Source organism: Zonotrichia leucophrys, chromosome 2 (assembly GCF_028769735.1).
Source record: "Zonotrichia leucophrys gambelii isolate GWCS_2022_RI chromosome 2, RI_Zleu_2.0, whole genome shotgun sequence".
NCBI lineage: Eukaryota > Metazoa > Chordata > Aves > Passeriformes > Passerellidae > Zonotrichia > Zonotrichia leucophrys.
In genome coordinates this window covers 105,272,821-105,344,909 of record NC_088171.1, presented here as the reverse complement: position 1 = coordinate 105,344,909, position 72,089 = coordinate 105,272,821, and the positions used below count along the sequence as shown (strand labels likewise).

The window sequence follows — 72,089 nt, the reverse complement described above, 5'->3', positions numbered from 1 at the left end:
GAGATCAGATATATCAGTAACATACAACTGAACCAAACTCCTCATCCCAGCTAACTGTAATAAATAATACATTTTTCTAATCCATAACTTGGCAACAGTATTTCTAGGTATACCAAGGTGTATATTTTATGAAGGAAAAATACCCGCTATATTAACTTGATCTGACACCAATGAACTGAGACAGGGAGTCAAGCACATGCAGCTCCCTCTGGCAATAGGGATGCTATTTATGAAGGAAGCCAAGGGCCCTCTGCTGCTGACAGTTCCAAAGTATCCCTCAAAGAGATGGCAACCAGAATTTCTAGATTGAACCAGCATTTATCAAATTTTGAGGTTCATGTTGACTCTGAAGAAGATATCCTCATTTCTCATCCATGAAGTTACTGTGCTTCTCAATGCATCCATCCAAGCACAGATTTTATATACTTTCATTAACACTCCTAATGATCATACTTTTGTAGCACTCCCCTGAGAATCCCTATGTACATAAGCCCCTTGCATAAACCAACAACAGCTGTAGCCGTGCAAACTCACTGTTACACACAATATACCAACAAAGAAATTTCCATTTCTATGTTAGTTCCACGGATACATCTTCATTCATAAACACTCTGTCTAACTGGGAAAATCACTGAAATGCTATTAAGCCTACTTTTTTACCTCCCCAAATGGTAATGATAGATTTTCAGTCAGTCCAGCAAAACTTGTAAGTGTTTAGGAGCAAGCAGTGAGAATTGATCGTCATCTGTTAGCATTTCCCACTTCACATACTATTTAAAACCTTATGGCTGTAAAATTGAACATTCAAGCCTGTTTTAACTGCTGATCTGGTTCTAGCCAGAAATAGGATCCTGAATAAGCTAGATACCCGTACTTTAACATTTTCTGCTCTGAAGCAGATAAGAATAATTATAAGTCAGGCTGTATTTTAGTCAACAGCATATTATTTTGTTAAATAATGCATCAAAGAACGTTATTTGCGAAAACTGAAGGACTGGAGATGTTTTTACTTCTTTATTTTTTCCCAAAACCTGGCATTTTAATCAAATAGATCAATTTGGCCAAATAAGCCCTTCCCTCTTCTCCCTAGCTATTTTATTGCAAAAGAACTGCAAAGCAGATAAATCCTTGGAAGAAGCTGAGATCAGCACAAGCTCTTTGCTAACCCAATGCAAGTCACATGGCAAAACATCACCGCTGTGGCACAAACCTGGTGTTTGACATTGCACCCCTGGGAAACACAAGAAGATGCTGGCAAACAACAGGCTTTGTCTCGCACAGTCCCTTCCCACTCTCTGAGAGATGCAAAGAAACTGTTTCCATCAGGTACAGATGTATTTAAGATCACACCTTTCTTTTTTTCCCGAGCAAACCATTTTGGAATATTTCTGTAGGGGAACAAGAATGAATATCAAATTACACATTGGATCAAATTCTCCTCACACTCCAGGTTTCATCATTACCATTGTTCCTCCAGCTTGTCAGCCTCTCAGGCTGATGGTGTGCTCCTGACAGAGTTACTCCCATCAAAACTGATGAGACAAGTCCAGGATTGGGAAAATGGAGGGCACCAAAACTCCAGCTTTGAAGGAAAGATGACTTACCACAAGCTTCCTCCTCTGGTAGCACACCAGTAATCTATCTGTATTCCAAGCAGAATAGCAAATGCTGGCAGCCTCCTTCAAGCTTGACATGTAAAATAAAAAAAAGCCCATAGCATGATAAAACAGTATGATGAAGAAAAGATTGAGTAATGCTAGTCAGTTGGGTATTAGCTGTCAATCTTTCCCCATTTTTCTGAAGGAAGCAGGGAGTGAAACAGCAGATATTCTAAACCTTCACACCCCCCTCCCTCATCAGCTTGTGTTGCACTGCCAAATGTGAGTTTGCCTAATTTCATGGCTGTGAGTAGTTGATAAAAAGCCCTTTTCAGCTTCTTTTTAAACTCTATCCAAGCAGGAGTAAAAGATTAAACAGGAAAGCCAAGTCACACTATTTTAGCTGTCAAATTAAACCAGAGAAGCACCCCTATTCTCATACCTCCTGCTCTCAGAAAAGGAAATATCTAGTTATTTTAGAACAGGATCTTTTAGATCTTAATACTGAAGGGAGTTCCCTCCCAGAACGACTGAACACTTCAGCAAACAGATCAACACATGAAGGCCAAGCGTTTTCTAGCAGACCATGGTAGCACAGGAAATTAAATTACCAAGTTTGTAGTTTTCAGTGCGAAGTTGTTTTTGTGAAAAAGCGCCCAGCCATTAAAAAAATGAAAACAAACTCCCAATTATCCAGACTTAGAAAAAAGCAGCTTCTTGTCCAAACCCTAAACAAGGACCTACAGATTAAAGCACATTCTTTAAGTACTCAGCTTCCTGTAGCTGCAGACATCAGCCCTCACTGGCTGCGACGCAAGAGAGGGCAAAGACAGGCTGTAGCGTCTCCCCAGGAAAGGGGCTGGTTTGCATCTCTGCTCGAGATCAGACACTGGAAGAGGGTATGTTGGGAGGGAAGGACTTCTCTGTGCAGAAATCAGCACTCCCTGCCAGTGACACAGCTTCTGTAAGACCATTTTAGTTTGGGTGCCAGGTGAAACATGTACTCTTCTAGAGGGGCGCAGTTCCTTTAGACTTTCTGACCATGTCAACCTCCAACTTTCACATAAACTAGAAAACAAAACAAATTAAATAACTGAAGCCACAGTGATGCCATAACACACAGATGATTTTTTCTTCATGATGAAATGCCACAAAATGCAAGTAACATTTACATTTGGCGTGCAAAGTTAATTCCTGACACCAAAGCAAATTGGTTCTCAACACCAAGCAAGAACATTTGACACTTTCTCCTGAAAATAATTAAGGATTCAGTATCCTTCTTAACCTGGTTTCATTATGGAAGCAGTATTGGGAGAGTGATTATTAAAAAAGGTGTGGAGAGATAATGACTGTGCGTTTGTGGGAATCTGTAATTCATGAGGACATGAAAGCTTTGCCCACTAAATTTCTTTCCTTTATTACAGATTACCACAAATATGACAAATATTGCCCCTAGAAAACATATCTATGGTTAATAAAATGAATGAATATATATCAAGTTATTACAAATTTATATCTGCCATCAATAACACATATTATCAAACAAGAGCATGGTATCAATTAATAATTACATAAATCAGTACTGTGGTACAACCAATGACTGCAGCAGCCAATATTATCTATTATATATGGTATATAGTATATTATATATACTATTTTAGATTACTGTTTATCACAAATGAAGCAAATTTATCAATAATACAACAGCAGAAATTTTTTATGATTACTTATATTAATATTTATGCTATTGATATGAAGTGAATGAGACAGAGTTCAAAAGCAGCAAAACCATCTCAAAAGGTGGGAACAACGTGGGGGACCAATCCTTCCTGACAGAGAGGAGGACAGACCTAGACAGTAAGAGAACTGGTAGAGTCCCATTTTCAAAATGATCCATATCACAGACTCTTTTTCAGCCAGCTGTCCCTGGGGAGAGCCCAAATGCTTATAGGAAGGATTCAACCAAGAAGTTCTCAGGCTCAATTTTGGATAAACATAAGGTGTTTTAATAGCACATAGTCATAAAAAGGAGTGGGACATTGATCAGCCAACAGATCCTGTTTAATTTCTATTTTTCACAGACAGTTAGGGATCCTGTTATCTGTTCCTTCAGAGCTATTATTTTTTTCAGACTGTTTTCCACCTTCATGTGACAAATTCTTGTTACAGGCTCATTGTTTGGTGCTTATCAGTGGTATTTGTGGATGTTTCTGGTTTCTAGGTACCTCAGCTGCACTTCAAAGAGGCCAGCTGCCCTTTTCAAGGCTGTTTTTCACTAGTTCACAGGGCTGGTCCCCCGGCTCGCAATTCCAGGGAGCTCTTTCTATGTCAGTCTTTTTTCGAGCAGACATATATCTTTTGTTCACTAATTCGCCTTTCTAACCAGGCTGTCTTTATGGCACATCACTGCCTAGAAGGCTATTTTTAATAAATAGTAACATGTTAAGTATGCAAGGTTTGGTTCCCAGATCAACAGTATATTCAGCAGAGAAGGGCTTAAAAGGTGAAAATCTCAGATTAAAATATGTGAGTAAGAAAGGTGAAATCAAGAGAAGGGTATACAAAGAAACAGGACTCAGCAAAAATATTTTCTTCCAGAAATGCTAGAGCTCCATAAAGTTACTCTGTAAAGTTCCAACCAATTCCACCACTAAGCACTGTGCAGTGGCCTCAATTTTCCATCCTGCAAAAATTAAGCATGGGCAGAGTCTCCAAGAACTCAGCAATGACTGTATTTTATTTGATATTTTAAAGGCAATCGTATGTACAGATTATTTCAAAATCAAGACCACATTCAAATGAGAGCAACCAGGATCTCTCTGAGTTAATGAGCATTCTTACATTGAGGTCCCATGGGAATCACCTTTCCCTCTTGTTTGGCTCAGAGAACTTTCAGGACAGCAGCTACAGCCAAATGGACAGTGCCCTTCTCTGGTCCAATCTACTGAACACAAAGATGTAGAGCCCTTACTGTCCTCCACAGTGGTTTGATACTCAGCTTCTGTTAAATGATATTTTGTTCCCCACGGTTTGAAAGACTGCACTGTTGATAACACAGCAAGGGGAAAAGTCACTGATACTGGGGAAAAAACCCCAAACCAATTAATATTGGTTAAAAATTACAAAAAAAGAGAAGGTGCAGAAATGTGCAACTTGTATAAAATACCTCCCTAGAATTCTGCCTGGGCACTTTCACACTGGCTTGTCTGAGAACCACGTGTTCCCAATTTCTAAGAATGCAAATGGAATTATTTTGTGAAAATTCACAACTTACATGTTTGTTACAATCCTTTTCACAACTGCACCCTAAAATGTGTCTTTCAGCAGAGTTCCCTGTTGCTGGTAATCTCTCTGGAGAAGCCTTCAAAGTTGTTGACAATTTCTCCCATGTCTCTATTGACCACATGAATAAAGAAAGCCTTGACAGCACACATGACTGCCAAACATAGCCAAATTTACTGCCTCATTACATCCAAATGCCTATAACAGAAGGACTGTGGGCCCTTTCCTCAGCTGGTACTTTGAGAATTAACCTTCTCAGACAGTCTCTGAATTTGAAGTATCAGCATGGAGCCATTCATTTTGTGCCCAGACCTGGGTGGCCACTGTCAATTTAGTTGAGTGGCCATGTTTCATCTTATACTTCCTGTTTCCAGATGCTTGCCCCTTCCTCAAAAAAAAAAAAAAAAAAAAAAGTCACAAAGGGCTTTCAAGATGAAAGTTATTTTGTATCACCTCCCACTCCGCAGAGGTAGAAAACAGCCACCCTGGACTGGCAGTCCAAAACACTGTTTAGGGGACAGAGGCCACCAGATCCCCTTATCCTGTGAGGAAAACAGCTTTTCTTCAAATTATGCACCCTTTACATACCATCTCTTTCCAGCCACTGCTGCATGTCCCTGAGTTGTTTTGGTACTTGCAGTCACGTTCAAGTTCCCATTTCCTCGTAAGGCATTCTGTTTCTGGCAGTGAGGTAATGGCAGTTGTGCTCCAGCTGTTTCAAGTCCCCAAGACTCAGGGCTATACCAGAATTGTTTCTTTCCAGTCCCACATACTACCACTCAATGTCAACATTTATTCTGAGCAAAGGGTTTTGCCAGGGTAAACCACATGCCAATCTTCAGCAAACTGCAGAGTATCAGAAAGAGAACAGACAGAGCATAAGCCTTGTGCCAGCCATCATTTTCTTCAGCAGCATGGAATAAATAGTCTTGAGAGTTGAGGCAGTGACTCCAGTTCTGTGACTTCTCCCCTGCTTAGGGTATTTGCTTGAGGTACGAGTAACTGATGTCTAAAACAGTTTTGTGAGAACTCCTTTGCATGATTCCTTTGCAAAGACATTTTCCTTGCCTCTGTCTCAGTTCCTCTGCTGTTCCCACCTGCATTTTGGGAACAACATCCCATCCCACTTCTCTTGGATGTGATGAATCACGTACTCCGGTGCCTGAGGTCATTTATGTATCTAGGCAGGTTGTACTACGCACATTTCACCCATGACGACGGGGAGGGATTTCAGCATCTTATAACAAACCAGGTGAAACACAGGCTCCAGTCTTAGGCTGACTAGAGATAATGGTTTGTTCCTGAAGAAGCTTAAAATAACTGAGTACGTTCTTGCTAGATCCTAAGTGAATAAAAAAGCCAAACAACAAATGAGACATTCCTGTGAGAAATTATTGCTGTGAGAAATAATTGCAGAGGTAGATTGAAGGAGGAAAAGGCATGATATCACAAAGTCAGAGGCTTTGTGGGTGTTCAGCTGAGTGCTTAGAGGGTTTTAACATATTTGAAGTGTTAGTGAAACAGACTGGAATGGCAAAGGAGGAAGTGCTCATTCTATGATCTAGGGCTGAAAGGGCACTGCTGCAAACCAGTGATGTCTTGAACCTACGCCAAGGTGCAAGAAGGGAGCAATGAGAACTGTAAGGGAACTCGTGAATGTGCTCACTGGGCAGTGCTTGTGGAACAGTCACAGAAGCTGTGTCCTGTCCAAACTGCCTAACAAAAATCTCCTGCCCCCTGGCCGTGTGTGTGAGATATGGCAGCTCAGAGACCTGGGAAGGCAGATCCCACTAACACATTGTCAGTGCCTTTCTCAGAGGCCAAGGTCCAGCACTCACCCACATGTGGGCTGTCTGAAAGGTGGCTAGCTGCATCCCAGAACCACTGGGCAAGCCTCAGGCTAGAGATCCACACTCGACGTATTGGTACACTGGCTTTGTGGCAGCCAAACTGCTGTGCAGGACTGGGCCAACAGGTTTTATGCAAGTTTCTCTCTCTCTTGTTGGATTTTTTTTTTTAGTAGGTCAGGTGTCCATTGTGAACAATAATGGGAAATTGCTGCAGCTTTTCTTCTCCACCAGGGGTCAAAGTTGGTGGGTGATGCTAAAAGTTGCCCATCTGAAAGGAAATGTTCAATGAGCCAAATGCTAGATTCTGGCTGCTGCTTGATCATGGCTTTCAACTTGACCCTGGATGAGACAAAACACCCTTTTTCCCCTTGCTAAAGGATAATGTCAGAGATAATGACACTGATCTCATTTGTTTGAGAGTGTGTGAGAAATGCTATATGTATGAGGCAATAAGGGTTGTTGGCCAAAATGGTAACTGTCTCGGAAAGCCTTGGGAGAGATGCTGCCCCTCAGTAGATTTCTGTTTATTGCCTGGCATAACAGTGTCTGTCTGGGAACAAAGAACAAATGAAGCCCAAGCTATTTTGTCAATAGATCAAGAGCATTTCCACAAGATAGTCTGACCTTTCATAGTGGATGTGTGTCCCACTATCCTCCTGACTGCTCTTTGTCATTACCAGGTTGCAAAAAGGGTCATTCCTTCCTACTTTACTGATCAATTGAAATCAGGGGCATATCTATTACTAAGTGTATACACACTTGCTCTTCAGAACACTTAGTAGCAGCCTGAACAGGCTGGGGCCACTCTAATGACAGTGGCGCCAGAGCTCATATTTAGCCTACTTGTAATCTGCTCATTATAACCCTTAACTCACTGAGGCAATTGATTGAACTTCACTTCCATGTGGAAAAAAAAATCCTCTCCTTGCAAAAGGCAGTTCTTTGATAAAGATGTCAAGAAAATTCAATGGACAGATTTTGATGCAGTTTAACAAGGGACACTGGACTAAAATGTAAATATGGAAATGGTTTCTATTGTACTTCTAGTCTTTTAGCACAATGGAAACAATATACATTTGTGGTAGTCATAAGCCACTTTGAAAAACAGAGTCATTCCAGAAATTAAGAGGGTAATATAGAACAAATTCAAAACTCCAGTGAAAGGGGAACAGATCTAACCTTGCTCTTATAGAGCTGCTTAATTTGCCAGGCACCCTTCTCTTAAAAAAGAGAAAACAACAACCTGTGAATTCTCATATATGTCCATGCTATTACTGCACTGCCAGGATGGAGAAATAAAAGCTGATTGGTTGTAAACACCCTGGCTGGAACTGAGAGGAGAGGAAGGTGGATAGAGGCATTTAAGGAGCACAAGTCATCTAGTCACCACCTTTCACTCTCAGGAATATGAACCAACACTCTTGCCTTTTCCTGGGAACTCTCCAGGACAGAATCACTGACTTGGCCCCTTGGCAGGACTGAACAGGGGCTGCAATTTAGCACGGTCATTCCCTTTTCCACAGCACACCATGAGCTGCCCTGAGTGGCATTTTCTACCTTTGCTGGAGAAGCAGGGAAAAGTCCTCACTGTTCTCATGAAGAAGCAGTCAAATGATTAGATGCTTTCTTCGCGTGTGGTACTTATATCACAGGAATCATACTGAACTGAGATTTATCATATTCTGTTTTTGAAAGAGCAGAAATACTTCCTTGCCCTTCCTTATTTCAGCAAATACACCCCTGGCACTGCCAAACACTGAAGCCAAGAGAAGGATCAACAGTCATTTAGCCCCTGGAAGACTGCCCCAGATGTGAATAAATGTGTTTAAAAAATGGGTGGGGAGAGGTATTGAATGAATGGTGAATCCAGCAGCTGGCACCCGTGGAGGTGCAGGAAAAAAGGTGCAAGTTAGCAGGCCTGGGATGGATTTTCGGGAGCAAAGGAAAAAAGCCCAGATTTATCCATTTCCCAGTATGTACTTACCAGCATCCTCAACTAGAGACTCAATAAGCTAGCAGCAGGGCACAAAGGAAGTGCTCCTACTGGCAGTAGCTTTTTGATTAAAGAAAGGAATGCTTTCACAGCAGTCAGCTTTCCAGTTCGTACATGACTAATTCATCAAGACTGCTTGTATTCAGGTTTCCCTTTTAGATTTCCAGTCTGTTTCCAGACCCTGCTGAGTTTAACTGGGTATCTGTCCTCTCTTTAAGAACAAAACAAAAACAACACAATGGCCAACACGTTTCTCCTTGCCTACAGTAAATTAAATTCTAAGAGAAGATGGACAGTGTTCTGTAAAAATACACAAAAAAGAAATACTTTATGCCCCAACAACAGTGGTTATTACAATTTGACAAAACCTATGCCTTTAAAGAGTATGTTAAAAAAATATTATCAATGTACTACCTACAGAAAGCACGTTTGCATGCAGAATTAACAAAGAAAATAAGCTCAAAGGGCAGGACCAGAGAAGAACATGGGTCCCATGGGTAAAGTCTGAACTCTGTAAAATTCCTAGGCACACCATATGGAGAGGAGACATGGAGAGGAGGGAAACCTGACAGAAAATCCTACATCCACATATACATTCACTAGGAAAGGAATGCTAAGCTACCTTCCAGAGTTTGATATGCTGTCTATTTGGGATCCAGGGGCCAGTAACTCTCTTGTCAGGCTCTCAGTATCTTTTTGTTTTTTGTTTTTAATTTGCTAAGAGCTGATCAAGGTTCATTCTTAGAAATTTCTGAGAGCAAAACAATGCTTGGGACTCCCCAACTAATATGAAGCTGATCTGCCCAGAATTACCAGAGAGAACAGTAGCAGCACTTGGCATTAGCCTTGCTCCATTTCCACTGTGCACAAGGGAACAGATGCTCTTCAGTTCCCCTGCATTTCTACCTCCTTTTCAAAATATGACAGAGACAAGAACATATGACATCTGCCATGCCACACCCCTCAGCCTGCTTCCCTCTGCCCAGTGATGAAGTGTGGTACTTCAGCTGCTTGTCTCCATCCTTCTATCCCACTCACCCCCTTTTCCTCCCCTATGCTAAGGCAGAAGAAGCAGGGAAGCTGTTGCTGTTTCTGTAGCTAACACTTGCTCTGTGTCACTAGGAAAAGGTGCTGAGAAAATAATCTGGTCCTTGAGGAAATGCTAAAGTCTGCAGCTGAGGGCGAAGTTCTCTGTGGATTCTGCTTCCAGCTCTCAACACCCTCATAACAGTCTCTCACAGCTGACACCCAGCTAGCCAGGATTCTTGATCAAAACCCAGGTTTTACACTCCAGGCTGTTACATCAAAAATAGATACAACCACCTCACTTCCGTCTCCTGACTCTTCCCACCCTATCTTGGAGAGGTGTCTGTCAGAGATGTATATTTGGGAGGATGCTCCCAGCCCCACACTGACAGTCACTCTCCTGCAGTGCCTGGAAGGTCAAAGGCAGTTTTGTTCCTGCACTACAATGAGGTTGAAGTAGGAGCAAGATGTGTGTCTATGAAGGCACCTGCACTTTCAGACATTTGCACAGGGCCCAAATACCTACTGTACAAGGCAATAGTTATTGGGTGAATCACAGTTCTGGATTGAGGCATTTATCCACCCAGACCTGCTTCTGGTGCCCAGATCAGCTCTTCCAATCTAGCCCTAAATTCCTTAAGCCAGGTGTGAGGATTTGAGTCTCCTGCTTGCAATGTACTGCTTAGCTTACATTGAGTGCTCCTGTGGTTTAAACCCAACCTGACTGTGTAGCTATAAGCGAAGTCGTGTCGGGGGGAATGTTGCCACAAATACAAACATCTACAGCATCTCCATGGAAAACTTAAAACCTTAGAAGTTTATTGAACAGTTGAAAATAAATAACAAAAGTGGGGGCTCTAAGTTTACTTCTTTATACTCACTCCAGCTGCAGAAAATGTGTTTTAGAACAAACATTAGTATTGTAGATGAGTGTGGGTAAGGCAGCATTCTGCCTTGTTTCTGCCCATCAGCAAACTCTAGAAGTCTTTCTTTAAACAAAACAAAACAAAAAAACCCAACCAACCAAAATAACCCAGCAAACCCAACAAAAACCCCTCCAATCCTTTCCAAGGCTACTTTTCACTTTTAAGGCCTCCTCACAAGCCTAGTGAAATGACAATTCAGTGATTGCAAGGGTAAGAACACATAAGGTTCTTTTCATAATGCTTTATACTGAAGTAGGAATGTACTTTATCTAAATAGTAGGCTCGTACACATGTTTATGTTTGGAAGTTTACTCAAAAATACTATGAAAATATTCTTAAAATACTACAGCCTGAAACAATGCATGATAGAAACAGTCTGCAGGCCTAGCATGCAGAATGGGAATCACAAGGTTTGGATGGACAACAGGGAGTACAGATTACCAGAAATAACATGATTGTTCTCATTAAAAATAGTAAAACATACATTACATTACAGGAAATACTAAAAATACAGTAAACTTTGCAGTTTGTAGGTTCTGTAAGAAGAATGGTTTTAGTGCTGTGTTAGTTATTACTGAAACTCAAACAGTACTAGCTCCTTGACCTACAGTGGCACTGTAGATACATGCCAGGATCTGCACTTTGAGTGTACTGGTCACTGAGACAGGTAACATTCAATGAGGTTGAGATAAAACATTGGCTGTCACAAGAACAAAGGTATAAAATTCCCTGAAAAATTAGACAGAAGTGAACAGTGGCTGTTAATCCCAGAGAAAGCAAGAGCGAGGATATGTGCTTGCCTTACAGCATGACAGTGACTGCCAGCTGAGAGTTTACGTTGGACTTGCTCTCACCAGAATCCCAAGTCTGTCTGTCTGTCCACCAGAGGGGTTTGTTTTATGCCCAGGCAGAGCTGTTCTAACCCATTCCTGCCAAGGACCTGTGAACTGATCTAGAAAATGTCTGTTTTAACAGCAATAATGCTCAATGAACTCACAATCCTGCATGGAAGTACAATTTACAGAGGATAAAAAGAACCTCATGAATGTTTTATTCCCGTCCTTCTCCCCTCAATTTGAAGGCTACTCTGCTTTTGTCCCCCTCCCACCTTCTCCCCCCCACCTCAAATAAGCAGATGCAATCAAGGTGAAATTTATTTTGAACCAATTCTGCAAAACAGTTCAACAATGCCATACTTTATAAAAATACTTAGTTACATAATTAAACTTATTACTATTTATATAAAAAGTGTGAATGTGAATTTTAAACTCTGTTAGGGTAAGAACCACATCAAGGTCTTCAGGTGAAACAAATAAATTTTCATAAACATACAAACTCTTTTGGAGAAGTTTTATAATACACAACCATTTACAATGAACACGTTCATTAAGTTAGTGTTTTATTCCTTTACTATACAAGTGTTATTACAATGAACTGTTCCATTCAGTAATTAAAAATCCATACAATGCCAGTGTCATTGTTGGCATTTTTTGTTATGACTATTAATACATAAACTCATATGATTGTGTTATTATTTTAAAATATTTAGAAAAATTAAAATTTCATCATCTTTTTTGGGTTTTTTGTGTATGTGTTTTTTGTTTTGTTTTTGTTTTTCTTACAGAAAGCCCTTTTAAAATTTGATAACCACAGATGTACAGTTGATGAGCAATGATGAGGGAAAATGAAAAATCATGGCACTGTTCCTACACAGATCTGTTTGGTAGTTGGATTCAATGTAGTGTAAACCCATGAATGTTAAGTTTAGTACCAGAACTATATTACCAGCTCTTCTGAATTCATTTGTTGGATAGCTTTACAATGATAATATGAATTCCAAGCCAGTAACTAAGTAAGAGTGTTTAAAAATTAAAGTACATAATCTTGATCAGAAATTCAAGAACCTCATGCAAATTGTTGAGTAAAAGACATGACGTTATTGCTTGATATGTCAGTAGCCAAAGAAAATAAATCTAGATGTAGTGTCAGCTGGGCTGAACACCAGCAAATTTCATTACTTGGACAATATTAAATATATTTTATCCCTTTACTTTTTAAACTTTCACATTTTCTTTTCCTTATTTTTAGTTAAATAATTCTGTAGGAAGGGCAGAAGTGGGAAGAGCAATGGTGTGTGTGTTTTAATAGCCAAGAAAAGCAAAAGTGCAATCAAATCCCTGAACTAGTGACAGATAGCACTTGTGGCACCCACCCTCGATAACACTTGCAAGCCACATACAACAGTACCAAACCTGTCTCTGAAAAAGAACTAAAAGGTGGCCATTTACCAGCTTCAGTCTTGCTTTCCTGGTGAACTTTGTTCAGGTAGTCTTCCCATACAAAAGCTCGCTGTTCCACTGGAGCTTAAAAGATTAAAGGCTTTCCCCCTGTGATTGTATTACATAGCTTCAAGTTCAAATATCATCATACTTTATCAACACAATTTTATAAAATATTACCTCATTTTCTAGTTACCTTCATTATTCTTAATTAGCTATGCAGAAAGAAAAAAGGAAAAATCTCTCATGCTACTTTCCAGTTATATTAACACAAGTATTAACACAGTGCATTATGCTCTCTAATCTCACTATTGAGGTCTACCGTTTAGATCAGGTTTCTCATTCACTGTTCCAATTTCTCTTTTTACCTGCCTACTCTAATTAAGTCCATGAAAGTGGAAGCTTAAAGATTGAGACTATGAATCAAATACAGTGAATCAAATCTTTTGTTTTGTGGGGGTGGGGGCACACACATGTAGTTTTAAACACAGGGAGTTTTACTGAACTGGAATAGAATTGCTTGGTCCCACAAAGTTCTTCTGCTTTAAAAAGGCCTTACCCCAAGATCACAAATTCCAGACAATTCCCTCAAAAGTACAATGATTAGCAAATACTGGGAGAATGAAGGATTTGAAACATTGGTTTTTCTGCTATTGTTCACACCAACACTCATTTTTTCTGCCCCATATTTTCAGTAAGCTTCCTTTGGACCCTGAAAATAAGTTGGGAAAGAGGAAAAAATAAAAAAATGTCATTGGTAAATCAGAGTATAACACTTTAAAAGTGGTTTTGTGCAACTGCATTATGAAATTCCAGTTTGCCATTAAGAGCATGCAAAGTAGCGAAGATTTTCTTTCCTGTGATTCCTTAGAGACTTCAGGAATTCTTTGCAAGTCTTTTACATTTGGCAGATTTGTGCATGTTATATAGACTGCTGGCTTATAAATTGTCTCCAGGCTGGTACTGTGGTTCTGTAGCAGTAAAGTAGTCCTCCAAGAAAGACTGTATATACTCAAATGTTGGTCTCTCATCAGGGTCCTTCTTCCAACACAGTTTCATTAACTCATGAAGAGACTCTGGGCAGCCTTGCGGACAAGGCATCCTATACCCACGTTCCACTTGTTCCAGAACTTCTCGATTCACCATTCCTAAAAGGAAAGCATATTAGCTCTGAATGACATTATGCAAAGAACAGTTTCCTAAAGTTTTTCGAGAACCTCTGCAGCTGCAATGCATGTGGTTCTACCAAAACAGAACCTTTAATGAACACACTTTCTAGGGAATGAAATTTTCACATATTGCATTAAGTATATTTTCTGAAAATTACTTCAGTACACTGGTAATTTCTCAACACATAGTCCTTTTCCCCTTCTCCCTTTCCCATTGCCTTGGACCTGTCCTTTCATAGAGGAGACTCAAGTCCAAATGGCTTTTCCCTGCCTTAGGTTCTGCTCAAGGACAACTTTATCTGAAATCAGGCCAAGAAAAAGGCTTTATATATCCCTAACAGAACTGCCTTACACATTCCAGATCCAGCAAAATATCTGCTGAAAAATGTTTAGTTTCAAAAACTGGTTTAGCAGGTTCAGTGTAGTGGTGCTCTCTGTAGTCTGGGAAAATGTCAAAAGTAGAAATATCAGGAACAGACAGAGAGAAAACATAAGGATACCCACTAATCTGAAATAAACTGTCAGTCACATTTAGAAGTGCTATTATCTTAAAACATTTTAAAATATGCAAGATTTAACCTGAACATAAACCAAAGTATCTTTGTGAACAAAGGAACCAGTAAAGTGTGACTAAGTTTTTGTCTCTGCTTGTCAACTGTGGGCTCTGAATGAAGAGAAAAAGTACAAAAGGTAACTTCAGAGGCAAAGAATACAACAAAGCAAAGAAAAATCTATTAAATGTTCCTGTTACCTGGATATGGCACTCTCCCCTTAGTTACCAGCTCTGTCAGTAAAATTCCAAATGACCACACATCCGACTTGATTGTAAACCGACCATACAACGCTGCTTCTGGAGCGGTCCATTTAATTGGAAATTTAGCTCCTACAAACATTGGAAAGACAGATGCTCAATTTTCTCTTGCTAATCCACAACCTTCAAAATATTTTGAAAAGAATAATGCACTAAAAATATTTTTGTACTTCACTTTATGATAAAATTCAAGGTGGAATAGTATTTTAATGTTTCTCAAACTAGGACCGCAATTATTGGCTACATATCTGGAAGCACTAAAGACATTTGAGAGTCTTACTTAAATATGTTTCAAAAAGTGAAACTGATGAACAACTTCTCTGGAATCTCATCTCTCTTCAAGCTGTAGCATGTTTGATACCCCAAAAATAATTAAAAGTGCTTTTTGAAAACACAAACAAACTGCCACATAACTTGGAACAAAGGAAGTTTACTAGGATTACACTTAGGCAAGGGGCTCACCTAAACAGAGCTGTGAAAGCACACTTCCATGCATGATCTTTATCCATGAATACAAAACACAAAGGCATGTTCTGCTAAAAGTAATAGTTCTAAGCAATTGAAAGGCAACCAGTCTTATTAAATAAATTAACTGGCCTTACCTTGTCTTGCAGTATACTCATTGTCCTCTATTAACCTTGCTAAACCAAAATCTGCTATTTTACACACAAGATTGTCTCCTACAAGAATGTTAGCTGCCCGGAGGTCCCTGTGGATGTAGTTCATTCTTTCAATGTAAGCCATGCCATCTGCAATCTTAAAAAGAAAAGTGTTATAAAAGGTTATTTTTCATGGCTATATACATTTCTCCCAAGCATTAAGCTGCACCCCCTTATTTTAGCTCAATTCCCATTGTATAAGTATAGGAATTACATTATAGCAACGAAAAGCTTGGCACTGATTAGTGTGTCTGGCTGTGCAGTATCTGCTAATTGCAAACCAGACTGTTTCCTTTGTGACAAATTACAAACCCACAATAGAAGGTGTAAGAGAGCAGCACACAACAGCCAGAGCATTTGATATTTATGTTTAGTTGCTATGTGATACCTCTTCTCTAGGCACAAAATACAAGTGTACTAAGATTTTTTGGTACCTGAGCAGCCATGTCGACCAGTTGTGGGAGTTTTAAGTATTTCCCTTCCCCTTCTTTAAGGAAGTCTAGTAAGCTGCCTGCAAAACATAACACATTTTCAGGAAAAAAAAAAAAAAGAGGAAAAACCAAAAACATTAACTTGACCTGAAAACACAAATGAGATTTTCTTCTTAGACATTATGACTGACACATTTATCTCATGAAATCTGTATCTGAAAATCCACCATTTACTAGAATATGTGACCCAATGATCATGTCCATAGTTACCTCTGCACTGGTAACTAGTTAGTGCAAATCTATCCAAGTGGTTTGGAATCCACTTCAATAATGCAAATCACTAAATAATAACAAAACAGACTGCTGTTTCTGGCAATACAATGGAATTTTTCCAATGTTGTTGGTATCAGTGCTCCTCCTAGCTGGACTTCTGCTGAGAGATTTATAATTGCAAAACAAAAAAACTCTATCTCTTACTTGCATTTTTCTGCCAGCCCCAATCATATACTAGAGAAATTATTCTGAAATTGTTGCTTTTTATTCTTACAGGGAAAACTATCTTCCATTCTTCACGATACCTTATTTTCTCCCATTTATATAATGCAATTGTACCAGAACATTACATGAGCAGTATCTGAAACCAGTTCCAAGGAGCAGTGCTTCTGTTAACATTCCAACCTCTACTTGTGCAGTAAAGCTTTGTCTCTACATAACAGTTTTCCCTACAGGTGACATTATGTCACACGAGTTAAGAAACAGGATCTCTTTCCTAAGAAACTGGTAAGATTGGTAACTAATCACTCTTGTCACTGTCCAAATTACAGTAACAAAATTACAAGTGTGGCCAAGGTGGGAAAAGAAATTACTTGACTGCATATCCTGAAGTGGATTCAAAGCTGTTCATAGAAGTGACTCTGAATTAGATTTCTTCAACACAACTTTAGTGACTTGCTGTATTTTTGCACAGTGAAAGTAAAAATGTGTCAGGTCAGACCCACAGTGCTGCTGCTGTTTGCTCTGTGTGTTTGCACAGACTTTTTCTGACCTTGGTTCATGAGATCAAAGGACTGAAGAGGAGCAAAGATTTCACACTGATCTCTAGTAACCTGTCCACACTGCAAAAAACAGTTGGATACTTTTCAGTTTGTACCTGCTTCTCTTCCTTGTGAAAGGGGAAATAAAAATAAATTGTTCTAGTAGCTTAGAACAAGGAAATTCTGTGGGTTTTGTAAAATTTGAGAATTTTGTCAAAGGAAAGTTATAAAGAGAAGCTTCCAACAACATTTTGAATCCATAATTTAGACAAATTACAATTCTTCTGCTTTAAGGTAACCAAGTTCTGGTAGTGAACTTTGCTATTCTTTAGGCAGTTATAAATATTTTTTTTCTTACTGCCTTGCTGAAATCTGATTTCTGAACAATGAAAACTGACTTTGCAAAGCTATTATTATTTAGGAACAAAAATGCAGAAGGAAGTTTTTACATTTCCTGTTCATTTTTACCTTTTTGATCTTATACAACCCTTTAAAAACCCATCTAAACAGGAAAAAGTAAACCCATACATTTGTAGTGCACTACTGAACACAACTAGCCACTCCCTTGCTTCTGCAGCTTATGACGATAGCAAAATTTACTCTCTGAGTTGAACAGAAGTCTCCATTTTATAAAAAATGGAATAATTGACTTGGAAATCTGCTGCTTCTTAACAGTCATATGCTTATGATGTTTATTTCTACATTCTGCCTAAATCTCTAAATCTCTGTTTCAGCAGCAGGGGGAGGGGGAAATGACACAGAGCAAAGGAAGAAGGATCAAAGCCTGAAAACAAGGAGATAAAGGAGACAGTCTGGGAAAAAAAAAAAACCCACTCAACCTTTTTAAAATTTACTATTACACTGCTGGGAAAAAACCACTAAAAAAACCAAAGCACAACATGTTTTGTTGTTAGCATGACCTGTCTACAGGCAGACATAATCTCACAATAATACTCCCAGCTATGCTGTTCCATTTAAATGTGATGGACAGTACACACTAAAAATGAGGAGGAAAAACCCCCCAATCTTGTACTTGGAAGATTAGAAAGGGTGACACAGATGTGCAAAAGAATCATGCCTCTGCCCATAATCTAAATCAGGACTGCTCCAAGTAGGTCAAGCGTTGCTCATTTTAATTTAATCAAAATTAACACTTATAATCCATTTAGCTTATACCTAACATTAATTAAACATTTGATCTGTTGCAGAGGTCTTAAATAACCTTTTAAAGGTAGTATTTGTAACTATTCTGTCCCACACCTTTTGTCATGAATTCAGTGACGATGTAGATTGGTTCCTCAGAAACGACCGCGTACAGCGGGACAAGCTTGTCGTGTCGAAGCTTCTTCATGATCTGAGCCTCCTGCAGGAAAGCTTCTGGCATCATTGTACCAGGCTTTAGTGTCTTGATTGCTACTTTTGTGGTTCCATTCCATGTTCCTAGAGAAACAGATCAGGTTTTATTCCCCATTGTAATACTGAAGAGGTTTTCTGCTGAAATTTTTTTTTGCTTCTGTTTTCTTAGCTTAGATATAATCATAAACTAGAATTATATTGAATATTAACTTTACCATTACATGCATGATCATAACTGGTATTTTTTCCCTTCATTTCTCTATGATATTATATTTTCAGATCCCAATACCGGATTTACTTAAAATACTATTAGAACATTCACAGGAACAACTGAAATGTGTCACATTAAGCTCTTACCCATCCACACTTCACCAAAACATCCTTGGCCCAACTTAACTTCCAGCCTCAAAGATTCTCTAGGAATTTCCCAAGCATCTTTTGCAAGTCCCTGTGTCTGTGGTTTCACAGTGGGACACACAGTTGTTAGCTTATGACACAGCCCATCTGCATGTTCTGGAAAACAGAAAAAATAGACAACAGCTTCACAGTTAAGCAAGGGTAAGACTGTAACAAAAGTAACATCTTACTGTTGATAAAAAACAATTAGTCCATTTCCTTTCTGTTGAAATCAGAAAGAAATTTTATAGTTGTGAATTTTAAGAATAAGCAGTCCTTCTTCCTCACAGTAGGCACAGGGTAACACTGGGACACTGGAACTTGGGCTTACCTCTGTAGTGTTTCACCAACTTCTGTAGAGATTCAAATTGTGCTCTGGTTGTGATATAGTATCCACCATTGTCAAGTTTCCTGATTTTGTAGTGTTTTACATTATCACCTCTGACCTCATCCCAGTCACGTATAGAAAGGGAATAAGCACCTAGGAAAAAAAAATCACATCTGGTTCTTCACCAAAATATAAAAAGGTATTTAATGTTATCTCCCCCAAATGTCATGGCACACATACATGGTGTGCACATTCATGTGTATCATGGGACAGGCAGAAAAATGTTCACCTTGGTGCTGGGGAGAGCAGGGATACACAGACACATACATACCTTTAGTGGTTTCACTCTCTCTTACTAAGAAAATACCACGCTGGTTCCCAGGATTTAAAAGTAGCCTTTCTGCATCCTTCCTGCCCATCTTACCAAAATACCACCTAGAAAATTTAAAAGGAAATGTGTAAATAAAAGCTTCCTATGATTTGATACTCATATAAGTAAAATATTTAGAAATCTCAAGCACTGACAGGACTACTAATATTCCCAAACAGTTGCTGGGCTAGAAGTATCCCAAAGCAGATAGAGATCAACAAAAGCAATGACATCCATATAGACAAAAGATTAAGATGACCTATTTCTGTTATTTACAAAATACATGTAAAGAGGCCTGTATCTGCAGACACTATGGTTTTCTGCTGGTTTAACAACAGACATCAACTGTTCTTAACATTGAAAGGAACACCCTCCTCAGGCTAAGTTTTCAGGCCAAGATGAATCAGATGACACATTTTGGTAGCACATTCAAAACTGCAGCAACTGAAATATCTTCCTTAAAAAGTTTGAGTTTTATGTTAGAAAACAATATTTAATGCAAAGTGAGTGTGCATAAATATCACTGGGTGACAGGTTTATTCAGGTTGGAAGGACCCTTGGAGTTGTCTAGTGCAGCCTCCTGCTGTAGGCAGGGTCAGCAGTGACAACACACATAGCTGCTCAGGATGTAGTCCACTTCAGGCTTGAAAACCCTGAAGGACAGATCACCAACCTGGGCAACCTGTACCTCTTCCTGGCTGTCCTCAGGATAAAAATGTTTCTTCTATTCAGCTGGAAACTCTCCTGTTTCAATTTCTGTTGCCTCTCATCTTTCTCTACCTCAGTAGAGAGAGCCCTTTTTTCTACTGAACATTTAGGAATAACCCTATGGTAGATCTCATTTACTTTTTTGTGAGTAACATTACAAATTGCTGAATTATTCTGATACCAAAAAGAACACAGATGTTTTTTTAGAAGACTTGCATTTTTTCTTGCCTTCAGCTCTTTCACATAAGGAGTTTTTTGTTCTATACTCCCACAGCGTGCCCTTCCTGATGAACATCCTGCACACAGTGCTGTCCTGAGCCAGTGATAATTTTAAGGTCCATCCTCCCATGAGTCCTCAAGACTTTGGATGTATTTATATGTATTTCTAACTATATCTGTTTTTATTAAATGCCTCAGAAGTTACAAATAATGTAAAGTATAAATTTCAAACATTTTTGTCTGTCACTATCTTATCGTCAAGCTAATTTGGCTTCATGAGTGATGGGAAAAGTAGTACTGGAACCTGCTGCAAAACAATGGCTTTGTGGGTGAAATATTTTCTGGGGAAAAAATGCAGATAAAGAGGCATCACTTTGTTGGCCATGAACAGAATGGCCTGTGCAATCACAGGGGAATTTGAAACTTATTCTTACATTTTGTTGTATGTGCAGTATGAGTGTTGAAGGAGATGTGCAAAGTTAGAAATGGATATGACGGTATACACACTGGAGACAATTTGGATGTAACCTAAAATCTTACAGAAGCAAACTTGAACGTAGTTCATAACTTCACATAAAAATGCCTCTTCCTCAGACTACAACAATTTACAAACTATATTGTAAAGTGCTGTTTTATTTCACTGCCTATAAAATAATAGCTGGGTTTAATTGCTTTCTTTTTTAGAGACAATTAAACATTTATATTATAGTGTCATTAAAAGAAGCACACAAATAATATGGATCCTGTCAAAAGCAGTTTCTGCTATAAATACCTCCAGGCTTAGAAAAGGCCACAGACAAACTCTTAGCAACTTGGGGCTCTGTATGACATTTGCACTTTTATCTCTAATTGCAGTCACTGCACAAAATCTACAAACTATATCAAAGCACAGGGCTAACAAACTCTAAATCAAATGAGTGGTATTCCAAATGCTGTGGGGATATTTCATAAAATTAGCACTGGTTTTTAGAAATAAACAGTTTTTAAAAGGTTCCTCATTTATCACCCTTTACTCTCACCTCTAGTCATCATATAAACCTATGACAAATCCCACCACTTTGTTCTGGCCAGTGTTTAGGAGCTATGCTTTCTTTGTAAAGGGCTATCATTTCCATTTTACCACCACTGTAGTTGTAACAGCCTAAGCTTTTACTGCATAGTTCTAAAAAAAAAGAAATCTTTGACTTTTTTTCCCCCAAAAAAGAAACAAAAGTTAATAATTTTAAAACCAGATGAAACTCAAGAGTGTAAATTAACAGAGCATCTTTGATGCAATCATTTTTAATAGCACAGAGCTAAGTGAGAGCAGCAGCAGCAACATGCTAAAGTCTCAGCTTGAGATTTAGCAAACATCTTGAAAATCAGGCACTACTCCCAGACATGCAGTAACAAACAAAGAAGTGCACAGATCACATATCAGTGAACTGCTGATTGGCAGTATCACTGAAACAAGAGCTGTGCAGCTTTATATTTCTAGTACAACAAATACAATCCCTTGGAACGAGGATAACCTAAAACTCTACTCCAACCTACAGGAGCCACAGTCATTTTATGTGATTGTCTAACCACTCCAGGATGTTAGCAAATAAATGTAGGAAGTACTGGTACACAAACAAGTATAATTTTCCAAATTCATAGCAGTCCTTAGCATATCAAACAATTCTGTCACCAAAAAGTTATTACAGATTAATAGATTAACAATAATTGTGCACACAAACGCTTTTTTAGAATGCAAGGTTAGGTAATACCAAGTATATAGCTGACCTTGACTCAGGGTTTGGCAAACAAAAATAGGGGTAAAAAGCTAGAATTGATGGTGTGTGAACTCTTTAGCTAAAACCCAAAGATTTTTGCTTTATATGATACACAAGGCATGCCCTCCAATTTTTATCATTACTGAATTCTCCCATCCTTTCCCCTTTAGCCCTGCATGTAGCAAGCAGTCAGAAAACATCTGCGTGAGTGTCCACCCCATGCTTACTAATAATTACACCTTTGACATAATATAAGTAGCACTGCTATCCTTTCATTAACAGTATTCTCCTACTTTACCCTTAAATGTTACATATAATGACTTTAAAAATCAGTATCTCCACAGGGTAGGAAGTGTACAAAATTGACAGGATACAGGGTCTTACTCTTCTGCTTGAATGGAGTCTGCAGGAGCTACATAATTGCTTGGGATGTAGCCTGTCTTTCCCGTAGCAATGGATCTTGCTTCCCACCAGTCTCCTTCCCTGCAATGAAACATCATTACCTCTTCCACATATAAACACAACACATAATCTTATAGGACACAGAAAGACAAGTAAATTTAGGTAATGTGTTATTTTAATTATGAGGGCATCTCAAATAGATTGTGCTGCACCTACATACATCTTGTGTTGTGAGCAACACAAATGCCCCTTAAGTGGAATTTAATATTTTAAAGATTTGGGGCTTTTTTTTTTTTAATGTAAAACCAGAATGCTTTATGGCAGAAATGTGTAAGTAAATTTCTGAGTTATCTAGTCTTCATTTGACTCTCCAGATCAGACAGTAACTCCAGGTGCAGAGCCTGGAATGGAGCAGTACCTGTCCCCACCTTTGCTGCCCCAAAGGGGGTAGCTGTGCTTTGCTGCTACAGTTCTACATCTGCACCCAAACTCTGATCTCAAGCTGAAAAGTTATTGTATTAGCAGTATTATATATTTTAACCCCATGCTTGTTGAATATTGAACGTATTTAAAAAAAAAAAATTTCCTTCGTTGAAATAGGATACGTGGATTTGCAAAAGAACTAAGGATCTAATTATTTCAAACAACCCAGTGAGGTCTGTGAATGAGAACACTTACGTGTTATTTATTATCTGGAACCGTTCACCTTTCTTAAATGAAAGGTCATCTGTAGTTCTAGCTTCATAATCATATAAGGCCACAAATACAGTAACACCACCTTAGGAAAAAGAAAAAAAAAATCCTGTATAATATAGCAGTAATGTTGCAACACTTGATTTAAGGACTTGTCCATGAAACAATAAATCAGTTTTGATTTGGAAGTAACTGAACACTCTGGGTTGCATCTCATTCTGGAAGACAGATCAATAACCTGCTAACTTCTTAGGAAAGAGCTATGCCTATAAACAGACATTCTGAAAATATGCTTCCACACCACAAAAGGCCACTAGACACATCACTGGAACCACATTAATAATTACAGCACTTATATACAGAAACCTGCATGACGCATCATCAGTAAAAAAACCCAAACCCTTGGCTTCTTTATTAAGCTTGCTTCTTGTTGAGAAATGCAATTCTGGAAGAACCTACACCACCACAATAGTGAACCATCAGCCACTAATTTTCACAGAAGTGAAAGTTCCTGCTGCACTTAGCTATAAATAACTGATGCATTCCCAACTTTTTGAGGTTACACATCAAGACCTACCCAAGGAACTGAACCAGAAATTAAAGTATTCTCTTGGGGACAAAGACATTCCTCTGCTTTAGCACTGCTTATTTTTTTGATGCCACCAAGTCTCTTCCCTTGTGAAGCAGAACCTTGCTGAGGATGATCCATCAGTGCATTACTCCAGAGAACAAGGACCAAGACAGGTCACATGAGGAACAGCTGCACTCCACCAACCCTAAGGAATCTGCTTTCTCATCCCACTGTTGGTATAGTGCAGCCTGTTGAACATGTCCCCCAAAAAAGACAGATGTAAGAGAGGTGGATGGTAGGAAGGCTTCTACACTTAGCAACAGAAAACATTTTTCTATACTTCAAAGACTTAATCTATAAAACTGGGAAGACAGAGAAGAGGAAGAGGGAAAGGAGGAAAGGCTGTTTGAGATGTACAAGCTACTAGCAAAAATAAAGAACCATGTACCATAACCATGAGAAAGTTAAAATACAAAACTGCAAATAGACAATTCAGAAAGACTTTTTAAGCCCTAGAAATGCTATTTCTTAGTCTAATTAACATTTAGGAAGCCTAATGATTGTCCAACCAGTAACATATTTTTAAACATATAATACTACATCTCTAATGTGCACATGTACATATCAGGATATACATGAAAGCCCACCAAGAGAAACATGTTGCTTCTAATTTAGGTCTTAAAATTAGCATGATCATGATCAGAAAGGAAGAATACATAATGCAATAGGAAGTGTCTATATGCAATATTCTTTTGCAATGTGTACTTTCTGACATAAGAGCTCCTAATCGCCTAAAATAGTTTGATTTGGAGTCTTCCTGTGGTTACAATCTCTCAGCAGGCCTCAGCTGGAAATGAATTTACAGTTCCGCTAGGAAAAACAGAACAAAATCCCCACAGGAGGTTAGAGTAATTGAGGGGTTTTTTTAAAGTATGATTTATGAACTCAAAATGAATGAAAACATTCCTTAGAAGTCAGCAGCTCCTAATTTACATTAAAAATCAAAACAATTATACCAGTTTTTCTCCATATTACTACATTATTTTGATGACACAAACTGATAGGTGGAGCAAGAAAATAGTGAGGATACAAACAATATTCACACAAACAGAAAGCAAGAGTTATGGAAATAAACCATCCCCAGAAAGTTCTTCAGAAGATGAACACAATCAATACCCTCAAGTCACAATATCAAAAAAGTTTTTAATTGCATATAAAGAAACTTGAAAAACTTCAGCTACCATAAAACCTCTTTTTATTCTCAGTCACAAATGTTATTTTTTCATAGCAAAGAATAAAAAAATAATTGAAGACAACATCATCAGCACAGACTGATTTAAACAAAGATACTGTCAAATGATATTTCAAATCTCTTGCAGCTGTTTTCTTTGTGAACCACTGTGAGGTGATCTAGTTTAGTTGCTCAAACTATCTGTAGCCACAAGACTTCCCTTAAAGATTTTCCTTTTATTAGGTCAGTATGACATCCTCAGATAATCTAAGTCTTTTGGGGAGAAGACTTTACCTTCTTGTTCAGCAGGGGGATTACAGAGCACTAGCACAGCTTCATGGAAGACAGGAACAGTAATCCATTTTTCTATTTTGATTTTCAGCAATATTCTATGAATTCAGAGTATCTGAAGACAGACAGTGTGTAATACAGAAGCAGTGTGACTAACTCAGATTTCTTCTTCTTTTCTGCTCTAGAGGAATAAAAGATGGCTCAACTTTTCAGCCTCACTACAGGCCATGATGACAACCATATCATCCTCTTGTCACTCATCACTGATCAACTGGATAAGTACTACTGACATTTACATCCTGTTTGACAAGCCCATCTATTCTCCTCTCTTGTGAAACAAAGGGTGGCAGAATGTGATCCAGTGTTTTATTGGTCACAAATACAAAAAGCTTACAGCAGATGAAGGCTATCTCATTTGCTCACAAAACCACCCAATTTTAATTGATCTGAAAGGCAGTACTGAATGTACCAAATAACTGTTAGTGCAATTCTGTTTATGAATGTATGCATTTACGTATGTATGTTTTTTGTGGATGGGCTGGTTTTACAGAACAAGGAGGAATAATTTCATATGCAGTATCATTTTGCTTAATTGCAAAACAATGGAAGCGTTCACACAAATCAGCTTGCCTGCTGATAACTGATTTCACACTGATGAGATATCAGACTCTCTTTTCATGAGAAATCTCTCTTGTTGACTCTGGTTCAACATATAACATGCTTAACAACCAGCAGGAACAGGAACAGTCAAGAGAACATCCCTTCTGGTCTCTGCAGCAAAGGGTTTGTGGTACCCAGTGGGGGGCTACATCCCTGATGTCTGGTTATGCCCAGTTCCAGCATGCACTGCTGGAAATTCCTACATGACCAAAGAACCCGATCTAGTAAGAAAAAATATTCCAAGGTTCTTGGGGGAAATGAAATACAACAAACTTTCCTCAGCAGAGCTAATGAAAATAAATAAATGCTGCCCTTATTTAATTTCTGCATATGTTCAGCCAAAAGAGGGATTCACAGTTGACTCATAAATGATACAGGCTAGATGTTCATTTTAATTATTTGGTTTTTAATGTACTCTCAAGGAAAGGACCATGAGGTGATCATTACCTGACAATTCATACTTGGTTTCCTGAATTGCTTAATGCCAAGGTCAGAATGTATTTTTATGGATCTCAGATTTCTTGTGTTTTTAAAAGACTTTAAATGCCACTAGAACAATGCAAACAGTTCAGCACTGTAATTGTGCCAGCATTAGAGGTTTGTGGGAAAACTAGAAATAGACTATTAAGGAATTATTTACTGTTTTCTGAAGTGTCTGCACAGAGCTTCTAGAATAAATTAGTCTGCCTTTTTAGTGTCTCTCAAAAAAAAAAAAAAGCACAGCTTCCTCTCAAAAATATCCAACAAAACGATGAAATTAGTTACACGGACAGAATCAGTATTTTTGTAATTGTTAAGATTTTAATATTAAGTGGCTTTATAACATCAAATATGCATAAGGCTTTAAAATGCTGTATGTGCTGTACCTCAGCCAAAAAGGTCTCTGTGTACTGCAAATTCTATCTTTACATTTTCCATTCTGGTTTTCATATGACCACCAAAAATGAGAATTCCACTCTTTCATTTCACACATATTGTCCCCACAGTAAAGTACATAGAATATAATGCAAATCCAGTTTAGATTTATAAATTCATTCAATGTTGTATTAACGTAACTTAAAAGTAATCAGACTTAAAACCAGTTTAAAAAACCAATTTCCCGAATCTGAAGTGTTTTTCATTTGTACATCTCTCCAAGTTTAAAGCCATGATCCCATACACATCCTTTCAACAGCTTACAACTTCCAATGTAAATTTATCAACTATTCCCATCATTGTCTTTAGTAACTCTTAAATTTCTCTGTTCTGTTATCTTAACTGTCTACACAAAAATAAAAGCCATAACACCCAACCTTCATGCCCCAGTCACTAGTGAATACAGGCTGAATTTTTACATGAGCAGTAAAGATACTGAAAATCAGGAATCTCTAAAAGGCAATTTATTTTAAATTTGCAATTTATTTCTGTGTAGCAAGGTGTCACAGTATTTTTTTGTGCATATAATATTAAATAATAATAGAATCATTTTATGTAACACTCACCTGTTAAAGTACTAGGATATGTACTTGGCACAGCTGAAAATGAAGATGATGCTCCTCCAAAAGGTGTCATTCCTGAAGGCCCTCCAAAAGGAGTCATGGAATGACTATTAAAATTAACTGCTGATCCCTTTATTGACGGTGACTGTGTTGCTTGGCTGGAATCTGATCCATAATGACTGACATGGGAAATAACAGGTTCTGGAGCATTTTCAGTTCTGTATTTCATGGCTGGGCCTTTACCTTCTTTGCTTTTAATGCACCCCATCGTTGCTTCTGTGAGGATGAAAGGGAAAAAAAAGAAAAGGAGTTCACCTTCATGTGGTCTTAGGATAGCTAACACAGGATATTCCCAAAAAGTTATTCCAAATGTGAACTGATTACTTTTAAACCCCATGCAGAGTGTAAACTCTGACGAAAAAGTGTTCTGCAATAAAACCTAAACTATTACCAGGGAAGCCTTAATTATTTTCCCCTACAACTCCACATAATAACAGCACATTTGGATTATTCTTCATCCTGGTTACTTGACAGACTGTAAATGGTAACAAAGAAAAAAGGGGGAATCAGGCAACAGATGAGGAAAAGACACTGGAGTCTTCTACAGCAGGGTGGAGGGGGAAACAGACGTGACAAATCCAGACTCAATTATAGCAAGCAAATCCAAGCAATTCTACAAAGAAAATGCATGGGGCATTCCGGCTTTCTTTTTTAAGCATCTGCCAATGAAGTCTTGACCAACTGCTGACATCTTTATAGACATAGAGAAGTTTTCATCCATTGCCAGCCCCCCCCAAATACATCTCACAAACAAACCTCAGATATTCACAGCCAGAAGACAGGGTTAAGCTCTAGAGTAACTAAAACTGCGAAAACCCCAAAAGTAATTACAATATCCTGAGGGACTCAGAACCAGAACCGTGCCTGGCCAGTTGACAGTTGATGGCCCAGGAGTGCCAGCAGCTCCCACTACAGGCAGACAGTGCCTGAGCTCTACCGTGGGGGCACCTATTACCTGCTGCTGAAGGGAATCAGAGAGGAGACCTGTCACCAGCAATTAACACCGACTGAGCCTTAAGAAGTCACCACCTGCCATTTATCAGGTGGTGAGACAACTGGTAGCAGGCATTTTCTGGCTTACCCCAGTTAGGAGACAAATCAGGAAGAAAACAGCAGGTCTATTAGATGCAGCACGAGTCTGGCATTAAAATCCCTGTGTTATTTGCAGGAGGGGGTTTAAAAATCTACTTTAACTACAAAAGTAAAACCTCTACAGACACAGGAAATCAACTGCTCGACATTCTCTAATGAATCAATTATAAAAAATAAACAGCAGGAGACTGAAAGCATGAAAACCACATATTTTGAAAAGTATAAAAACAGTTTCATGGACTCTAACAATTAGGGAAACAAAATATACTTCCCAATGTGCCTAATTCTTTTTTCCTTCTCAATCCTTTCTTACCTTGTTAACTATTAGACACAGAAATATGGAACAAAGTAAATTTTACTAAACAAATACTGCTGTAATCCAGTCACACTGAGAGAAAATAACACCCTCCGTATAACTAACCGTTACAATAATAAAGATACTGTAATTTCCTCAAGAACCATGAATCAGAGTTCCTGGAAGGAACAAGGTCCACAGACAGTGAAACACCCTATAAAATTTAATGCTCAAAAACATAATATTCACCCTGTCATTTCAGCCCCTAATACTGCAATGCAATACAATTACTTATGCAGAAACAAGCAGCAACAAAGTCAAATAACTGCCCTTTTACAAATCACATTTAAGGTTTTCCACAGAATAATGAATCATCACAAAGCACACCTTTTCAATTATTTTTACTTCTTATACTATTATTGCCAACTTATTAACTATGAGCAAATGTTAACAGAGCAAGGCTCAAATATGTGAATAAGAATGCAATGTGCCTAAATACTTTACAAAAACCACATTACTATACACAGTAGAAAAGCCAGTTATAAATTCACAATAGAAGTCAAACATCCAGAATCACATCCTTTTAATTTCTCTACTGCTGCAAACAGACACTATAATCCCAAATATTTTCTTTTGGCCATGTGGCTGCCTATTGTGAATTCTTGTCTTCCTCTGAGGCCTACTTGACTATTTTTAAAAAAACTTGAATTCTGTTTTCTGCTAGCATTGAATAAAAATCCTATCACCTTTACAAAAATGTCTTTTCTAACAGCACTGATTCCTTGCCTTTGGCTGGAAGTTGAGCACACAATTCAAAAGTCCAGCACACTACTAATGTTAATCAAGTAGATTAAAAGGGAAGCACACGGACATCTGTCCAAATGTCCATCACAAATGTATTTCTGCCCCTGTGTCATTCGTCTAACTTGTAGCAGGCTGATAAGACCTCAAGATTAAAAAAAAAAAAAGTAATAAAAAAATAGATAGTAAACAATTTACCAAGTCCAGTAAAACTGCTGGATCCTGCCCAAGGAATTGCTGATTTGATCAAAAGGCTGGTAACTACTATCACCCGTGTGTCACAAAGAAAAGCCCTTACTGAAGACCTGAATTCATTAGAGAAAAACAGAATCAGCCTCTCCCCTGCTTCTCCCCTCCCCAGCCACTTCACTGTTAAGGTAATCTTCTTTCAGGGGTTAAAGAGATTAACAGTAGAGATTCAATCAGCACTTCAAAGAGAAAGACATTCAGAAATAAGCAGACAAAAATGTAAACACTTTTATAACTGCATACCCACAAAAGAAAACTGAGCAAACTCCCTAGCTTTCAAAAGCAAAAAAATATAGGTGCAAACTGCAGTAAAATTCTGTATATGCATTTGTGAAGACAAGTTAGAAGCATGAGGGGAGGGAAGATGATATAAACCAAGAGCAAGTAGTAAAAAATCCCTGACTGCCCATCCTGTGGGGAAAAACCCCCAACGACTTAGTACTGTTAGGTCTTATAATAAATTGCTGGATAAAGAACAAAAAATCCCTAAGCAGCTGGTGTGCAATGCTGGATTTGATTATTCTGGTACTACATTTGTTATCAAAAATGTATGTAAGTGAAATAACTTTACATCTTTTTTTACCAACCTTTGCCTGGCCAGCAAAAACATATTAAGGAATACATTTTTGTCATAAAAAGCTAACAGCTTTTTAAGCTGTTATCTATCTATCTATCTGATGCACTGAACTCTTTAAAACAGATTCAGATGGGAAATTCCTATCTTCACTGCAGAAGACAATCTATTTAAAGCAATGCTGGCCCAAGTTATCTTATTCACAAGTCTCTGACTTCCCACTAATTAGATCATTGTTTCATGCCAGACTGGTGTCTGAGGCAATTTATTTGAGTAACTTCAGCACCTTGTTCTTTCTATTGATTCTGATCACTGTGCCCACACATTTTGGGTGGGAGAGGGTGGCAGTCAGCTTGCTGGAGGTCTATCAGGAAACCATGTTCAGAAAGGCATGGATTGTAAGTCCAGCCGTCTTGTTCTGCCTTCTAGATGAAAACAAACCTATGTTAGAATGTTCTCAAGTAGAAACAGAAACTAAAATTATCACTGTTAAGGACAGCTGAAGCTTAACAGGATGCCCGCAGAAATCAACAGACGAATGAGAGTACCCCAGGAACTTGGAATCAAATGAAATTTTAGTAGCATCTCACTGGATTTGTGCTTTTTGGAGAAGTACATAAAGAGCAACAGGATAATTGTCATTCAATACCCTACAAACACCTCACACAATGAAGAAGATCTTTAATAAACACTCTGACAAGATGAGAGCTCCAAGAAAGTCAATGCTGCCCTCTTACCTTCCCAACTCCTTTTTACAGCAGAGTGACAAATGAGAGGAAAGCTTTGTTCAAAAACAATTGAAAAGTGTGGCCAGTAAAGTCTTTGTGTTGGCATTTTTCTGCTTTCCTTTAAGGGTGAGCTACTAGACCAAGAAAAACAAGTTCTTCTTCTAAAGCCATTGTATCTTAGCATACTGACAAATTCCCTCAGGGTGTCTGCAGCCTGTCCATCCAGCCCAGAGAGGTGGGTGTCATAAAGAACCTACTCTTGATCTAATGTGTCTTTGCTCCTTCCAGTTGACAGTTACAGAAGTTACTCCTTGGTTCCTTGGGACACAGGACTGCCAGGAGTGCTTCACTGAAGGTCTCCTACTGGCATGAAGGAAGATTAGATAAAGTTTTCATTGAAAGAAGGGATTTCAACTCGGGTGGATAAACTGACTGTGTTCCAGCCACATGCCTTAGAGCAAAGCAGCCTGCAAATGCCTCTAAACCTTGCACTGCCTTTCCCCCACACTCCACCCATCAGCACAGAGGTTTTGAGGGCTGGGTGTTAGCATCCAAAACCATGAACCAAAGGGCTGGAAGAGGCTGTTTCACTTGCTGTAATGCATTTGATAACAAGAGCCATCACTATTAAAAAAATCTCCAAAAAACCAAAACAACCAAACCAAACCAAACGACATCCAAAAAAACCCTGGTGTTTCCTTTTGGGGTCAACTGAATATGTCTCTGATTTTGCTCTTCTGTTACAATGCAGCATGTCCTAGCTGCCTTCTGGAGACTTCATCTTGAGTAAGGCCAGGAGTGACAGTCACATGTAGCAGTTTCAAGGCACCACAAAAGTTAAAGATGCTCTAGAGACTTCCTCTCTTTTTAACCTCTCATATAAACCAGGTACTATACCATAACTAAGAGGTATAGCAAAAGAAAACCACTAAGGGAAGGGCAGTTTGCAACATTTTGATTTTATTACTTCTGATTACTGAAAGTGTCCATACAGCTAAAAAAGAGCACAGAAGTGATTTTTCACTACAAAGAGTAAGTTAGAACAAGCAAATCAAGTCTCTTTCCAGAAGGATAAGGTAAGACTGCAAATATTTTCCCACCTAAAATATACAAATAAATCATCTAACCAAAAAGTAACTCCCCATGCTACCGAATACAGAAAAATAATTTGAGATTCACAAATGGCTAATAAAAACATGAAAAAAAATTGAAGATTTCCACTGCTACTGTAGCTTCACTTCTCAGTGTTAGCATAAAAAAGAAATTGTTTCTGTCAAAAAAAGACATGCCTTCACTTCTGTGAAACAAATGCCTTACAAAAAGGTCTTCCAAAAAGGTCTTCTTAACTTTCAACTAAAGTAATGATTAAAAGTTATTAAAATTTCATGCAGTGATAAAGACAGGATATTCTGGGGGAAGTTTGCTAATGGATCCATTAGCTGGCAGCTGTCTATTTGCTCAAACAAGTGTAGAGTTGATTCCACATGTCAACAGAGACACAGAACCTATACTGGCTTTTTGTACACTGGACAAACAGCATAGAGCATCTGCCAAACAGCTGGCTTCAGCTGGTGGTATTGAAAAATAATTTATTAGATGTGACACAGACTGAAAAAACTGAAAACCACTAGTAAAGAGGCTAACAAGTCTTTAGCCCCTATGATAATATCCAGCTAATTCAGTCCATCTTTAACAGGTCACTACTTTGGTATGAAAACAAGAGTGGGCTCTCTTGTCTACAAAACAACCTGCTTTGTTTATAAAGGACAGCGTACTAAAGAATTGCCCTGTGTTCTTTGAAGAGTACATACACTTTTTAAAAATTACACTGTTTTTATCATGGGATGTAATTTATCTTTTATGAGCTGTCATAAATTGCAGGGTTTGCTTATTTTACCATGAACAATCCATGACATTTCAAAGAATGATGTTCTACTGTATTCAGTTTTATAATTAGCAGCAACATTAGTGTAATGAGGCCTTAGAGAGTCTGCATCATTATGCATTTAAAGTGCAACTGACATGACCTTGCAATTAACGATCTAATAAGGAACAAAAAGTGAAGATAAAGGAAGAAACATTAAAAAAACCCCACAGAAGCAAGCATTCATGTTACTTCAAGTTCAATGTTTACCATACATCTTTGTGGAGTTCTACACCAAAAAACAACTACAAATCAGTACTATTAGGCCTCATCTTGCCCATACACTAAAATAGATATTTAAAACCATCCTCTTTATTACTAAGGCAATCTGAAGTTTTGAATCCTAATGGTTGTACAGACCTAGTGCTTCTTTGATCGTGACTATAGAAATACATTAAACAAAAAAATCTGGGGCTGCTGTGATAATGATTTTGATTTCACAGCAACAGAACAGACTCCAGATTGTTTTCTAATAAAGCTACAGCTAGCAAATCCATTGTAGCAAACAGGATTTTGTATAAAGAAAAAACTGAGTATAAAAATACTTTTTAGGTGAACATTTTGCATTTCAGAGTCAAAAGATATCAGAAATATCTTGCTATTCTGGTTTGTGTTTTTTACAGGACTCAGAATTTTGAATTTGCTTTAAATTAATGATTGATACTGATCCTTCTAATGGAGGAACCAGTTAACTGGCTTACAAGATCACAAAGGAATACTGAAGTAACTAGAGATTTCAAAATGCTACCTGAAAAACAAGTAAAAGCAGAAATTGCTAAAAGAAGAAGGACCTTCAATCCTTCACGTCTTTCCCTGATTTCCTGACTTTTTTTTTTTCCAATGGAAATTTGTTTCCTCTGAGGTTTGAATGGCTTAGAGATGGGAGATTTACCCAGATGTATCAGACTTTGAACATTGTACCTATGCAGGAGTCTAAGTATTTGCAGTCCTCCAATTTGGACTGTCCCACACAAAGGCTTCTCTATTGAAGAAACACTTACTGTCCTCGTTGGAACTAACAGGCAGGAGACAGAACTGCCCCAGCAGGCAATACAATCCTTACAACAGTGCACAACAGGCCCCAGCAATCCAACTGCAAGGTCCCATTGGATGCTAGGTTGCAAAGTTGAAGGAAAAATTGACTATGGCAAAGAAAAGTTCTAAAAACAAAAGCGGAATTAACGGTTATCAGTAAGGCAAAGTTAGGAGAGATGTGAACACTCTCTTATTTTTTATCTGTTACATTCTTCCTTTTATCTGGGTCAAACACATGCAGGATCTCCTCCCACTTCTGTGTACCTGGACAGCTGAATCTGTAGATACAGATTTGTGTACCTCTGAAGTGCCTTTCAATTTAGAGACAGGCAAAGGCTTCAAGAGCATACTGGAGACAATGACCTTGTCATGGATGATACCCAGCTGGCTCTGCAAAACACACTTATTCATAAATTTGTGCTTATTTATAGTCAGAGTTTCACCTACACTATTTAGGGTAGTAGTTTTTCTTTGACCAGATGTTATATATAAGAAAAGATGGTGCTTCCAATCAGACTAGGAAGTGGGCAAGAATGACAGACTAGAGGTAGAGGAAAGCAAGCCTACTGTGATTTTTAACACACTTCTAGTCAAAGAAGACCTAGCTTGTTTATTCTGCCTCCAACAGTGGCCTTTGCCTCTGAGCAGGAGTTCTACCCTTTACTGTGGGTCTGGAATCTGACATAAAATAAGGCTTTTCTCTTTTTATAGAGAGTCATCAGCAGGGCATGCCTTGGAACATGAGACATGCAGGATGAGGGCAGACTGCTCTGACCTCCACCAACCTGTAGCTCAGAAATTCCACTCAAAGACAAGGACTCAGCTACCTGAAGAAAAGTCCAACAGCTATGTCCCAGCTTATGAATTTAAACTAACGTTGATGCAACATCTGCACAAGTTTTGCATTCTAGTCTGTCTTCACTTGAATTGTTTTATGATTACTGGTTTAAGTCAGAATAATCTTATCCAAGAAAACAGAAGAGTTATTACTATACTAACACTGACTTAAACATCAGAAACATTCTGATCTAGACAAGGCTCAGGAAAACCCACAGGGGGTGAGTGTCACTGCCAGGGCCAGGACTAAGATCTTGCAAAAGCAACTGTGGCAGCCTGAGTTTCAGTCTGATACACCAGCGCAAGGCTGCCTCATCCAAAATGCCCAACACCAGAAGCAGCACATTCCCACCATCAACCTCCTTGTCTTCCAGCTGCCCACAGAAGCAATCTCCACTTCGGCTGGAAGCTGCCTACCTTGTGTGCAAGACAATGGAACGCAAAAAGAAAGAAGTTACTGGATGGAAAAAAAACCTCAAGCAAACAGAAAAGTACCTAACACCCCAAACCCAGCTGCAGCAGGCACAGAGCCTAGCTGGGGGACCTGACTCACATCAAAAGGGAGCTGTTTCTAACTTCCAAAGCAGAGCAGAGCAAATATGGCAAAGTTAAATAGTTAATTTTTTAAACCCCTACCAACTGCCAAATAGAGCTTCTACATAAAGAAAGTTTGTTTTTGAGATGTATACTGAATTTTGAGTGAAGTCAACATATTTTTCACTTTCAGAAAGGGTGAAAAGGCAGACGATGCAAAATGCGTAACACTGGTGGATTAATTTTCTTTATTCCAACAATCAAGATCACAAGGGAGAGACTAATGAAAGTATCAGAATTGCAAAAGCAGTTTTATGTGATGAAATACATAATACATATACATGAGACCATTTCTAAAATTTAGAGTTACAACGTCTAGCCATACAACTTCAAGCCCTTACCACACAAAGACATTTTCTCTGACAACAGATGATACTAGAGACAAAACAACCAATATATTGTCTAGACAATATTACAGCTGCAATATTGTCTTAAACATTTAAGTAGATAGTCAATAAATAAATGCAGAAAAGAACAATTCTGCTGGTTTGTTTTTAATAGTGCAATGGCTATTTTTATTGACATGCAAATAATTACAAGTATCTTAAAAGCTAAAAGTTGGGTATGTTTAAAATGCCTGGTCAAAAGATTCTTTCAGATTTTAAGGCACATCATACCTTGTCAAAGTTATCCAGGATATTTTAGACAGGATACCGGAATCAATTTATAAATAGAAATACTTTGTTTTCATTGAATTTTATTTGGAAAACAACAAACCTATGCTTGGTATCATAGACCATTTTCAATCAGTTTTCAGACATTCCATTTAAGTATATTCATAAGAAAATATCCAAAAGTTATTTAAAAAGCAACTTTTAAATTCTATTTATCAAATTAAACTAACATTGGCTTTCTGAGTCTCACAGCATGAAGCATGCAAAACATGTTCCCAAGGGACATCTGCCTTACAGAAAAACCAGCATAAAACTTACATGGTGGAAGAACAAATTGCACTTTTGTTCTGAAAAGATAATTTAAGAAGCAATTTCTTTCAAAGTTCAACTATGAACTACATATGAAAAAGGGATGACAACATTTGCAAGCTCCCAGAATCTCAGAGCCACTGAAATTCTTATGAATAATTTTCATCTTGTCAGATGGGCATACTTTAAGATGACAGAGCAATTCAATATCAGCAAGAATCCTCTTGCAACTTCATTAGTCAACTTAGAAATATAAAGGAAAGGAACAGTTGCAGCAACTTAAAGCAATAAATCAATGAAAGACCCTATAATGTTATATCTATTCAAATTATAGCACATGGTCACTGATAAGAAACTTGATGGAACTTAAGACATTATTTATTTGCTGTGTGTTTGATACACTGTACTTTATACTTGCACATTCCTGCTTTGCAGATATGAATTTCCCATCTACTCTTTGCCAAACATCACCCTAAGCTGAATGCAGATTCTCCTTTATTCTCAATGCTGTTTTCTCCTTTATTCTCAATGCTGTTTTATCCTAATATGCTTGATATGATTACCATGTTAAGAAAAATCAATTATTAAGTCAAATTACTGACAAAATGTTGCAGCTCATTTATTCAAGGACCATACACCCAGACCTCCTTCAATTAGCTCTCTGCTGAACAACAGCAAAGATTCCAAGAAGACAGCTGGAAAATATCAACCTTTGAACTAAAACAAAATGTTAAAGTATGTATAAACAATTACAAATACATATGTACATTGTTCTTCATTAATCAATAGCTTTAATCAATAGTGTTTTTCCTTTGTACATTAAAAAAGTGAAAAGTACAATTAAATTGTAAAGATATTCAAAATTAAACAAACAAAAAAGATGACATCTGCTAAATAACACCCTTATGAAAAGAGCAGGGTAATTTTTAAACAAGAATTATTACCCTAATAGCTATCATTAGTGCTGTTCTATTGTTTCTCTACTGACAGCTATAATAGTGTTCATAGGCAAGAAGACCAGGAGAAATTATCTTAATTAGCTAGTCAGGCATCTTGCACAATAGAGGCCACAGGGCTGCCCTAAATTAATTTTTCCTTTTATGGTCCTGAATGTACACACATGCCCAAACTCATTTGAAATGACTGTTATGGAAAGCTCACCCAGAGTCTGGGCAAGTCCTTCATTTTGAGCACAGTAACCATTAAAAGTACATGCCTCACATCCCATCTGAATTTAATGGCAACATCCAGAAAACACCTTTGCCTTGGAGCCCTACCTTGTCCCTGTTTCCAGTGTAATAAAGATCACAGTTTGCTTAGACCTTCCCTTTGACAAGACTCATGCAGTCCCACTAGGCTCCAGTCTATCAAGTGGCTCTTCAGTCACTCAATCACCTCAAATCCCCTCCAAGATCCCTCAGTTTTTTCAGAAACTCCCATTAACAGTGATAATTAGGAACAGACATGGCATTCAAGGTAGGGGATATTCCTTAATCTTTCTTACATATAATCACAGAATGTTTTGGATTGGGAAAGATCTTCTAAGATCATCTAGTTCCAGCCCACATGAGCCTGAGCAGGCATATCTTTCACACTGAGCAGGACCCCATGCAACCTGGCTGGGGATGGGGCATCCACAACAACTCTGAGTGATTTGCTACAGTGTCTCACCACCCTCATCCTGAAATATTTCTCACTTGCATGTGATACCAAGCTATGGTCTTTCAGTTTAAAACTGCTAACCCTTGTATTTATTTTGACAGCAGCATTATGATTCTTAGGTCTTTTTCAGCATTGCTCTTGAACAGAATTGTCCATACCCTGAAAGCATGGGGCACATCCTTCTTGCTGAAAGTAAATAGTAATTTTTCTGTATTAAACAGACATGACTCTGAGTTAATCCAGATAACTCTAATCCTGGAGCTGCAGGACAAATTTGAAAAAAAAAATATTCAAAATTCTATCACTCATCTGAAAGCAGAGACAAAAGGACACAGTAAGAGTTTCACCACTACTCTATGCAGAGTTTCTTATGCTTATCTCCAAGACTGCATTGCCTTGTTCATCATCTGCACTGCAAGCACCTGGCACTGTTTTGCAATGTGCATGGAGCTCAGCTATGCAGCAGTTCTACCTTCCAAATTCATCTGCTTCTGCAGGATGAAGACATAGCTGCTGCACCTCAGCAAGCACACCACAGGAAAGCACTCACATTCTTCCTGTCTTTGTAAGCAAGACTGGCTTATGTGTAGGTTACAGCCACTTGTCCTAAACAAGGGCTGGTTCCTGCAAGTAGGTGTATCCTGTGTCTCCAGCAGAAAAGTTTTGCTCCAAATGTAGGCACTTCAACTAGTGATTTCATTAACTTGCTTGGAAAAAAAAAATCAATCTTTGCTTTCTAAAACTAGGATACTACCTTCCCTTACATTCATGTTGTTTAATTTTCTTTAGGGATCAAAATATTCAACCCTTTCCAGCTCCAGTCTAGCAATCAGAGAGACTTGTACCAAGCATACCAAGCCTGCAATGACGGCATGTAACATGGAAGAATATAGTGTTTGCTTCCTGTTTGCTTTTGTTTCAACTCATCTTCTGCTGATTTTCACTCTACCACTTAAAACCACTGAAAGGGCTTTAAACACAGTTCATAAAAGCGTTTCTGCAGAAGATGTCAAAGACTAGCTTTTCCTGAGGGTGTTCTATTTGATGGAGTGAAACAGAGGGAAACCATCTTAGTATTTCCTGTGATGCAGAGCTTTATCAACATACAGCTCAAAAACAATGTTGAAGTTTTGTAATGATATTTTAGAGATGACATCAGTTTTGTTTCCATTTTAAAAGATTTTCCATATTAGTCAATGGGCCTTCCCTCTGACATAGTTCCCTCTAATATATGTTCCAAGCATGGACTGGCCAACAACACATAACACACATCATCAGTCACTACTCCCTGAACAGGAGCAAAGTGAACAAAACAGATAACTTTCGTAAGTTTTAGCCATGGTACAGGATAGCAAACAAAACAGTAATACAGAAGGGTGAGTAAAGGAGAGAAGAGATGCTGGAACAATTAGAGGGCTGAAAGCTATCTTTAAAAGAGAAACAAACTACTAATAATCAAAGAGCAGTAGGAAATAGTTTTGACTTATTTCATGTAAGTAAATACTGTTAACTTCCAAAAGGGTACACCACAGCACAAAGATACCCTTCAGTTTTTATTGACCAGTTCAGGCAATGTTTTTCTAAATAGGTAAGTAAAGCCTTGGCCATTTTGTATTTTCAATCACTCTGGTACCTTGTTTTCAGAAGTAAACAAAGCATGTTTAAGAATTCTCTTTAGGCTAATTAACTGCTGTTTAGTAACAAATTTTCTTGTTCATAACCAGTAAGCAGGGCTTTTAGCAATATTCTTTTGACTCTAGAAGTACTGCCAGAAGGAAGGACAATTTCCATTTCAATTAAATGTTAAATTGAAGGGTGGAAGGAAGTTGTTAGGGATTTAGCAGAAGCATGCACGCCAAACAACTTACTCCTCAGTAACCTGCATGAGTTTTTAAAATTTTGGTCACAGGTCAGAATGATCTCAGTCATGAGTAACAAGGAAACAACAAACTTACACTATTCAAAAAGAACTAATGTTGCCTGATAGAGGTATTTCAATGACAGAACTGCTGATCTTCAAAAATAAGCAGCATGATTAAAACAGCTTAAATGAAAACCACTTTGCTGCAGATTCCAATGTCTGACTGAAAATTTCAATAAACCCAAGGATTTATTGAAAACAAAATAAAAATATAAGCACTTAAAATAACTTATATAATAATTTTATCATGTCACCATAAAACAAGAAAAAGGAAAAAGTCTTCCCATTGTTCTATGTCTCTTCTGGAATGTGGGGGAGACATATTTTATGTAGCTTTCTTACTTATTTCAGTGTTTTAATTGTTATTATACTGATGGTTTACAGATGTGTAAAAACTTGCATTTGTCACTTCTCATAAGTTGAAAAAAAAAAAATGTATCTGAGAGAAAGTTATGTGTCATCCCTATCTAGCAGAAATGGGATTTCCTTGCTAAGCTCCTAAACTTCCAAAATTCCTTAAATCCTTACCAGCTTTATAAACTTAATACTTCTAAACATCATCTTTCTAGCGGGAAGCAATGCAATACTATCATTCCACAGGTTAGCCTTAAGAATTAATTTTGCATATTTTTGAACACTGTCTTTTGGACTAAACACAAAATGGATCTGCTGAAAAATGGGTCCAGCTGTTTGGCACAATCTGTGGACTGTTGGCCAGAATCCACTGGCCAGCAGTCCACAGATTCTATTCACAAAGAGTAGTACTAAGAGGGATAACTCTGAGCCTGAACAGAATCAGAGGTAAATGCCTGGACCTGCAGCCATCAAAGGAGTGACACAGTTCATTGGTGACTGGTCTAAGGTAAGACAGACACAATACAACACTAAACCCCAACTACACAGTAAGAAGAAAGGAGAAATACACGGAAGTAACTCCTTTGCAGCTGTCTACAGGGGAGCAGTAGGTAGCACTTCATATTTCTACCAAGTACTGGTAGAAGCACTCAACAGGAAGGAGGGATATTGTCCCCAAGCAAAGTCCTATTCGACATCCAATGGAGAGCTCAGCAATTGCTCCTTATCACACAAACTGACAGGTTTGCATTATCTGCTCATACAACACCCAGCATTAAACTGCCAGGCTAGGAAAAGGAAGAATTACCCAGCCACTCCCAACTGGTAGAGACTAATGGGCTTTTTTATGTCCCAGCTTAGAGGGGATATTGTTTTCTAAAAGTGCCTGGCAATTTCTATTTGATAAAATTCTCTGCTACTGCTAAGGGCTGGTGATTTGTTTTACCTGCCCTCATATCTTTCCATAGCTTGACATAGCTACTACTGACTTTTGCTATTTTTGTTCAGAGAGTTGAGAACTGCTTTACATACTGGTCAGTACAAGTAAGGAGCCCAAACAATATCTGTACAACATCCAATTCTCCCAGTTAGGAACATCAATAACCTTTTGGGTCCAAGTTCCCAGCCTCTGATTTCCTCTAAGCTCTGAGTGAGGAACTCTCCCCACCATGGTTGTACCTGGTGGAGTAAGATGTTCAAAGGATAAATTTTTCTATTATATACATAACCTCAAATGCTGTGTACGGATTTTTTTAACCCCAATCTACTTTTCTAGAACCTTCAGGCTGATATAGGAACTAAAAAATTTCAAAGAAAAAAAAACCTCATTTCAATGCAAAAAAAATCCCCAAACCCAACAGACCTGACAGAATTCTATCATCCTTGATATATAACTGGACATAAGAATAGTAAATGGTATAGGAAAATAAAAGTGGTACAATAGCAATGGGATTGTAATAATTGTTTATATTTGATTCAAGTATTAGGATAGGATCTGATGGCAGGACTTGATCACTGTGATCATGAGGGAAAAGTTGCCACAAATCATGACACAAAAAGCAGTGTTTCCAAAAGGGAAAAAAAAAAGGACTAGGAGATTGCCCATGACAGGAAAGGAATCAAGATGTGTAAACAGGAAAAATGAATGGGGGGAGGGGGGTGATAGAATTCTGTGTGTGTAAGCATGGCACAGCATGAAAAGTATTTTAAAAGAATACCAGTCATACCAAGTGTCTGTTCCAGACAAACAGAAACAAAAAAGGTATTTGCACTGCCTACCTTTTCTTCCTGATAATTTGAAGGCTGGATCACCTCATACAAACTTAGTGTATAACCACTGTAGAGACACAGGCTCCTGTAGAGGAGCAATGATTTTGAGGACACTGGATTTTTTGTTTTCTTAAATTCCTAACATTTAGCAGAAAGTTACAAGCAGAAGGACATCTTTCTGACAACAGGGAGTAGCATAATGAGAAGAGCAGGGCACATAACCCTGTTGTCATCTCCTTACACCAGCAATCATATCAGTTGTCAGGAAGAGTCAGACAGCCTGGGAGAGTTAGATACTTAGAAATTAAGGAATGTGAATATATCTGACTTGTAACTTTCAAATCTGCTGTAAAGGCAGAGCATCTCCAGACAACACAAAATATGAAACAGGCTTCAGAGTGCTGATTTTAAACCTCTGAAACACAATTCATGTAAGAAAAAAAAAAGACTTCTACTCAACTGTTGTGTCAGTCAAGCTAGTGTCCTTTAAAAATAATTCCCTAGTTTAAACTAATGACATTTATATTTGGTAATGGACTTCAGGTGGAATTCATCTTCCAAATTTAGACATCCATCTGGGGGTGAGATGAATCATGCAGTGAAAGTGCTTATTTCTCTCCACTGACTATAACGGGAGCCTACAGAACCAGCTCATGTACAGGCAGCCAAAGCTGGTGTTAACCAACCTGTCTCCTGACAGCTAATGCACAAGTTTAGGTGGCATGGCACGCCTAATGGTCATCTCCATCCACAGTCTCAAAAAATTAGGCTAGAAAAGTTGTCCTTCAACAGGGTGAGAAGCAGCACTGCCACAAATAAGCTAATTCTAGTAGGTAAAGTAATGTGTAAATATTAGCACCCATTATTTTCCCCCTGCATCGCAGACAGGAGTTTGTTCATGGAAAAATAATCACACCTTTCAAATAAAATTACACATGCTTCTGACATCTTTGTACAAAACTTGATATTTGCTGAATATAAAATAATTATTTTAAAACAAGGAAACTATACAGGGAAAGCTATCAGGAAATCCATATCTTCAGATAATGATGTGTAACTGGATGAAAATATTTCACGAAGTCTACTAATTCCTTAACCTCAGCCTAAAATTCAAAAATGTTTCTACAGAAAGCAGAAACTAAATAAGCAGCTACATAGTAAAGTATACTATTAAATCAAAATAATCCATTATGATTGAACCAAACAGTTAAAACCAGTTATTTGCAGAGCTGCCACCTTCACAAAAAGAACAGGGCAGCTGCACTAAATAGCAGTCTCTTGTTTCAAATAGTGTGAAGATTCTCAGGTGGAATATTGCCATCCAACACATTATTACTTCTTCATTTACAAGTAGCAAGATTTCTTGATTATTTCAATAGTCATGAGAGACACAGAGAAGTATATTTTTACCAATAAGCATGTCTGGAGGAGGAAGTGCAATACAAAATCACCGCAACAGAGTCAGAAGGGAGAGCAGAAATAATCTGCCTACAGTCAGCCCAGGCCATGCATTTATTCGACCTATACACACACAAAACCACCTCTTCCTTAGAACATCCATTATATGACCAAAATGTTCTATGCACCAGTAAGAGGATAAAGTCTTATGAAATTAAGCCATTGACTGACACGTACCTGCAGTCCTATCCCTGGTCTGAACATGATCAGATTTTATATTCTGGAGATTTTATATTTTGGTTGCACGCACAAGGTCTCACAAAGAAAAGAATATGTAACCGGTGGCCTTAAAACTCTCCTTTACTATCTCAGCACCCCACCGTGGGCCAAAGTTTTAGTACTACTAAAAAAGGGGCAGGCTTTGAAACAAAGTGATGGCTGTACTAAGTAAGATCCAGAGGTCCATGTCCATTCAAATAGCCTCTCACTAACGGCAGCCAAGAGTGGAGCATGCAAGAATACAGTAATTACACAGCAGTGTTTCCCAAGAATATTCTTTGATCCCCCAATGGTTTGTAGAAGCAGGATTTCCTGAACAAGAATAGGTAGGTAATTGATGATTCTTCCACGAAACAGCAGTTTCCCTCTACAGTGATGTAATGTTTAGACTCCTTAAATTCCTGAGGCAAGAAATTCTATAGCCTAATTACACGTTCTGTTGGGAACACCTCCTTTTGTCTGTTTTCAATTCCTAGCTGCTATTTTCATTAGATTCCTCTTAGCGTGCGTGCACTAAAAAAAGACATTGAATAAACACCCCCTGTTTTTGTCTCATTAGTTGCTGAACACTTAACAGGATGCTGTCACACCAGTTTTGGTCACCTTTTCCACCTTAACAAATTCATGCTGCTCCTCTTACAGAAACTGTCCCACATTTCATATTTTCTCTTCCTTGAAACTTCAACTATGTTCTTTTTACAGCAATGACAGGGATAGGTGTAAGCAGGGGAAAACTGCATAAGATGATTAAATTTCTTAGAAGTTATAATCATTATTCTCCCTTTCCTTCCTAACCATTTCTAGTGGCAATAGTCAGCTTTGAAGTCATCTTTTTAGATGAGAAGGCAAGCTTGTTCTTCCCCACCTCCGAATAGAACACACGAAGTAATTTATGAGAAATTTCATCTCCCATTTTAATGTCTGGTTGCTGAGCAATGTCAGGTCCCTGTGTAATGCTAGGGTCTGCCTTTGCATCTGCTATCCATCAGTGAAGTCTGTGAGCTCAGTTTTCTTCTATACACCTTATTAATTTGAACATGCTCCATTAACATAACCCTGGAGAATTATTACCTGAGGCCCCTCTCTACTCTATTTACTCCAACCCTTCTCTTATATTTTAGTCATTAATTTAACTGCATAAAATCCTTTCCCCCTATCCTGTGCCTGCTTGTTTCTTCAAAAATTCTTTGGTGGTGGCCCTTGTCAAATGCTTGTTGGACATCCAAGGGAACCACTTCTGTCAGATCCTGCTTATTCATGTACTTGCCTTCAAAAAACCTCCAGCGAGTTTGCAAAACATGACATCCCTTCACAGCAGGCTTCTAACTCTTCCTCAATACATCATGTTTATCCATGTTAGTTTCATTATTATTATTTTCACTGATATACTTGGAGTAGATGTCGGGCTTAGTAATCTGTGCTTGCCCAGATCCATCCTGAAGCCTTTTTTAAAAATAGTGTCACATACAGATGAGGACACTATAGATGACACACACACGGATTTAGATCTCAGCTAGGTGTTATATTTGTTGCTTACTGACTACAGTACAATGATCCTTGCTTGCTTGCTGTTTGGAAAGCTGTACTTCTAAAGTGCAGAGCAGGCACAGTTCCTAAATATATGAAAGTGGTTTTCATTTTTTCAATAGAAAGTTTAAGCATTATCTTTAGGGAGAGCAGTACGTGATAAACATTTACTGTAACAGTAATACCACAAATATTTAATTGCATCAAAAAGTCACTCTCATCTTTACAGTCTGTAAATATATGTTCCATAAATATATGCTCCTATGCAGCAGTGGCCATTCAACTATGTAATAGCTGTCCTAATTTCCTTTCCTAAACCAGAAAATATAAATGAGTTTGTGAAGACACACTTACTCATTTGCAAATGAGACAGCATTTAAAGAGAAGTAAAACTTTTAACATCTTTCTGGATATGACAACTTCTGTGGAAATTACAAGCAACAAGCAGGCAACTCGACATAAGGACTAAAAAATGTACACAAGTGTTTTTAGGCTCAGCGATTTTGTGTGAAGTTGAAGTTTTACAACACAAAGTTTTTAAGCGCCATTTAAGTTTCAGGTTTTCATTCACACAAATCTTCTTCAACATAGTGCCAACTTTCATCTCTTTTAACTCACATCCAAGACAAAGAGTTGAAAATTAGTCTTACAAACGGATGAAGTGCTTTCTGTGGTGCAAGATCAAATGCTAGGTTCATTGTGACCGTATTTCTACTGGCAGGATGTTACAGCTACACATAACAGAGTGTTTAAATCCATATGCAACTGCTTCAACTCCTTCACCTCTGTATTTTGCATCAGTCTAATAGAAGCCTGTAGCTCCAATACCAACAGAAGAGCAGCATGGGTGAATCAATTCAGTATGTTTAAATCAAATGTAAGGAGAAAAAAAAGTTAAAAAACACCATAAAGATTGGTAAAAAGACCATTGGAGCAAGCATAGTGTTTACATTATGAAGAAGAAAAAAAAAATTACCCTAATTACAGATGTTGAGAAAACATCTTTCCAGACATGAGATGAAAACTTTTCCTTGTCTTAAAGCCTCTGGTGGTGCTCAGTGTTCTGGGCAGCAGGAAAGCTAACAGTAGCCTCACTGCTGCTGCAGGAGTGAGAGGACACAGCTGACAATAAAGCCATACACAGCCTTGGTATTAATAGCAGAAGCTAAGACACCCAACAGAACAACGCAGTTGCAAAGAGTTCTCTCCCCTCTTCCCAAGCTGTCAAAAAAAAGCTCGGAAGAACAAACAAACAAACTTGTCTGTGAATACAAAGAAAAATATTCTGCCTTTCAACACCTGTATTTAGTTTCATTTCAACTGCCACACTTATTGGTTTGGCCCTCTTAAATAATTTACTGAAAATCACAGAACAGCTGAAACTGGAAGGGACATCTGGAGGATGCCTACCCCAACCCCCCTGCTCAAAGCATGTCAATGACAGCAACTTGCTCAGGGCTGTGTCCAGCTGGGTTTTGAGTTATTGCCAAGGATGGAGAATCCAAAACATTTTTTGGACCACCTGTTCCAGCAATCTATCACCCTTAACATAAAAAACCTCTCTTTTTTCTGATGTTTAAATGGAATTTCCTGTATTACAATTTGTGCCCATTACTTCATCCACTATCAGTGGAAGCTAGGGAGAGCAGCCTGACTTTATCCTCTTTATTCCACCCCATTAGGTTATTTACACACATAGGGTGCCCCTGAGCATTCTTTTCTCCAGGCTGAGTAATCCTAGCTTTCTCAGCTTCTCCTCATAAGAGAAATTCTCCAGACCCTTAGTCATCTTTGTGGCCTTTTGTTGGAGTCTCTTCAGTATATCCGTGTTTCCCTTGTACAGGGAAGCCCAGAAGCACACAGCACTTGAAGCGTGGCCTGACTTCTCCTAATGTATCCAGAACACTCCTGGCCTTCTTCGTTGCAAGTGCACATTGATGGCTCACACAAATCTTTCCCACCAGGACTCCAGGGTCCTTTTCTGCACTTTCTTCTCAGCTGATTGGACCCTACCACATACTGGAGCCTGGAGTTGTTCCTCCCCAGGATCACTGGATTTTCCTTAACTGAATTTCTGGAGTCTCCTATCAGACAATTCCTCTGTCAATGTCCCTCTGGATATCAGCACAATCCTCTTTGGTCTATCAGTTCCTCCTGCAAGCTTGGTGAGGTTGCACCTCTGTGGGACCCTCAGGTCAGTAGCAAATGTGTTAAACAGAATTGTCCCTGGTACTGAGCCCCAGGGTACACTGCTAGTGACTGGCCACCAGCTTTTGAGCCACTTGTGACGTTGTGCCACTGATGCCAACCCTCTGAGCCCATCAGATCAGACAGTTCCCAGCTGCTTTCACTGTTCACCCACCTGGCATGAAGTTTATCAGTTTGTTTAAAAGGATGCTACAGGAGACAACAACGAAAGCCTCACTGAAGACAAGATAAACAATGTTCACTGCTCTTCTCTCATCTACCCAGCCAATCTCATCACACAAGGTGGTTAAACATGATCTCTTCTCCATGCTATGCTGACAGATCCAAATCAGCATCTTGTCTTTCATATTTGAAAATTATTCTAGCTCCTGTTCCTCATCTTCTCCAATCTAAGCTTTTGTTTTGGTGGTTTTTTTTGATGTCTACAATACACTTACTAACAGTTGCACATCTACTGATGGAGATGTCCCTAAAACAACTAACAATCTCTGCTTAACAAACTGTCCCTAAAACAACTAACAGCACTGCTTAACAAATTATTATTCCAGCCAGGCTCTGAAACAACAATGCTTCTTTTTTCTCCACAAATGTATGTCAGCTAGTAGCAATGTTGTTGCAGCTGTAATGGCCTAATGACCTCAGAGAAGCAAGGAAAACACCCTCCTCCCTGCCCCCAAATATACTCACTACTCGCTGCCATGCCCCTAAGAAATTTTCTCTCCTTTAAACTGATTATTTTGTTAACAGCATCCTTTCTACACATTTAGGATAATAACCATATTTTGTCAGGCTCTTGACAGAAATAACTTATTTTCTCAGATTTCCTGGCCTCCCTGAAAAAGAAACATGAGGAATTTCAGGAAGCATCTCCTCCACACGTTTTTTTCTTAATTTTTTCACCCTCTCTCTTCCCCTCCAAAGTGCAGTGAAGAAATATCAGGGCCCAAATTATGCTTAAGAAAAGTCGATCCTTACACTATCAAGCACAGCACTAAACCCTCTGTACTCAAGTGATGGTGTACCTAGAAGGTATGCATCATTTCAACCTGCACTAAAACTAAAAATGTATCAAAAAATTTTAGTCACCAAAGCAGCGATGCAATTTTCATAAATTCTGTCCATTTTCACACAATTCCAGGTAATGGATAATCCAAGTAGCTGGCTTGGCTAAATAGTAGCTCAGCTCTGTAGGCACTACAGTAATGACAGGCTACAGTTGTGGTTTTACACTGTATTATACACCCAACTAAGTTTTTCAAACACACGCTGTGGCATTAAATGGAACTGGAAGAGCAGATTACAACATAAATCCTATATTCTTTCACCAATTTAGTGATGTACTGCCAAAAAGGAGTCCATTTTAAAAGCTGTATTGTACATTCAGCCAGGACACGTCTGCTACAGTTCTGACAGGCCACGGGTGACTGTCTGACAACCACTTCTGGGGTACTAATGCTCTCTGCAGCCTAATGATTGACTAAAATATTTTGAACAAATTTTGATGTGAAATCAGATTATAACAATTATCACAATTTTCAAGCAACTAGTGCTCTGGGCCAATGCTAGCTGACAGCACCCATTTAAAAACTCTTTCACACCCATACCAAGTTAAATCAACTTGGCACTCTCTCTCTGGTAGACAATTGTCTCCTTAAAGTATGAGCACTATTCATCCAAGTGAATTGCTGCATTAAGGGGGCAGTTGGCTGGCATGGGGAGGACTGGACTGATTGACAATGCATCTCAGTCACAAAGAAGTTGCAGCAAGAGTTTCTAAAAACCAAAAAGCAGTCAGGACCATGAATAGATGAGGCATGCTGAAGACACAAAAGTACAGGATGTATCCAGGAAGATGCCGGTGCTTCAATAAGCTTCCTAACTATGACTAATCTTAAAACAGTTCTCGTGTCTTGTTTTGTAAATTTAGCATTTCAAGTGTTTCAGAAAGTTTAAGTTTACTACTTAACCCCTTAACACCAGCCAAATATTGCAGCAACAGTTATTTGAGGAGCATTTTTTTTCAGAGCTCTGTATGCTAAACAGCAAAGAGCCCTGTGAAGCTTCCTAGGGAGCGGATTTTATTAACCTCTGAAATGTTAATAAAGAAATGCGGGGCAGCATTTAAGGGCTCATTCTCAAATTATTCTAAGGAGATTACAATATTCCCATCCCCCTTCCCCTTGTGAAATTTCAAAGAGGAATTACAAGAAACCCATACAGAAATTGCTCAGGTCATAATCATCACAGACAGTCGAATTAATTCCTGATTCCAACAGATACCAGAAGCACCAGAAGAAAAACTTGATATGCAAGAGTGCAAATGATACATTTTATGAGAAGTATAAAAGTTACTACATACGTAATCACTACATTTGAGTTCATTTGTCAAATATTATTTCTTCACCATTAGGGTACACAAAGCAGATACTGTTGTGTAAAGCATTAGTGGAAGATGCCAAAGGCACTACTGTCTTCTGTGGAACTCAATGGGATTACTCCAGACACCACCAGTAAACACAGGAGATAACATCCAGTTCAATTTTTGCTGTAAATGAATTATCCACTTCTCACTTCAGCAAGACTACATAAAGACACTCAAGATGCCAGCCTGAGGCTGAAAATACAAACAAGGTTCCCCAGACCTCACACAAATTGTCATATAAAGCCTAGATTTAAACAGCAATTCAAACAGATTCCTTTCATCTGCTTAAGGATAAACTCCTCAAAAGTTTGCTTACCATTTACCAAGTGATCATTCTTACGCCACAAAAAAAAGGTTCATAAAGAGATTCTCGTTTCTGTAAAATATTTGTAGTCAAGATTAAGTGACATATGTTATTCACTGCTCAATGCAGTGAAGTAATATAACTACAATCTAACTGAAAAAGGGCTAAAATCTTTGATTCAACTGCTAAATTAACCTAGCTGTTTGAGCTAACAGATCCAATTTCACTGCCTGTTAAGGCAGGCAACATTTTTTTGTCTTCATTTTATACTCTAATGAAGTCTACTTCAATAGAGTTGCCTCCACTTATCCCAGAGGATGATTTAGTTCTTTTGTGTACAGCTAATCCAGCTCTCCCTGAAGTCAAGGGGAATTTTGCACTTGACTTCAGTGTGAAAAAGGATCACATCCTAGAATAGCAACGCTAAAACATCTGTGAATAAAAACAGGTTCAGATTTTCCAGTTCCTAATTAGCCAAAAAATGTCCCAGACAAACAAATAATCCTAAAACAAACCTTTTAAAAAATCAAAAAAATCTAATTTCCATTTCAATTTAAAGCATGTGAGAAGTTATTTTACATGGCAATGTTTTTAAAGAGAATGATCCCATTCAGATATTCTGACTGTAAAACTGTATTATCTGCATCTGCTTTGGCTTTCAGTTTCAGGGGAACTAGAGGGAAAAGCAAAAATCCATCAAATCTAGGAATTTTAAGAGAAGCAACAGTTTAATGGCATGGTTTCCAAGCTGTAGAAATCCTGCAGCAGTAACACTAACAAAATTTTCAATTTTCCATCAGAGCAATCAGGGTTTCCTCAAGAACTTCTTACACTGTGATAAATCAACAGGCTCAGAAGTTTTTGCAGGGTAATCTCTGTTGGCCTAAATATGATTTGATTCCATCACATAAATTACCTGGTTACCTGGCTACACTGTATTGCACATAATGCAGCAAACAATGTTTACTTCTACTTGTATAACAGCAAAAATAGAGTACAACAGACATATGGAGCCAAATTAAGTCATACACAGACTGACTACACACCATATATAATACTAAGTAAGTTACCCTTCTGATGGCATTTTTTTAATATTTAATGTGGAGAAAAAAAAATTAACTGAAATTTCTAGAAAGACATAGGTTTACTTTTAGGAAAACCTATACTGAGTTTTAAAACATACTCAAACTATGTTGTTAGCCACCAAAACTTTAAACAAATTTAAATCACCAAACTGGCAGAGCTAATACATAACCACCTGAAATCAGAATTTGAATACCCAAATATATAAAGTAACATAAAGCTGTTGCAAGTGTAAAGAATATTCCAGTCCTCAATGTTATCTAGATACTGGTTGACTAGAATCTTAGACACATTTAGGGAAGACAAGTTTAACTGACAGAGGAGAGATTTGTTTCTACTTTCAAAGAAAAAAAAAACTTGGAAGTATGGGATCTACCTATTCTAATGCCTTAGAGGTTGTAGTGACCAAAAATTATTCACAAACTAAAGCTAATATTCTCTTCGGTAAATAAATCTAGCAGATTTAAAGCAAAATGTGGTTTGCACTAGAATTACTGCCCTCTATATCCTTATCTAGGAAGCAACACATTAATCTGTACTTTAAAATGTAACACTGGTTATTTATATGAGTTTCAATCAGAACTTCCATTCAAATGCCACTGAACACACACTAGGAAGAAATAAAAATGTCTTGCATAGAAATTGCAGTGTCATTGCTTAAATAATTATGTATATAGCTTAAGAGAATTATTAAGACACTTTACTATTACATTAAATATACACACAGAGAATCCATGCCCCTGGCAAAAAGCTAACAGGATTAGTGTAAACCTAATATGGAGAGTCAATATAGTTTACTGACTAGTAAGGCTCAACTTCTTTCTTTGGGAAAAGAACGAAGAAGCCCGAGTGTAAATCTGAGGTAAAATAGTAATTTAAAATAACCATATAAAACAAAGGTGTCATGCTTGTTAATATAAGTCACATATTGGCTATGACTTCACCATGTATGCACCAGATTTAAATAGTATTCTGATGATATGTCAGACCTAAGCAAAAGGGAAGGGGAGGTAATCAAAGAGCCCTAGATTTCATAACCAATGCAAATGAATTCCAGAATATTTAAATACACCTACTATGCATGAACAAGTCAAACGTTTCCAGGGAAATAAATTTTCATCTATAAACTAACACTTGTCTCATTTTACGTACATCATGATAGCCTGAATCAATCAGTTCTACGATTTCTCCAGCGTACAAGATAAGAAATAATTCCTAAAATGAAAAAGATTGATATCTTTAGCAAATTACATAATGTGCAATTATTCAGCAAGATATTTTGAAAGCTTATCACTTTAAATAGCCTCAATCACTATGATTTATGAATTGTGTTTTAAGTGTGTAGCTGTGCTTAAAATACAGTACAGAATTGTACTTGAAAGTAAAAAAAAGGTACCCACATTACTATTGCTTCCTAGCCATATACAGTTAGCATTTAATTTTTGTGTGATCTGAAGCTGAAAATTTTGTACTTGCATTTTGCTCTCTCACTCAGAAGCACAGAAAAACTGCAAAAAAAAGCCAAAAAAGACCCCTTAAACCCCACCAAATAAATACATATAACTCTTTTTTTTCCCACCAACTACAGAATATTAATACAATGCCTACTTCTCAGGCTTGAGAAAACAAATATTACTTAAGAAAATTTCCCCAATCGACTAGTAGTAACATCTCAGGAATTATCCTTGTTTTCCCTTCTCTTTTCTTCATGGATAATTGTTTTCCAAAGTAATAGGATTTTGCTCTATGGTCTAAGTGTTCCTGAACAGAATAACTTTACTATGAAAAAAAAAAATTGAACATGGCTGTCTACAGTGAGACTAATATACCCTTTTCCTCTTACCAGTGAATGTTTTTCAGTTAGGTATGGACAAGCTGATGTGGCCAATGCTATTATAACCTTTAATCATCCACTAAACAAATATTTAACACCAGCATCAGCTAAACGAGCCCATCCTCTCTTTGCTTTAAGGGTTTTGTCATTCTATAATGCAACTTATACTCAAAAATATATGACAGGGAGAATCCCAAAAAAACAAAACCAAAGAAAATACTTTGGCAAAAATCTCACATATCAACGTCTCAGAAGCCAGAGAGCAGAGTCATATTTTAAAACATTGCTGTTGGAAAAAACCTGAATACTCTTTATTTTGAACAGGCAGAATAAGAATTACCATCTGTTGCTCAAAGAACCCATTCTGAAAATTAGCCTCTAACTAAACTTCCAAGAACTTCTAGTTGAGACATTAAGAATTTATCTGGAATGAAGTGGATTGAAAAAAAGAGCAGATATTTGCTTAGATAGACTTCTGGTCTGATTTACAACAACTCCTCCTTCAGTAGGCTTCAGCTAAAGAACATGTGCATCAAAGAGAAGCTTTGTTCAGATTTAGGATAAAAATCCTCAAACAATCAAGAAAACTAAAAGTCTTCCATCCCCGTTCAGAAAGAGTCTTCTTTTTAGAATGTACACAACTCACCTGGGCTAGTCTGCACACAGAGCAGAGAATGGTCTTTGCCTTGCAAAACTTATTTAAGCCTTGCATAAATTTGCATTAAGAGAAAAGAAGACAAAAATCTGTATTTTCACATTCACCTGTCAGTGAAGTATTGCAGGATTTTCTATTAGGAGAGATTACCTATGAGCCCTTAAGATGCATCACTAAGTATGTTCACAGCCTCATCAGAGCATCACTACAAGTTCACACCTCTAAGGAAACGTGAAGTGTTTCAACTGAACTACTGCAATTGGAGCTGGTCACAAACATCAAATACCAGGCATCAACAAAACCCCACAAGTCGCAAAATGCTCCACTGGCATGGTCTGTTTTCAGCTCAAGGTACAGGAAGGACACAAACCACTTGCTTTTATCACCATAAGCTTTCCTCCCATTTCATCTCACCCTTGCTTAGTCTTCACATGAATATAAATGCCGTGACTCTACAGATTTTTAAAATGTGAACTTTGCTACTAGGTTTGGTGCAGATCTGTAATTTTTTAAGATGTTTGAAGTCCCCTGTTTAATACAAATTTCAGACACAAACGTCACATTTAACTGTGTTTCGCACAGACTAAGTCTGATCAATTTTTAACTGAAGCACTACATATTTTTTCTGTTAATATTCTTCTGAAGACCTCAGTTTGGGAATCAGTAATATAAGGTTTTCATCTCAAACTGCAGACCTCCAGAAAAACAGATCAAAATCAAGGCAAAGAAAGGAGGTACAAGAGCACTAAAAAGATGTATGACTAATTGTGGTGATTTGTTTTTAACACTTTACAATGAAATACAGAACTTTCGTATATATTTTTACATTTCCTCCCTCAACCTCAGTTCTGATGTTTTCTTTCCTAAGTTTGGCAAACAAATGCTAGTTTCATATAAATGTGCACTTTGAAAACAAGAATATTTTCTAGACGTTAATTCTATATTCATTTTTCAGTGAAGAATACTTTAAAAACCTTAAAAGCATTGTTCATCTGTGAGGCACATGTTAAGTTAAGCCTATTGAAAGGCCAGTTTTTATAAATTAGACCAGAAGCCCATCAAGCCCAAAGACCTCTGAGTCAGACCAGAAGTTCCCCATGGGCCCCCACAATCTGAAATGATGGGCAATACTGGATGCTCAGGAAGGGAGCCTGAGAATTAGGAAAGCCTGTGGTCATGGAGTCCTTGGTGCAGCCTTTTAGCTTCTGGATTTGGGGTACTATTACTGGCAAAATGAAGTATTTATGTTGAACAGGCTGAGCTGGTAAAAATCAACGAGAAACAGGAAGAGTATGTAAAGAAAGAGAAGGACTTTGGAGGATTTTACTTTTACTCTTCTGTGGTTACAAGTGTCAGTAATGATATTAGTTTCCAATTAAATGTTCTTGAAAAGCAAGAAGATACACATAACAACTGAGACCTGTTTTTTCTCTGTCACACTTCAAGCATAAATATTAATGTTGTTATCTAACCATACTTAAAATAACTTATTAAAACTGGATTGTTCACTATTAATTTGTTTTAAGTCTCCCTTTCCTGGCTGACTGCCAAAACAGTTATAATGCTATACAATTGCAATACACAAGAGATCCATAGCACCCTCTAATTACTCTTTAAATACCTCACACAAGCACTGCCTTCTCTTACAACTGTGAGGCCATTAGGTAGGGTTGAAATCTCAAAATCTTTAGCCCAGATACTTTATTTTATTTCTGAAGTTTGCATGGAATATGAAAATGTTTGCCTGAACTGTGGGCAAACATTTGGAACATGAACACCATCCTCCACTCCAACCCTTCTCTTCTACAGGGGCTGTCAGTCCTGGGAAGCATACCTGAGGCCTGACTGCATTTATACTCCAAAATTCACATCATGAATAAAACACTACTACTGTCTCAGTTTTGCAACACTACAGAGTACTTTGGGCATGTGCAAAGGAACTTAACCCTACTAAATCAAATCCCTCCAATATGAAGACTGAGTTTAAATGTGTGATTAATGCCACAAAATTCTCCTGAAAGTTTCTCTAAAACAAAGTTAAAGGCCCTGATCTACAAAGATTTACTTATGTAGGTGTGTTAACTTCAGTGTCAATGGTATTAAACAAAGTTATTCATTCTTGTAAGCCTGGTCTAGATAACTCTAAAATTTCAACTAAAAGGGCTCATCACTTCTGAAGAGTCATTTCATTTTTGCAGACTTCTCTAGACCTCTGGTGTGAAGAAAACCACAGAAACATTTTAAGCCATATAAGTTTTTCATCTACCTGAAGTTCAGACAAATTGAAAGACAAATTATTTGATGTTCACTATCACCATCAGAATTCAAAATTTACATAAACATTTAAGACATAGGTGCAGTCAATATTGTTACTTATTGAAGTCTCATGCAACATTACTATAAAAGCATTTGCGTTCGAAAAATAAAAAGATAAAACACAGCCAGGTTAACAAAAAAAGTTATCCAATTCCCTACTCAACAACTAAGAGTGTTCAAAAAAGCTAAAATACAAATTATTTTGTATTAGGCTGAGGAGGTTTGACTTCAGCATTGTCCAACCATGCCCTATAACATTACCTAATACTACAGTCAAGAAAAATCGAAACAAAACCCCAGTCTTGGCCACAACAGTCAACACAGCCTTAAATGCAGTTAGTGATGATCTGTACAGCAGTAGCCCACTGAGCTGTGGGGCTGGGATACAAGCCAGGGCTAGCTAGAAGTCCAGCTTGATTTCAGCTGTGCATGGCTTTGGTGCACTGACTTACAGGACACAGCATGAACCCAGTGCCCTATGCATTCCCTATTCAAAATGACAATAGAGAGCGTTTTCTATCCTTTTTCCAGCCACCCTTTACATTTTCAAAGAATATGTGTTTAAAAGGAACAAAACTCATGCATAAGTAATAGTGTTTACTTACTCAATTTCTAGCATTAAAGTTACTATCATCTTGATCTCTGATCCTGCAATCAGCCATGTGTGTTAACTTTACCTAAGGGTGCAGTCCCACTCATTTCAATTACTTTGGTGCCAGTTTCTGTTCTGATGCACAAGCACCATCAAGGACAAACCCCCATAAATGCAAAAGGCAGTAAGAGCGACCTCCTATAAGCTAAAATTAAACTTGTCCTACAGTTAGTTGACAGCATCTTTTCAGTATTATATTTTCTCTACTAAACTAAGCATACACATGGGAAGTTATCCAGGTTTACCTTCAAAACCTGGCAATTGGTAATACAATCTGGAACCCCACATGTAGCTCTAATCATTTGGTGTGAATGCAGCCAGGGACTATACTGATTGAAAGAAGTTCCCATATGGCAATGGTAAAGCAGGTAGTATTTAAAAAAAATATAAAAAATAGTGATTATCACATAATAAAATCCATCACTATAAAACAGCCTCCTACTGGCACTCTCAAGGAGAACAGAAATGAAATAAATCCTGGGACTAGAGTTACCTACTTGTATTTGGAGGTGGCTCCTCCAAGACAAAAACTAACCCATTCTGTTACAGTAGGTAGAGAAACTGCAGTTCTCCCTCATGGATCAATCTGTTCAAGCCACAGGCACAGGACTTTCAGCACCAGAAGCCTGAAACCTTTCAGGAGGACTTCACAGAAGCCACAGGCTGTGTACATATGCACAGAACGTGTCCTGCCTGAAAAAGGCTGCTTGATGCGACACAGCAGAGTAAGGACGCGTACCTAAAGTCATTTTTTGTGTTAGTACTGACACCAATTTTTAAATTAACATCAAGGTACCTTACTGAAAAGTGTGATCAAACTACGCGGCAAAACAGTTGGATGCAAGTAGGGAATATGAATGAAAGAACGTATTTCTTTTAACTAATGTCTTGAACACAAGGAATTATCTGTTGAAAATGTACAGCTTTTGTCCACAGGTAGCGCATATGGAAAAGTAGAACCATGCAGTCAGTTTGTTCATAAAGTAAACTTTGACCACATAATCTGATATGTGCCACACTGCAGACTTTTGCATCGCTGTCACATGACAGCCATGACTTATCAGACTGAACAGAGTGACAATTTCATTCTTCAGGAGCTGCAGAAGTGCACAAAGCACAAAATAAAGAGCATTTCTTTGGAGTACAAGAACAGTTCTCTGCTCTGCTGCGTGAATATTGATAAAAACCCCTATAATGTGAAGTTTTTCAATAATTCTATTACAGTAGAATTATTACAGTATGCAGCACACCAAAAATGTATTAAGTATTTTTCCAGCTATTTCAAAATAATACAGCAATTTAAGTATTTAAACTTTCAGTTCCACTCATATGTTTTGTACCCAAAGAACTGTCGTTGAGTAACAAGAATTTCCTTGAAAATCTCTCATGGTAATACAAAATACAGATTAAAGCTACCTTGGGCTCACTAGCCTCATTCCAGATAGAATGGTACGGGGGTTCAGTTATTAAATAACTATTGAAAACTGGACCAGTAGCTCTGCAAGCAGCAAAACCAGGGAGGCTCCATTTCCTGCAGCAATTTCCAGCTTGAGGTAAGCGCTGCTGTGAACTCTCTGACGTGCAGGTTAAATGCACCGTTCTACCTGGCTTCCTTACTTCCAGAAATTTTGTAGAAAATATTCACCTGGGAGACCTCTGCTGCCAAATTTATTTGAAATCTTCTAACAGCCGAAAGAGTTATTAGAGAGACTGAAGGCACACAGAGATTATAGCTCTATTTGAGCTGCACCTGTTAAAGAAATAAAGCTAATAAAGCACGTGGAATAATTAATTACTGGCAATTGCTGTTACTAACTACTGTCACACCTGGTACCACAGGATCTTTTTCTTCGAAATTCAGCGGAAGCACAGTGCCCATGCTGCTGTCCCTGTTGCCATCACAGATGCCACATTGTCCCAAAATTAACCACAACACCCTGGCTGTGCAGAACACACACAGAGTCTCCACTCTATGCTTATGCTCAGTAGGAACTTGCTATAACTAAATTTACAGATACACATCAGAAATAAGAGTGGAAGTGCGAGGTTTTGTTGTTTGAAAAGGAAATGTTCTTACTTCTATGAAGCCAACAAAAACATGGCTATGGGTGAACTATACCTACAAAGAGGTACTGCAAAGGTAACTGACAAGGCAATTCTATCCCTCTTCAATGCTTACTTTCCAAAAAGGAAAGAAAAAGACTCTGAAGCAAATTTTCATATCTGGCTCCTGACTTAAGATCAATTTCATTTGCAAAATTTGCCTGAAAAATCATTCAGCTATCTATGAGTTATATTAAGTGAAAACCAATACATTTACTTGTCAACACACTCCAACCTTCAAAACTGGTTTTGGAACATTCTGCCACTTAAATCCAAACATCTAATTTTTGATTAATGACTGGCCTCTGCCTAGGGTTAAATCCAGCAGGTACATCTGAATATACCTTTACAACATGAGCTTCAGAAATATTTCTGTCCTAGTTTTCCCAGTGCCAAGACGATCATAATCACATGCATACACGACATGTAGTAGCTCATATAATAAATAAATAATAAATAACCATATCATAAACTTCACATATTTGTAATACTGAATACTGGACAAGTCACACTAGCCCTTGGTCTGAGCACACAAGTTTAAGCACATGAAGCCTGCGGGTCCACAGAGAGCAGAAAGTTATGTGCAGCCTCCGCAGGAACAGGGGCCTGTGTGTGTCCAACACATTTTTTTTCTAATTGTAAGGAAGACAAGGAGCCTTGATGAAGTGTGATGATTGAACATTTAAATTAATGACTCAGAAACGTACAGCGGTCATGTTTCAGGCTCGATAATAGGATATAAACCAGAACAGTAGGGCGGGGGGAAGAAAAACTAATAGAATATAAAACCACGCAGGCCAAGCTACAGGCGACTCCTGAATTTTGCCCTTTTACATCCTCCGTCCCCGCGCCCGGGAGCGGCTCACGCCGAGCGCCAGCCCGGGCGGTGAACGCCGCCTCCGCCGGGGGCCGAGCAGCCGGCCCGCAGCGCCCGCGGCAGCGCGGCGGGCAGGGGCCGGGAGGGGCCCGGGCCGAGCAGGGGTCACGGGGCCCTCCCCCACAAACTTACTGCCCGCAGCCCGACCCACGCAGCCCGCCCAGCCCAGCGCGGCTCCCGCCCGCCCGACCCCTCGGCCCCGCGGGCAGGAGCTGGGGCACGGGAGAAAGTTGCCGAGAAAGTTTCTGCGGAGGAGAAGGGGCCGGGGGTGCGGGACGCCCCCCGCCCCCGGGGCGCGGCGGCGGGGCGAGGCCGGGGGCGGGCGGCCGGGGCCTAGCGCCTCCATCGCCGCCGCCATCGCGGCCGCCGCTCCCGTGGGGCGGCGGAGCGGGGACGCGGCCGGGGCCTCACCTGCCTCTCCTCGGCGTGGCGGGTGGGAGAAGGAAGGGGGGAGGGAAGGAAGCGGGGGCCCCCCCGCTCCTCCCGGAGCCGCGGCGACCCGGGGAGGGAAGCGGGGAGGAGGGGAAGGGAGGAGGGACGAGGAGGAGGGAGCCGAGCGCTCCGGTGCGTGCGGGGAGCTGGAGCCTCGCTGCGGGAGGAGGAGGAGGAGGAGGAGGAGACTCCCCGCCCCTATGGCCGGGATCTCCGGTGGGCACCGCGGCCCCTCCTCCGCACCGTGTTTCCCTCCATGCGCTCCGGGTCGGGATCGCCGCGCCTGCCGGCCGGGGCAGCGCCTCCGCGCTCGAACCGGAGGCCGCGGGGAGGAGCTGGGCGGCCCCCGTGGAGCCGGGCTGGCGGCTGCGGTCCCTCCTCCGCGCCGCTGCGCACCGAGACAACATGGTGGAGGCGTGCGGGGCGGCGCGGGGGCGGCGGGGAGGGAGCCGGGGCTTGCCCTGCCCCGCGGCTCGCCCGAGGGCGGCCGCCTACTCCCGGCCTTGGGTCCCGGGGACCCCGGTCGGGGTAGGTCCTCCCGCCTTGCCGTGCCGGGCTGGTGAGCTCGGTGAGGCTCTCTTGCCAGAGAAGCTGAACGTGAAAGATTCCGGCAGCGGAGCCCTTCGGCGTCGTGCGTGAAAAGCGAAAAAAAAAACTTTTAAAACTCCTCGCCTGGGCGTCTTCAGGTGGGCCACGGCTTAGGCTCGGTGCACTTAATTTCCTGTGGGTCAGACAGGAGCAAGATGGCCCTCCGGCAGTGCGGGTGCCGCGCCGGCAGCTCGGGAGTGCCCAGGGCGGAACAGACCTGCCGCCGAACAGCGAGCAATGAACCAGCCTGTAAATTACGCATCAGGAACTCCGGGGAATTCTACGTTACGGGTTTCCCACTCATCGCGGTTTCATTAGTCAGTGTTTCGTATTTTAAGAAATAAAAATTTGGGTTCCTGTCAAGGTGGGCTTCATGGGAAAAGGTGGTTCAAATGCATCTAGCCTTCAGAGCTGCAGACTGCAGGAAGGAGTGGAAGAACATTAAAAAAAATGAACCTAAAGACCCGAAGTTTACATGGACAAATCGGCAGTTCTCATTCAGCATTATTTTTTATTTTCCTCAGCTCTCTAATAATCAAATTTACATCTCCCCCCGTTTTATTTTCTTTAAAGGCTGATCAGATGATAGTAGTTGTGTTGATCACTAATGATAACTTAATATAGTTTGTTCTTAAGAAAAATAATTGAGTCAGGATGTCCAGTTTATTTTGCAGGCAATGCTGCAGAGTAAAGCCATTTGTGCTTTTTGATTTCAGATAAAGCAAATACATGTATTTGCTCTTAGAGGACCATAGATACCCTTAAACATTTAACAAAATAAAAAAAAAAAAAGTGTTCTAGATTTGGAGACTCAATACCATAAATTCTTCTCATGTAACCTTATTAGAGTGGTGGAACTCATTATATCCTGTTCAGTCAGAAATCTAACTTACATTATATAGAAATGATTTTTAACTTAAACAACAATTGTAAGTTTTGCAAATTGACCTTGGCAATGAATTACTTAACAGTTTGCAGCCTGGTTGAAGCTCTGGGTCAGCCATGGCTTCACAACTCCAACTGGGTCTTGAGTGAGAGCGAAGTTTGGATTCCAGTATGATTTGTGGTGTTTTGTATACACAGGCAAGTGTTGCTGATTGGTTCGTTTTACAGCACAATGGCAAAATTTGCATACCTGAAAACCACGAGACCTAGTTGTGTTGTCATCTTCATGACGTTTCAGAATGACTCACATAAGAAATTTTGTGGCATTGGGCTAAAGCTTCATAGTTAGAGACACCCTGGCTCTTGCCAGCTGTCGCTGTAATTTGATGTCTGGGTTTCAGGTTCGGTGTTCAGGGGTGGGATTATATCGTAGTCCTTTCTCACGGCACCTGGCGATGCCCGTGTGGTACCAAAAGGTTTGATGGGATTCTCAGTTCATCACACCTCTCCTGTTGCTTTCTCTCCTAAAGACCAGTGTAAGGAATGATTTGGTGAGTTTCTGAAAGGCTGAGTGACTAACTGTCCTCTGCTGTCTGTCTTATGTGTATGTGTGCTGCCACAGACAGCACTGGGGCTGCACTAGTGATTGACTCGGTCGGTAGTGGAGAGACTGTCACGCTTAATTTCAAGCACAGTGTGATTAAAATAGCAGAGCAGTTGGGGAGAAGGCGAGCTGACCAGTCCCATAGCTGAGAGCAGGCTCGGACTCACACCATATGGGTGTGAAAGAATAGATGAGGGTCTGAATCGGGAGTCTTGGAGGCTAGGCATGCTTTCATTGCAGTGGAAAAATTGGCTGCTTCTTAAATTGTCTTGCACTTGTCACTGATAGTCTGAGTGTTCCTCACAGTGTTCCTTTTATAAGGAAATGTTGAGCAGGTGACTTAAAATGATGAAACTGTTGGTAGTTCAGCCTGATTAATCCTGCACAGGATGGGACTCAGAGTGTCATTGCCACCTTTTGCCTGCCAGTCACGCAGCCTGCAAAATGTCTGCCACATGATACCTGGGTAAAGCTCCCTTTCCATGGCCATTCCTGAGTGGGCTTTCTGATGTGTTGCACTGCAGGTGGACTGACACTGTTTGGTATTCGCTCAGGAGACTGAGTGGATCAGCCAAAACTACCAATCTCACCTACTAGTCAGGCAAGGCCAGTGTCAGCTTCTAGGAATTTCCCCTCTCTTTCATTCTTTTGTTTTAAATTAATATTTTTGACCTTGTGAGGGAAGGAGGAGGGAGGAGCTGCCCTTGAATGCTTTAGCATGGCTGGAATATAGTGTAAGAAGCTACTAATGCAGGGGTTCATTGCTGCCATTTGCTGAACACAGTTTTCCAAGTAGCCCTTCACACAGGCTCAGCATTCACTAACTCCTCATCTGTGTGCTATTAATTTAATCTTGAAGATTTATGCAAATAGCTTATGTTTAGGCAGGCATTCTCCATGCACTATCCTTGAAAATTCTCATATATTTGAATTACTTTCTAAAGTGATCATTTATACTTATACAATCCTTAATGTGTTTGAGTAATTTGAAAAACTCAAAAATATATGATAGGATCAAATACATATTACACCAAATAAAGTATTTTTAGGGTGATATGAGGGAATACAGGTGTAAGAGCAAGAAGAGGGAGGAACAGAGGAATAGAGTTGGAGACAGGCAGACTAAAATATTTCAAACAGTGATGTGGGTTCAGTGGTTTGTAATTGGGGCGTACAGGACTTGCATCCTGAGATATTGACGGAGATGGACAGATTGATTCCCTGAAGAGTTCTGCCAGTACATGCCAAAAGTCAGTCTATGGTACACGTGGTAGTAACCTGAAAACATCAACACATTATTGAAAACACTTGGTGGGATTCTGCAATTTGGAGTAAATTAAAAAAAATATCATTACAGTGGTTCATGGATAAACAATTTTTTTCTTTTGAAAGGAAAAAAATATTTCTGGACTTAAATGAATTCCCTCTTTATGAGAAATAACTGAGGTAGTCAAGGCCTCATCCTAGCTATTGCTCTTTGAAAGTGTAGAAAACAATGGTATTTTATAGCAGCACCTCCTAAAATTCATGTCCAAATTTCCCATTGCTCGTTTTACTGTGTGATCATATTACAAAAAAATAGTTAATCTTGGAAATAGTATTAGTCACTTGCTTACTTTAAAACTCTTGGATCACTGTTTTAAGAACACAGTGTTTAGCAAAACATAGTTTTTTTCTTTTTAATCCCAAATACATTTCTTTTGAATCTGAATATTCTAAGCATTAGTTGAATAAGTGGGTAGCTTTTGTCATGTTAATTTCTATTTAATATTCCAGAAGCTATTAATAAAATCATTGATGTTTAAAAGTGAAAGATCTTCCTTAGATATAATGCAAATTACATACCAGTATAGTAGTTCAGTAAGGAAATGGAGTGCTAAGTCACTGTGTGGTTGGTCTGTAATTATTTCCTATTCTGAAGCAAGTTTCCTATTTAAGCCTCATGTTAAACTTGTCCCATTTTGCCTTAAAATGCATCTGCATCTCCAAATGGCCAGGATCTTTTTGTTTGGTGCCTGCATCTATTTGTGAGGTTAAATATTCCGTTCTTTCTCAAATAGCACTTCTGTTTGATCTTGCATAACATCTCTAATTATTTATGCATATTATACTTCTAGCAAGTACACGGAGGGTTCTTTTTGAAAAACATTGTTTCAAAGATGGTTTTTGAACTTACTAAAAGTTATGCTTAAAAGCTTGTTAGACTTTGAAAACCCCCTATTCCCAAACCTGTTGCTATTTACATTTGTGTCACATCCAGTTACATCAGACACGCTGGATTACATTGTATAATGAAAGCCGTATTGCTGTACTCTAATCTTTATCTCTTTATATCCGATCTCCTTTGAATTGCACATGAGTATTGCTTATGGTTACTTAAAATAACTACTGCTTTTGTTTCAAGGGCAGTGCTATATATGATGAACACTTAACACTCAACCCTGCTTTGGGAGTGACTTCACATCCTGTGTCTTCGGTTCTTGCATGATTTAATTGGGAAGCTTGCACACATTCTTTTTTTATTTTTCATTTAAATTTCATAGTTGAAAAATCTGAAACCTGCAAAATCATACATGTTCAGAAAAAAATAATATATTTACCTGTGCCACTGTGCTCTTCTGAGAGATTTGGAATGTATGCCTTCCTCTTCACAAAGCAGGTCATGTACTCTTAGGGAGAGTGGAAAAGGACAAAGAGTAGGAGGAAAAGAAGTTTGTGCAGTAAAGCTGACCTGAAGTGGGGTTGGTTTTGACATCACTGCCAGAGTCATTCATAGCCTGTAAGAGATTTCTGACCTCCTTTGATAGCCAGTAAAAAGAAGCAATTTCTGCTGACTTTGGGAGACTTGCACATGTACATACTGGTTATATGTATTTTGTTTTTCTTGAATTCTTGAACTCACACAAAGACATTATTGTGTGAGTAATGTTTAATAATGTTAGTAGCTGCAGAATCCAAGTTAAAATGGCATTTAGGGAGCACTGGAAGAGGATTCTGCATCCAAATTTCCTCTTTTCCAAGGCACCCTGAATTTTTACTGTTGAACACACATGCTGTTGTGGTGCTTTTATATATATGACTTCAACAACAAAGCCAGGTGAAATAGAATGAAAAAAAAATCTTACTCTCCTGTCATCAGTAGTTAAACCTTACTTGGAACTCTGTATGGTCTTTTCCTCTCAGCTATCACCTTGCTTAAAGATGAGCAAATTCCTCAGGCTATGTGAATGCCCTTCATTATACATTGATGCTTAACAGGTCTTTAGAATTTTCTGTGACAGGTTGTTTTTTCTTGCCCTCTTGCTTGGGGATAATTGTTGGATTAAGAATCCTTCCTCCTTAATTTAGGGATGAATATGATGAAATTTATCGCTGTGGGAGTAGTTCCAGGAGCAAAATCATTCCCTCAATCTGTGATGTCAAACAAACCCTTAGAATAGAGCTTAGATCAGGATGGAGCTGTTCACCATTAGAGATGGACATAACTGCTGTCCACCATTTAGAGATCTGAGAAAACTGGACATCTCTCAAATATGTGGGCTTGTTTTCCCAGCATGCCCTTTATTTCTATTGTTTTCCTCAGGACTTTAATGTTCTCATCACCATTCCTTCAGGTGAAGGTTACAGTTCCCTCAGGTCTGCTGGTGTATAGGTTTTCCTATAGTTTTATAGTTTTTCAGCTCTGCCAACATGATCTTAGTTTACATCTCCTAATAGTTTTCTACAAGCCAAGAACATGTTGAGGCAATTTTGCTAGGGATATACACATTGTTGTGCTCACTGGCATGAGGAAAGAGGTAATAACATAGGAACACCTATGTTCTTTACATGTCTTCTTAGTCACTTCTTTAGGTGTTTTCTTAGTCACTTCTAAGTGACTTCTTATCCCGCCTACAACCAGAATGGTCTGGATTTTCTGAAATTTCAGAATTTAGGAAAATCCAATGTGATTGCATTAATAGATGAAGAGAGAGCATGGTGGTGGGGAATAGGGAAGATTATAGGGCTCTGTTTTCCTGATATTTAACTGTTCCATGGTTCTGCATGGATGTTTTTCAGTTCCCACCTCACTTTAGGTAAATGTCCTTTGGTTTGCTTATCACTATCTGCCATGTTCCCTCAAAGCAGCCACAGTCTCTTCCATTCTTCCCGAGAATCTCTGTTGGGGCTGAATGAGTGAGTCATGGAGCCAGCCAAGGCAACAGCTACTCAAGAGGCTGCACCTGTAGAAACTTGATTCTTAACATCTGAAGAAGACATGAAGAGATGGAAGAAGGCTGCGTTTATTAAAAGCAGAGCTTGTATCGTTTCCTCGTTGTTAATTGTTATTATTGAGTGTAAGAGTTTTCAGTTCTTATGACTGCCCATCTTCCACTTTTTCTAGGCAAAGATTGTTTTGGGCAATTGCCTGCCTCGCTGCTCTGACACTTTCAAAGTGAAAGTCTGCTGCTTTCTCATGTTAGAAGGAAGCAACTTTGCCAGCTGAGTTGCAGAACAACACCTCTGCTTCCAAACTGGACACAGCCCTTTGTAATGTCCCGAGTCTCCCACGCAGATGGCAGGGATGTGCATTTTGCAGTAGGTGTTAATAGTACATCCATACCTGACCCAAAGGCAATTAAGCCTCTGGACAGTCTCACTGCTCATGTAGAGGCTTAGTAGATCTAAGGTGAGTTCTCCAAAATCTCTGTCTGCATTTCCTCTCACAAGCCAAGGAGGTTGGAGATGCTCTGTTCAAAGGCTTCCAAGGCTAAGCTAGCATTTCTTTGCAATTAGGTAGGAGCACAGAGCTGGAACAGACCTCCCACCATGCAACAGCTATTGTGGGAAAATGTTAGCAGCTTTAACCTTCTCCACCTCTAGCTCAAAAAGAAAAAAATATACAGGAATTAATAAAGAAGGAAAATACTTTTGAGTTACTCTTCTCTTTTTTCTGCAGGCTCCTGATTTGTCCTGATGTTTTATCACTGTGCTTTTTGGGCATCTGGCTTTCAGGAGAAAAAAAGGAGCAGAACAGAACCAAACCTGAGCCTGCCTTCATGAGTGCTGAAGCTGGTGATGGTATGTCACAGCCACCCAGAAACTTTTTGTTCATATTCTTCAAAAGAAAAAAGAAAACACTGCTATAAAGGTTCAGAAGAACTAAGTATATGCCATGAATTCAGAACTGCAAACTACAAAAATGACAAATTTATTTAGAAAGGAGAGGTTTTACCAACATATATTTATACAAATTTTGAGTTATTCTAAGAAAGGCACCTGGCAAATAGTCCTTTCCCCTCATCTGCTTCTTTGAATATGCAAGTAATTGATCCTGTTGCTTGAGATAACTGTAAAACTTTGGAGGGAATGTGAAAGTATTTGTTTGTTTTTTTTTTTTAAAGTAACATCATATTCAGCTATTTAATTCTGTTATACATTTCATTAAACAGTTTGTTGTAGCCAGATACCATTGCATGTTGGTATTTCATTTCTCATGGAATAAGTTGTAAATGATGGGATAAAAAGATACATTTATATTTCTCATAATGGACAATGCTAGTTAATACTATGCAGAAAAATGTAGCTAAATGAAAGAAGAAAAAATACCAGCTAAACAAAGATATATGACATTAAGGATTACATTAATATGGGTCACATGCTTCTTCCTTCTGCCTATTTTTCCTTTCAGTTTTGGTTAAAGTGGGATTTTCTAAAGCACAAGAATTTCCTACTCCTCTTTCCATCAAAATGGAGCCTGTTGAAAATCAGACAGTGTGTTCAAAACTGTCCCACATTTTTGCTTTTGTTTTCTAATTGGGAAGAAAAACAAAACACAGAACGTTCCAAAGTATTTTGGTTTTAAAATGTGGGCTTGGACATCTTTGATGCATCATCATAACAGCTAGAAGGGACATTATTGTTCTTGATGGAAAATGCAATCCATGCAGGAACCCCAGATGATGGGGGGAAATGAGGAACCTAAACCATGACAAACTCATGATAAGTAATGACAAACCATTCTGAAGCCAAACATTTAGATTTGCTTGGACAGTTCAAAACATTTTGGATTCTTTTTTTATTTTCCCAAAGGGACATGACATTGTTTTGACACAACCAACGTTTTCCTGTGGAACAAATATTACAGAAAATTCTTTTCTATTAAAAACCATGAATAGAAAATTCTGGAGCAGCAATAGAGGGAAATAGTCAAGCCAAAACCAAGTGCATTTGAAAATGTCCTCTCAGGAGAATCTTATGACTGCTCCAACCTAGCAATAAGGATTTTATTTGAAGGTAAGTTTATTTCCTAGACAACAAACATAACCTCATGAAATCCATGTAGCATTTGGTGTGTTCAACACATTTGAAATATGATGTTTCTCAGAGTTGCTTGAGAACTGTAAAAATTTGAAAGAGCTCTGGTGGAAGGCTTGGGCCTTTGACATGAAAAATCACATCTGAGATTTCACAACTGTTTTCCTAGGACTGGGCATTTTTTAAAAACTGAACACTACTTTTTAAAAAAAGTCTCAGTCTACCAAGCAAAAATTTGTATGTTTAAAAACATAGTTTTAGCTTTAAAAACACGTAGGTAAATTCATAATTTTTTAATGTTCAGAGGCATACTCCTTAATTTGTTTTTAAAAAATGGGCACAAACCTCTTTTTAATGACAGTGAAGTATTTTCAGGAAATATAAGGGTTGCCATACTCTTATTGAATTTTTAGGATACAGGTAGTTAGGATAACCTGCCAGGACATTTTATATCCTTTAAAAAGTGTCCATAAGTCGCTGACTTGCTAGAACTGATGACTATCTCAATGCTTATTTGTCAAGGGAACCTGTGCTTTAAATGTGACAAGCTGTGTGCTGGCTTCTATGTCAGGGCAAGCTCCATCTTGTCAAGAGTGGGTGGGAGACAGAGCCTGTGATTCCCTATTACCCAAGTTAATCACATGCTTTTCTGAGTATAAACAGGTGATTCACCAAGTTTGAGAACAGAAGTGACCAACAGACCAGCCAGTGTTGAGCACCCTGAATATCTATCCACAGAGTTCACAGAATTCAGAACTCTGAATATCTATCACCACTTCTCAAATTTCACCCACACTTGGATCCTATTTCTTGTGCCAGGCTGAAGTGTCCCGTAAGGATACAAGACTTTTAGAGATGGGGACTGCAGAGTTTTGGGTAGAACAGGCTTAAGGGACCAACAAGCAAGGAGAGAAGAGCAACAAACAAAGCCAATGGTATCATGCCTGTTGGCACATGCATCATTTGATCAGTGAAATTATGTGAACTTTCACCTGGTTCTTGCAGGAGTGTGTAATTCTTTTATGTTCTTTGTGAGTGCAGTTTTCACAGTCAGATGCTGGTCCTTACAGCAGGTCTGTTAGAGGTCTTCATAACGAAAGATATAGTAATAAACAACCTTTGACAGTCCAATATGCAAAATGGCCACTGACAACTCTGAGCTTCACCACAGCATAGTGGTGTGGAATTGAGGGTGAGCTATTGAAGGGCCCAGGATCCTGGTAAAATCAGTAAATGCTCTATTTGCTTCATGATGGGAATGTCTAAGAAGTCACATTAAAATGGAGGAGTGGATTTTATAGCTGGGGGCTTCCCCTTGGAATGCTTATGGCACTAGCTCAAAGAAAACAAATTACAGATGGATCCTACAGAGTTGTGAAGGGCCAAGTTTTTTATTCAGCATCACCTGACAGTGCTGTTTATTAATAAATTCAGTGTGTTTCAATATAATTTTTCTCATCTTTCACCACATTTGATGTTTTTATATCTATAATTGTTTCATTAGTCATTTCTGTAGGCAGCCTGGCAGCTGTTGCTGCAATCCATTTATTAACTGTGGTTGGTTCCGGATTTAACAAAATGCAACTGCACCCTCTTGTGGAAGCTGCTGAGTAGATTATTTTGGTTTCCTGGTACCACCTGGTTAATTTTTTTTTCTGAACTGTTTTAGTCAAAAGAAAACAAATAGCAGAAGTGTCCTAAGGCCACACAGCAACAAAGCTTCCTGGAGAACTTCAAAAGAATAAGCTGAAACTTTGGAATGCCTGAACTCAGAAAACCTTTGAAGACATACTTCTGTGGAGAAGACCTTCAAAGGCACCCTGGGAGACCGTCCTGCCCGTGGCTTTTGTGGGAATCTCTGTCATAATATATTTTTCAAGAGAAACAGTTGGTATGGCTATATGCATAGAAATGGTGCATTTACAAGTCTAAGGCCAATAATTAAATATAAGTATCCAGCATGGACCTGAAAAATAGTTTATATTCTTTTTCTGTTTATACAAATCCATGAATACAGATGTCATTCTGTATGTACTAATGGAAATATTGTGTGGTTTTGAAGACAAATACACTTGTGAAGGGAGCGGGTTAGGTTGCACAAAGAAGGTTTAAGTTTGAACTCTTGTAAATCTCAATAGGCATTTTTTTCATGCAACAGCTGTGGACACTTTGGATAAAAGAAGCGCCTTTAAACTCATGAATGCATTTGTACTCTGCTCTGTGAGGAAAAGGGGCAGGGGAAGCCAGAATTCCATTAACTGCTGAAGCAAATATATTGGCATATTCACCTCCTACACTGCATTATGTGGGCTTGCACAGAGTATCATACAATATTTACCTTAGTTTAAAAAAAGAAAAATTGTTTACAGGAAATAAGTTTTCCTGAACAAAAAGCCTCAAACTTTTTTTTTGTTTTTCACTGTTTGTTTTTCAGTGTGGACACAAGGACTTTCTGACTAAAATAAAATGAAGGAAAAATGGTTAAAAAATATCCTTTGTAAGCAGAGACACTCACTGACAAAAAATTAAAAATGCTCCAAAAGTAACAATGTATTTGTGAAATCATCACTTTCCATGTAATTTCTTCTTAAAGAAATTACACTGAAATTTTTTAAATATAGTTTCTAATACACAAGGTATTCAAATGCATTAAAGTCTGATGTAAGCAGCACTGGTTTTTAGAGACCACAGCACAGCTACTCTTTCTCAGAGCAAATAATTTATCTATAATCTGCCTTGGTGTTAATTAGAAAGATGGAAGCATTTGTCTTGCTTTCTGCAATTGGCTAGTTAAAAAACAAAACAAAACGAAAAAGAAAGAAAGCAACTGTCATACAGCATGTATGTATGTATCTCCTATGCAGAATTTAATGAGGTGAGTTGATTTGCATTTTTATGTCTGAGCACGTTTTTGCACTGGCAGCATATCCCTCTGAGTGGTGGAATACAACCTATAGACACCTCTGGGCAGGGTAACCCAATTTCAAGATAATGGTCTGAAGCTGAGTTTCATTAAGTCCTGGTCTGATGCTAACATTGTCTCACCTGTGGCAGAAGTTCTCCACTTTTTGAAGTTCCATGGTGTTTAAAATTTGTATTTGTGCTTGTTTCTCTGCTGCACTTTTGCTCTGTACTTTAAAGGACCCTTTGCCATTACATGTTCCTGCATCTTTACCCCAGATGAGGGTAAAGCCTCATTTTACTCTCTGTTGGGTATCTGCTGCACTTTGTGTACTTCTGGCAGAACAGTGGTAAGCCTGAAACTGTGCCAGCTAACCCAGGAGGAGCAGC

General features: G+C 38.7%; 1 protein-coding gene across 1 annotated transcript; it reads right to left on the bottom strand.

Annotated features, from left to right (window-relative positions):
- Positions 1–11,813: 11,813 nt before the first annotated feature.
- YES1 (YES proto-oncogene 1, Src family tyrosine kinase) lies at positions 11,814–60,684 on the bottom strand. Its single transcript, XM_064705942.1, has 12 exons — positions 60,404–60,684; positions 27,519–27,791; positions 23,270–23,369; positions 22,574–22,672; positions 19,470–19,573; positions 19,142–19,291; positions 18,772–18,927; positions 18,319–18,498; positions 16,028–16,104; positions 15,537–15,690; positions 14,875–15,006; positions 11,814–14,102 (listed from the first exon to the last, which is right to left on the bottom strand). The coding sequence occupies exons 2-12, from the start codon at positions 27,781–27,783 to the stop codon at positions 13,894–13,896; spliced, it is 1,626 nt and encodes a 541-aa protein (XP_064562012.1). The 5' UTR covers positions 27,784–27,791; positions 60,404–60,684; the 3' UTR covers positions 11,814–13,893.
- Positions 60,685–72,089: the final 11,405 nt, after the last annotated feature.

What these genes read in the sequence shown, in the direction of transcription:
- YES1 (XM_064705942.1), bottom strand. Translation starts at nt 27,783, where the DNA reads ATGGGGTGCATTAAAAGCAAAGAAGGTAAAGGCCCAGCCATGAAATAC. An exon ending in GACTCCATTCAAGCAGAAGA is followed by an intron (nt 19,574 to 22,573) that starts GTAAGACCCTGT and finishes TAAATTTTCTAG; the next exon opens with GTGGTATTTTGGTAAGATGG. An exon ending in AGAGAGTGAAACCACTAAAG is followed by an intron (nt 19,292 to 19,469) that starts GTATGTATGTGT and finishes TTTTTTTCCTAG; the next exon opens with GTGCTTATTCCCTTTCTATA.